Source organism: Martes martes (genome assembly GCF_963455335.1).
Source record: "Martes martes genome assembly, chromosome: 2".
Taxonomy (NCBI): domain Eukaryota; kingdom Metazoa; phylum Chordata; class Mammalia; order Carnivora; family Mustelidae; genus Martes; species Martes martes.
This window is the reverse complement of record NC_137889.1, coordinates 152,700,053-152,772,141: the sequence shown is the minus strand read 5'-3', so window position 1 is coordinate 152,772,141 and position 72,089 is coordinate 152,700,053.

The following is a 72,089-nucleotide window of genomic DNA, read 5'->3' as shown; positions in this document are numbered from 1 at the left end:
CCAGGCCACCACTTCTACTTCTAAAAGTTCATCTGATTAGGCCAGGTGCAGTCAGGACAATTCCTCTTTGATTAACTGAAAGGCAACTGATTAGTATCCTAATCATGGGAATAACAGCCCATTATAATCACAGGTCTCCTTCACATTCAAGGCAAAAAGGGAGTACCTAAAACAAGAGTGGAAATCTTGGGGGCAATCTTAAAATAGTGCCTACTGCACTGTATGTTTGAAATGTTTTAATATGTTTCAGGAATGACAGTAAAGAATGGAATTCCTTTTCCTTAAATTTGCTTGTCAAATTGTGTTTTGTTAACTGCCAGAAAACCCAATGCTTTGTCTTAGGGTTTATAAAAGAGAAAGAGAGTTGGTGAACACTAGGTCTTGAACCATGGAAAAGACCAAATACCTTGTGATAGCTCTTTGGGTTCCTGAAAGTCTAGTATGATTGTGTAATCATAAGATATGATTATAATATCATATTCACTGAACATATGTTTTCACATAAATACAGTAAACTGCAGGGTTAAATATCAATATCTGTATTTAGAAAATAACTGTACATTTTTAGGGGCACCTGGGTGGCTCAGTTGGTTGAGTATCCAACTCTTGATAGTCAGCTCACGTCATGACCTCAGGGTTGTGAGTTCATGTCCCATGTTGGGCTCTGTGCTGGGTATGGAGCCTACTTTAAAAAAAAAGGAAAGGAAAGAAAAGAAAAAAAAAGAACTATACATTTTTAGATGTATTTAAATTGTCTATATAGAACAAGAAAGGAAGACTATCTTGTCCTTATGAGAGGAAATATTTTTATATTTTATGTCACTATTTACTATATAACAATGGGTGGTGACTTCGTTTATTTCTGCTTTGAAGATTTCTTCTAATGGTAATTGGAAATTAAACCCAAGACAAATTTTAAAAAGGCATTGTAAACATGGAGGATGTTTAAAGGCATATTATTAAATAAACCCTCCTAAATTCCATATCAAAAGAAATGTACTAATGGCCTAATTTTTGTGTATTTGGACATATTTTACTTCATTTAATATTCATAACAGTATTTGAGCATTTACTTTACTTTCTCCACTTTCACAGTGAAAAAAAGCTAACACTCAGGTTAAGTGACTCACCAAGACTACACAGCTGGTGAGGAACATAGGAAGGAAATCTAAAATTTTCAACTCCAAAGTCCTTACATTTTTTCCACTCTGCCACAGTGGTTTCCCAATCATTCATCCTTTTATTCATTCATACAACAAACATACTGTGTGGTGCTTGTTATCTTTCAAAAATGGTCATAAGCTCTGGCCAATACAGTAGTAAACAAATACATTTAAGCTTTGACTTCATAGGGCTACTAGAATGGTGCATTCAAACACCTAGTGTAAATTTTTCCTCCTCCCCATCCATTGCAAATAAAGATAATTCCCTCTTCTGTGAGTCCAGAGCATGTTATACTTAGTACTTCAAGAGTACACAGCATTGTACCATGGTTTACTGGATCCCAGACAATAGGCCATGCAAGGTACCTTCCAGGCTCCCTTCCTAGGACGCCTGCCAAGCTAATGGGGCACGCATCTGTCACAAATCAGAGGATACAGAAGAAAGGAAGGGAAGGAACACATAACCTCAGTTGATTGTCACTTTAAAGGAGCAAAGGAAGGCCGAACCATACTAAATCATTGAGACTGCTAAACAGGAAACTCACATAATGCACAACAAAAACACACAAGTTTAAAAACACATTAACTGCTGGAAAGAAATTGAGTTGCAGAGGGTTGCCATCATGTCCTTTCTTGCAGCAATAACTTTTGTTTCATCAGAATGGCACCCTCAATAAACATTCTTTTAACACATTATTTTGCTGGCTTATTGTCACTGGAGTTTAACATTTTTCTCTGTAGCTCAAGAGCTTCTCCCGAGGGAAGATATGAAAGCAGTGGGTTGCCTGTGAAATCCTGGGTAATGTTAATCTAAATCCCCCTACATTCTCTTGTTCCTCTGACTCTGAATTATATCAGCTTTGAAGATTCAGTGTGATGCCATATTCATACAGTTATCAGTTACTAAAATCTCTGTCACCCAAAATGAATAACACAATATGGTGTAACAAAACATAACATCACATAGCATAATATAGAATTTCAGTAAGAAAAAATATGCTCACAGAAAATGTCATTTTTTTCTAAAACTAAAAGAGATTTATGGTGATTTGTCCGTGGGGAAAAGACTGACTTGTGGATGATTGGATCTGGTATTAAAATAAGAAGTTATTAACAACTGGGTATATATTTCTCCACATACAAGCTCTGGGGCTTTGGCAAATCACTTAACTTTTTACCGATTCAGTTCTCTTACCTATGGAAGGGAGCTAACAATAGAATCTGCCTCATACAGCTACTACAGGAGTAAAATGAACGATACATACAAAGTACGTAGTTCAGTACCTGACAGAAGTAACCTCTCAATAAATGTTAGCTATTTTCCTGTAATGTATGCGTGTTAAGCATACATTCCTTTGGCTGTAGCAACCAGACCCTTAAGAAAGACTGTGATACAAAATTACAAAAAAGTCCTCCCAAGTTCCCTTCCAAAGAACAATAATATTTCTAGCCGCTGGAGAAATATGTTGCAAATAATCCTGCTCAAGTCTTTTATTAGATTCTTGCTTGACTAATGGGGCCACTTCTGAATTTGGCATTTAGAATACTCACTAAATTTATCCTCTGCAGAACTCAGCAACATTCCATTCTCCATGGCTACATGTTTTCAGCATCTATTATCTATAGTTTTTCTTTCTCTGTCTTCATACAGGAGTTCTCATTGGTTATGGCCACTAGTTGGGCCCTCTCTTTATTTCTCAACATTTACTTCCTCAGCAAAATATTCTTATTTTGCTTGTAAAATTATTCTTCCTACGTGCAGAGTTCTGATGACTGTTACCACTCTTCTTGCCCTAACCCAAGTCAGCTACCCAGCCTGACCACCTGCCTGTCATTTCACTCTGCCCATTGTTCCAAGAAAATCACTCTTTTCTGCACTCTACAGATTTAGCGCCTACGTGTTTGATAAACAAGGCATAAGGAAAACATTTAGAAGGCAGAAAAAAAATAACAGCTTCTGTTAAATGAATTAATGTCATAAATTTTAGGTAAACATATTTTCTTAGAGATTATTCCAGGTGCAGACCAGAAGTAAAATTTTGAGAAGTATTTATTAATCTCCAACTTTATGCCAAGCACTCAATTGACTGCTGAGGGCATAGCTGTAAACAAGAAAAATGTGGTCTCTGCCCTCACAGAGCTTAGACTCCAGGGGACAAGCAAGAAAGACAAATTCTCAACAAAGTATGAAGGCAAAGGTGAGGTTATCAGAGTTAGGCCAGAATTACTTACGCAATAAATATTATACTCCTGTGTCCAGCCTCCCCCAAAAAAATTCACATTGAGGCCCGAACCCCCAAGATGATGATATTAGGAATTTGGGCCTTTGGGAGGTGATTAGGTTTAGATGACATCATGAGAGTAGAGCCCCCATGATGGGATTAGCATCCTTATAAGAAGAGTAGAGACCAGACCTCATATCCTCAAATATGAGGATACAGTGAGAAGGCAGTTGTCTGCAAGCTGAAGAGGGCCCTCACCAAGCCAAACCTGGCAGCATCTTGATCCTGGACTTCCTAGCCTCCAGAACTATAAGAGATAAATGTCTGTTGTTTTAAGCCACCCACCTGGGGCATTTTTGTAACGGTCACCCCAGCTGACTAAAACAACTCCCTTCCACAGAGCTATTCAAACTGTGGCCACCCATGGACTACAGCCCATTAGCAAACTGTGTTAGTGGCCACTTACAAATCATAAACTTATAAATTTTGCTAAGGTTATTATATGTCTGCTGAATTTTAAGAATAAAAAGTAGATATTGTTTTCAAATTCATTTTGTTTTTAAGATTTTATTTATTTGACAGAGAGAGACACAGCAAGAGAGGGAACACAAATGGTGGGAGAGGGAGAAGGAGAGGGAGAAGCAGGCTTCCCAATGGGCAGGGAGCCCAATGCGGGCTCGATCCCAGGACCCTGGGATCATGACCTGAGCCAAAGGCAGATGCTTAACCGACTGAGCCACCCGGTGCGTCTCACATTCATTTTTAAATGTAGTGTCTTTTCATTGTGTTTTATATTATTGGTCTGTGATGGGTGGTAAATAGAAATACCAGCTCTTTGCCACAGATGGCTTAAGAAACCAATTGAAAACTACGTTTTCAATTCTCCCCTTGCATCTAGGTGGGGCCTTCAAACAAGTCTTCCCCATAACTGTGTGAGGAAAAGGGATATGTGCTACCTCTGGGCGACATGGGATAAGGTACTATGCCTTCTCCACACTCTCTCTTCTTCCTTTCACCATCTGCTGGGTGCAGATGATACCAAAGTCTGAGGGACAGCAAAGCCATAAAGTGGGAGGAGTCTACTTCCTAAAGCATCACGGGTAGGAAGGCTGCCCACTGGCCAAAAACATCTGTATCAGGTAAGTATTATGGACTGAATTATGTTGAGGTCATAAATCCCAGCACCTCAGAATGTGACCTTATTTGGAAATGGGTCTTTACAAAAGTAAATTAAAAATGAGGTCATTAGACAGAGCCCTAATCCAATATGACTGGTGTCTTTCTAAAACAGACACAGAGGCAGATGCAGAGAAGTCAATGTGAAGACACACAGAGGATGGAAATGAACATGTAACCACAGTGATGCAACTACAAGTCAAGGAGCACCAAGGATTACTGGCAAATACCAGATGCTGAAAAGCACAAAGAAGGATTCTTCCATACAGCCAGCAGAGAGATCACTGACATCTTGATTTCAGGTTTCTAGCCTCTAGAACTTTGAGACAATAACTCTCTGTTGTTTTAAGCCACCCAGCTTTTGGTCCTTTGCTACATCACCCTTAGGAAACTATATAGTAAGAAATAAAATCTGAGTAAAACCACTGAAATTTGGAAGTTGAATTAGTTAACATCATCCTAACAAATACAAAGAATATACTGTAAGCAAGTCCACTGCAGACTACAGGGTCAAGGGACATCATATATGTGGTAGAGGTAGTTAACAAAGATCTAAAAAATGAGTAGGAATCAGCTAGCACAAACAGGGAGAGGTTGCTCTGACAGGAAAAAAGGTTGATCACAGCAGAGAAGCTTTTCAGGATCAGCATGTAAGACAGTCCTGAAACAGAAAAGAATATGGTGGATCCAGGAACTAAGAAAAGTCCAGTATATCTAGAGCACGAACAGGAAAACAGACAGAGGTAGGTAAGTGGGTAGGTAGGCAAGGTGGGTGGGCAGGTAGGTAGACAGAAGTCAGAGGTTCGACAGCTACAGAGATGTTTGTCAGTAGCATCAGGAAGGACAACAGGGTCAAGAGACAGTCATCAAAAAGGGAAATTGTTTATCAGCGTGCTCTACAATGAACATGTCAATGTGCCTCACAGGAACAACAAGGAATATATGAAGAGAGATCTCCTGGCGTCCTACCCCTCCAATGCTCCTCAATTGCCTGGAGTATAATTCTTATATTGGTCAGCCCCAAAATTATAGTTGGATGTTTGTCTGTTTGTTAAAATTATGATGTAAACTGCTACAGAGAATCTTATTTATACAAAAATAATTCTGTTTTCCCTTTCATTTTTTTTAAATTTAATTTTTTTCAGTGTTCCAACAGTCATTGTTTATACACCACATGAACATTCTCTTACACAAAGGTAAACTGTCTTCCCTTTCAAATATTTTTAAAAAGGGGGGGGGGATTGTTTATTGGTTCTGATCCATTCACACACACAAAAGGAAGTCAGGAATGATTAAACCTCCCCCAGTGCTCAAGTATGGAGGGAGCTCGAGGAGAGAATACTGAGCCACACAACAGCAGCCCTGAGCACCCAGTGCTCTGAAAAAACATTGAAGAAAAGCAGCAAAACTGTGGTTAGAAATTATCTTAGTCCACTCAGGCTGTTATAACAAAGTACCCAGATACTGAGTGTCTTACAAGTTAACAGATTCATTTATCATAGTTCTGGAGGTTGGGAAGTCCATAAACACGGCACTGGTAGCTTCTGTGTCTGGTGAGGACCTACTCCCTCATAGATGGCCATCTTCACACTGTTAACCTCATAGATGGCCATCTATGAGGGAGTAGGCCCTCTTCGCACTGTTAACCTCACACGGCAAAAAGGCAAGGGATCTCTCTGGGCCTCTTTTACAAGTGCATTAAGGCCACACTGCAAAGAATGTGAATAAGGAATATTGTTAACTGTGGTCATTAGAGAGTCGGCCTAAAACAAGCATCCAGAACGTGCTAAGGGACTAAATGTGAATTATGAGAAAAGGGAAGAGTCAAGAATGACTCCAAGTACTTTTGCCCTACATAGCTGGAAGAACAGACTCCTAAGATAGAGAAGGCAATGGGTAAAATTAACAATTCCATTTTGTATTTGATACCTTGCAAGACTATTAGATATCAAGGTGGAGACATTAACTGGATTTACAAGTCAGGGGGAGTTAGGCTGTCTTAGTTCATTTAGGCTGCTATAACAAAGTGCCATAGACTAGATGGCTTGCATACAACAGAAATTTATTTCTCATAATTATGGAGGCTGGAAGTCCAAAATCAAGGTGCCAGCATGGTCAGGTTCTGGTGAGAGCCCTCTCCCTGCTTTGCAAACTTTTCATTATATCTTCACCTGGCAGAAGGAAAGAGAGCTCTCTGAGGTCCCCTGAATAAAGGCATTAATCCCACTTATGACAGCTCTACCCTCATGACCTAATCACCTCCCAGAGGCCTCAACTTCTAATACAATAACCCTGGACATTAGAATTTCAAAATACAGATTTTGGGGAGGACACAAACATTCAGACCATAGTAGATCTTCACATCAAATGATTAAGAAAGCAAAGACTGAGAAATCTCCAAATTGGTCTTAACCCAATACACTGGGTTTAATCGGGGTTCTTCACAGAAACAGAACCAACAGGGCGTGTGTGTATATAAAGATTTATTACAGGAACTGGCTCCCGTGGTTAACACAATCTGCAGTCTACAAGCTAGAGAACTAGGAAAGCCAGTGGTATAATTCAGTCCAAGTCCGAAGAGAATCTAGTGTAAATCCTGGGGTCCCAAGGACCAAGAACCAGGAGTTCTGTTGTCTGAGGGCAGAATATGGACAACCCACCTCAAGTTCACCTGTTGGGCCTCCAACAGGTTGGAAGATACCCACCAACATTTGTGAGGGCGAATCTTCTTCACTGTCTTCTGAATCAAATGTTAATCACTCTCACAGACACACTCAGAAATACTGTTTCACCAGCTATCAAAGCATCACCTAACCCAGTTAAACTGACACATAACATGAGCCATCTCATACAATGAAGCAGCTTTTCCATGACCAACTGGTGAGGGATATAGATAACAGAGACTAAAGGAAGATAAAATCCTAGTCAGCCTAGAACAAGGGACCTTTCCTTTAAGAGTGCAAGAGGGCTAAGAGAACTAGTGTACTAGTTCTTAGAAGCGATAGGAAATTCATATCTAGTTATGATTTATAATGAACTAAAATATAATTATGGTTGTTTTATAAATATAAAATAAGCTGTACATAGTTCTCATTTGCTAGTGTGGATTCACTAGTAACCTTCTAATTAACTTCATACAGTTTCTGGTTACAGGATCTCCTCAGATCATGTTAATTAAAACAACAGGAGTAACATAATAATATCCAAGTGATGTTAACTCCATTAACAATTCTGAAGTCCAGAGTAGGTAAAATAGACAAGTAATTCTTCTCAACCCACTTTGAGAAGTGCCCTAAAATATATTCCTCTCTGGATGAGATACATGGTATGACAGGTCTTAATGTTCATCTTTAGCATATCATCTACTTTGTACTTTTTTACGGCTTCATTTACATGTCTCTCTGCTTTCCCCCACACACAAATGAGTTAAGTTTTCAAAATCAATATCTCAAGGGCCAACCCTGAAATTAGTCATTATTTTCATGCATAGAGAACAAAGTTTCCTTTCCCCTTGACTGTTGGCATAACACTTTCCCCCACACTCCCACCTCAAAATGCACATGCCAAAAATGTTGATCTCACAAATGAGAGACATTTTCTATAATAAGTGAAACAAACAGAAGAGGTTATTGTGTTTTGAAATTTGGGAATCTGGAACTTTTAAATTCTGCCTCCGAAAATCAGCCAAGGCTGAAGCAAGCTGTGCGTTTGAATTTCTTGGATGGGGACCACCTGTTCTTGGTGAACTCCAACTGATGAATCTGTTCCTATGACACTTCTTTTACTGTGCCTCTGTCATGTACACACACCCTGGGCATGTACAGATGTCTGTGGAGTGCAGGAAGGAAGGCAGAGACAGGGTTGGGGAGGAAGGGAGGACAGAAAGAAGGGAAGACAAACAGGCAAGGAGGAGGAGGGAAAGGAAAAGAAGAGAAAGCATGTGTAAGGAAGAGCGTGCCTGCTGAGCAAGCCTGCCCCGTCTCCTGTCTCTGCCTGAGAGCAGGTCGAGGTCACTTTGAAGCACAAGGCCTGGGCTGCAGAGAAGGCAGTCAGCAAAAGGGCAAACCTCTTCTTTCCTTTTAACGTCACACTCCAAATGCCAAACAACACAGTGATCTCCGAATTTCACTTGGATATGGGCACTAGGACGAAAAGCAGCTTCCGGTTCTTGGGAGAGAGAAACGAACTCACCCGCATTCTAGAGCCTTTGCTTCAGCTTTTCCTCTGCTTGGGTGTTGTTGCCCCAATCCCTCACCCCGCCTGCCTCCTCCTTGCCATTTAGGATTTAGATCAAAGATAATCTCCTGATGAGAAGTTCCATGACCATCCACTTGTAAAATAAATAGATATTTGATTCTATTTGATCCTCTATTTGATTCCAATACTTATCACACTAGCTGATATTTTTGTCATCCGTCTACTGCTGCTAGAATGTAAGCCTCGTGAGAACAGGGATTTTGTTCCTGTGGTCTTGTTTTCTGCTGAATCCCCAGCGCCAGAAAGAACGCTGAAAACAAAGAAGGCTTTTAATGAATGATTGCTTAATTAATAAATTTATGTTTCTTTTTCTTTTAGAAAGGATGGTGAGGGACGCCTGAGTGGCTCAGTAAGTTTAGTGTCTGCCTCAGGCTCATGTCATGATCCCAGAGTCCTGGATCGAGCCCCCATCAGGGCTCCTTGCTCAGCAGGGAGCCTGCTTCCCCCTTTGCCTGCCATTCCCCTTGGAGCAGGACTTTAAAGTCACGGGACTTTATTGATTCTTCAAATAAGAATGTGTGTACATGAGTACACTTTTACCAAAAAACAAGTACAGTCAACAATTTTAGGCCTTTGAAATACGGTTTTGATCATTCTGGCAAGTTTTTCAGACTAATTCAATCAACAGAAGAGTTTCAGCACATACAGACAAAAAAAAAAATGTTTTCCAAATAGATAAATAAATAAATGCCCATTGGCATTTATATGTATTACAAACTTAGAGCTGAAAATTCTCAGAAATTCATGAATTATACAAATTTTATGCAACTGTTTTTCTCTATCATTCAATAGTTTCCATAGCAACTTTGGCATTAGACAGTGTATATGCTACCTTGAAGACACAAAGCATCATTCTCTCTAATCTATTTAAAGTGAAGTACTATGTTATTTCTCAGCATTATGTACTGTCTGTTTAGGGAAAAAAACATATACTGTGTCCTACACGATGCTGTTTTGTGTTAGTTTCCTGTTGCTCAGCTTGAAAAGAGTTTTCAATTCTCTCCTCTGTAAAAATTTTCAAGTTGTTAAAAAGAAATAGGACAAGATAATGATAAAGTTAAGATATTTTCTTATCTGGTGGACTGGAAATTAGTAAGAGTGGAAGAAGTAATAAAGCCTATGAGAAGCAAATTTAAAAACTGTACTCTCAAGATTGCAATGGAGTGAAAATGAGGGCATGCATTTGCAAGAACAAAAGCCAGGCCATTCCATTCCAAGTTGGTTTCCGGGGACCAAGTAATATTCTGTCTACTGATCTGGGTGCTGGCTAAACAGGTATGGTCAGTTTATGAAATTCTTAGAGTAGTACACTTAGGGATGTGTTCTTTTCTGGATGTGTATTGTACTTACATGAAAATGGTTTTAAAAGTCAGCCCGTAACAAATGCCATTATATTGTATCCAAGCGACGGTACAATCTTCTTTAAAAAACCTGATCAAGTACACAGTTTAGGCTTTATGAGTCACTATCTCTGTCTTTTTGGGGTTTTTTGTTTGTATGGTTGGTTGGTTTTGTACAACCCTTTAAAAGCGAAAAACCATTCTTAACTTGAGGGCCACACAAAAATAGGTGGTGGATGGCAAATTAAGTCAACAGAACTTAGGCTCAATCACCAAGGAAGTGAATGCAGAGACAGAGGAGAAGACACGGACTGAGACCTGGAGTCTCCAACATTAATCTACACCTATTAAAGCTATTAACATGATGAATTATGTTACTAGATTTCCTATTAAGCCTTTTTTATTTCTGATAAGTACAAATATTTGGATCATTCTTCAATGTACTACTGAATTTTCTTTGCTAATCCCTTACTTAGGATTTTTTTCATCATTGTAAAATGAGACAGTATATTATATTTTTTATAAAATTTTTCTTAAATGTTTCTTTGTTACCAATGTTATACTTGTACCACAAGAATTGATTTGGAAGTTTTCTTCTCTGTGCTCCAGAGTAAAGTAACAATGGAAAACTTTAAAGTTTTCATGAAAGTTTCCAATAAATCTGTCCAAGCCAAGTGCTTTGTTTTTGTGGAGGGAGGGTAAGTAAATCTTTTTGACAGCAGCAATAATTGACATAGAATTTCCTCTTCACTAGACCTGTTATTACATATGTTAAACTCATTTAATCTTCACAAAACCTAATGAGGTAAGTGTTTATATTATCATTATTATCATGATTCTAACATTGTTATCTCCATTTCACATCTAAGGAAACTGGCACAGAGAGGTTAAGTCAGGAGGCAGAAAACACACTGTATATTTCAACAGATGGAATTTAATATAAGGAATGGATTACACAGGTTTTAAAGGGTTGAAGTAGTTAGAAGGGAACAGAGGCACAAGAGATAAGTGGAACAAGCTAGTACTCCTCTTAGGGACAGAGCAACAAAGGGGAGGACAAAGGAGTTACGAGAACCTAGGAACTAGGAGGAGGGCCTCAGCCAATGGAGGCTGAGACCTCAAGGGAACGGTGAAGATCCCATTAGAAGATCCCATTCTGGAGATCCCATTAGAAGCAGAAGGGTGGAACCAACCACCCCTGCTGGGTGACAAACAGAAACAGCAACAGACTAGAAGAAAGCCCAGTCATAGACCCCCTAACTTCCCCTTCCTCAGTGCTCCCACCAGCAGAAGGTAGGAGGCAAAGAAAGCCATGGAACAGTTCCTCAAGCCCCTGGTATCAGAGAACAACATTTATAAGGATCAAAGGCAAAGAATGGGAGAACCGGGACTTCTCTCTTTCTCTATTTTTTTCCTATGGAAATTGGTCTGTTGGGATTTTCTTTCTCTTCTGGGTCAGTCTTGTCATATTTGACATATGTTATGTGCTACAGTATATTTTCTTAGCAAATTGTTTCATTCTAGTTGTAAATTTTCATAGACTATGTTCCACAAAATAACTTTCTATGATGTTTTAGTTTCCCTTTTTGCTTTGTTTTTCCTTCTCGTTATTTCTCTCATAAATATGTACTTTCTTCCCTTTTTTCCTTATTTAATCAATTTTTTAATCACCAATTTTTTATTTTATTTTTTAATTATATTTCTAACTCCTTCCATTCTGCTTTTATCTTCATTAATCCTTTCCTTGGACTTTCCTTTGGTTTACTTTGTTGTTCTTTTTCTATCTCTTGAGTCATATTTTTATTGTTTCTTTTTACTGCTATAAATATTTAACGCTATACATCTTCTTTCGAGCATGATTTATCCCTAGAACTCACATATGCAGTATTTTCACTAAACTTTGTCAAGATATTCTGCATATTCTGCTCGCCTTTCCTTTTTCTTCAAGTCCTTTAATATAGCTTTAAAAAACATTTTTTCAAGGTGAAAAGCTTTTGCATTCATGCTTTTGCAATTAATTCTTAGTTTTACCACATTGTAATAATGTTGTCTCACTTCTTCCTTCATTTTGGAATTATGACCTAATATAGAAACAATTTTATGGCAGTTTCCAAAACATTTCAAAAGAATATGTTCTCCATTATCGCCATATCAGAGTTTGATCTCTTTCACACCAGAACTACTTTACTGATCATATTGTATAGGTTTTCTCCACACTTATTTTTGTCCTCTCGATCTTAAACTAGAGAGATGAATGAAAGCTTCCCACCACTACTGGGTTTATGTCTACTTTTTATTAACTGCTTCTGTTTTCTCCTTCATAAGGTTATTGCATAATTTCTTGCAAAGATAATGACAACTGCATCTACATTGCGAATTTTATCCTTCAACATTATTTAACTATTTTAGTTTCGTGCTAACTGAACTTTTTTACCTCATCTAATGACTTTGGGACTAAACATTTTGGTGTCCTATATTTTAGACTGCAAACTGTACTTGCTTCTGTTTTTTCATTTTGTTTTCATTTGTCCATATAAATTTGTTCATACCTTTATTTTTAACATTTCTGAATTACTTTATAAGTGTGTCTTTCGGATTCAACACAAAATAGGGCTTTAATGATCCAATCTGAAGATCTTTTTTCTTTTAATAGGTAAGTTAAGCTCATTTACAATTACTGATATGCAACAATTGTGGTTTTAGTTGTTGTGTTACATGTAGAAGAATGGATGAATAAAGTTCTAAGTGGTCTCTTTCATTTTCTTTTTATACTTCTGATGTTTACGAAGGTTTGTATTTTGTTCCGACAGTTAGCCTTAGTCAGTGTTGGGAGTCTCCAATAGCAACCCCAGGTTCAATGATTCACTAGGCAAACTTAGAGAACACAGTAGATAGTTGTTCTTATGCTATGAAAATAGGCAAAGGTCTGGAGAATACCAGGCACAAGCTTACAAGAGTCTTCTCCCAGTGAAGTCACACAGGATGGGTATAATTTCTCCACAAGTTGTGATGTCACATGTGAAATACTGTCTACCAGGAAAGCTTACTAAAGACTCAGTGCCCAAGATTTTTAGTGGGAGCTAGTCATACAGACACCCTCTGACCAGCACCTACCAAAATCCCAGCCTCTCAAAAGGAAAGCAGATGTTTAGCATAAACCATGTTTGCATGAACAATTTAAACACAGAAAGTTACTTTTCATCAGTTCTGAATGGTGGGAACCCTTGCAAAATTCAAGTTCCCAGATGCAGCCACCAACCAAAATTTCAAGTGGGCCTTTTAAAAGATAGTAGTGTCTCTCAGTCTCAGGAAACAAATTGAGGGTTGCTAGAGTGGAGGGTTTGGGAGGAATGGGGTGGCTGGGTGATGGACACTGGGGAGGTTATGTGCTATGGTGAGCACTGTGAATTGTGTGAGACTGATGATTCACAGACCCGTACGCCTGAAACAAATAATACATTATATGTTAATTAGAAAAAAATAACAAGTAAAATTTAATTTTAAAAAAAGATAATAGTCTCAGGGGTCACCTGGGTGGTGCAGTTGCTTAAGGGTCCAACTCTTGATTTTGGCTCAGGTCATGATCCCAGTGTTGTGCAATCAAACCCCACATCGGACTCTGCACTGGGCATGGAGCCTGCTTAAGATTCTCTCTCTCCCTCTCCCTCTCCCTCTGGACTTAATGTTTGTGTCCCCACAAAATTCCTATGTTGAATTCTTAAGCTTCAGTGTGGTAATATAAGGAAGGAGGGCTTTTGGGAAGTAATTGGGTCAAGAGATTACGTCTCATGAATGGGATTTGTGCCTTTGTAAAAGGGACCCCAGAGAGGTGCCTCTGCTCTCCATGATGTAAGGATACAATGAGGAGACTCCCACCCGTGAATGAGGAAGAGAGCCCTCACCAGATCTGCCAGCACCTTGACTTGGACTTCTTAGACTCCAGAACTATGAGAAATAAATTGTTTTAGCCACTCAGTCTGGGATAATTTTTTTTTAAGATTTTATTTATTTATTTGACAGACGGAGATCACAAGTAGGCAGAAAGCAGGCAGAGAGAGAGGAGCAAGCAGGCTCCCTGCTGAGCAGACAGCCCGATGAGGGGCTCAATCCCAGGACCCTGGCATCATGACCTGAGCTGAAGACAGAGGCTTTAACCTACTGAGCCACCCAGGTGCCCCTGGGATAATTTCTTAAAGCAGCCCAAACTAAGATGCCTTTTCAAACTTTTTTTTTCAGGGAAGCATTCATAGTATGTATTTTTATATAATTGTTAGATTACATTTTCTTGGGGTTTTCCCTTCGTAAGCTCCAATTATGCTTACATTGCATTTCCCTTGACTTTATTCTATCTCCATCTTTTCTCATTCATCACTGTATCTCTTTATGTTTCATCTGCTTGTTTTTCTCATTTCTTTATTCTACATCCCTTCCTAAGATGTCTGTTCCCTGTTGCGGTCCTTATAATTTAGTCTTCCTTTCCAAATCATTGTTTTTTTCTTCTCCTTCCTGCTCTCTACCAATTCCTGCTTCAAATCCTCCAACATTCTTGCTGACACCTTCTGTTGACTGCTCAGCTCTTTCCTGACTTCTTATATTTCTGCTTCATGGTATTAATGCAAAGCTATAATTGCTGCAGTCATTTTTTTAAATTCAGATTGCAATGTTAGATTGTAATTTTCATTTACTTCATGCAACATTTTCTTATGAATTCTCTTTCTATATAGGGGAGTTTGGGCATCCTGTTGCATGTTTTTCCTTATAATATTTTTGTCTGGATGTGGTCTCCAATCCATTTTTGTCATTCATATTTAAATAAGCTGGATTTTCCTAGACCAGCTATTAGAAAGAGAGTCAGTGGCCAGTTTTCTACCTCCCTCTCGTATTGCTAAAGTAGTAGACTATTTACAGTATAACCCACACACGCTTTGTCTGTTAGTCCTAACCAGGTTCAGAAGAGCATCTACTCCTACCTCCGATTTCCCTCAGTTCCTTTACTTGCTTCTGACACCAAGAGGGTATACCTCCTACCTTCCCAATGTTCACTCCCCTTTGGGACATGGAGTTTTCTGAGACAATTCAGTCACCTCTTCATTTCCCCAGATGCTTTCTGCAACTTTTTTATCCACCTTCCTTAGCAATTGCACCTGTTCTACCCCAGTCCAGCATACAGCACTTCTCATTCAGAGAGGGTTCTGCTCCTTCTGGGAGTGAACATTTGTTTCTTACTTCTAAGATGTGCAACTACTGGGCCCTTTCCATGTTCCCTCATTCTTCATCCCCTCTCCACCCCCCAAAGCCTCATCATTCCATGAAATTAATGCTGACCTCATTTGCTTGGGCCACAGTTACATGTAACATAGAGTTTGTGAGTACTCTGCTTTCTAACTTTGCTGAGAATCTAATTTGAGGGTTTTTTTCTTTCTATTCTCCTTATATATGATTTCCAAGACAAGTGCAGAGATTTACAACTAAGCTGCCCCATGCTCCTGTCATATCCACTCCAATGATTAATTTATTTCTGCTGAAATTGTAGGTGCAGGAAGAATTGCCAATCCTACTGACAACAAAACTACTGGTCAAAAAGGAAGTCTATGCTCTGTATTTACGCTTGTAAAATTTCCAGAGTATTTTAATGATATCTCGGGGTTGCCATCTACATCTAATGTATTTCTAATGCCCTCTGATAGGAAGTGTTGACTCTGTAAATATTTTTTATCTGAGCAATGTATAGTGAAATCATAATATCATCTTTCATAAGGATAATGCATGTACTAAAAGCCTAGCTAATAGTGCAATTCCCCATTTAATTATCTCCTCTGGCATAATATAACCACCTACTTACAATTATTATACTCATCATAATTAAGTCATAGAGACACTCTGTCTCTGAATACGTGAATAGCACAATTTGAACAAAGGACAGAGTCAGAGTACAACTTGGAATGGCTTTCTCATTATTTACCAAAGCATTTTGCTGTTACAAAAAATGATCTACTTTATATAGATTTTTTTTTCATGCAGTAGCAAAGGCAAATTCCAAGGAAAGCATTTCAGATGTCTACAAGTGATTAAAAGTTTTGCAAGGAGGTGTTACAAATCTGGGTTTGAACCCCAGTGTCTTTGCTATTTACCTGTATGACTTTTCAAAGCTTCATATTCTTCATATTTATGTAAACCATTTGTCCACCTTACTACCCTGAGGTACACAGTGATGCCAATCTTTTAATATCCAGAGTAGCACATTTCAAGTCCCACCCTGTGAATCTCAGTACATATTCCTTGTAAGTATGCCCTTGGTGACAAGTGCTGCTTTCTCTGTCCACAGCAACAACCCCATTTGCCACTGCCAAATATCATCAGCCCATGCAAAGAAACCTCTTCCCTCATGCTGATTACCCACCTGGTATAGATATTCAACCCAAGCATCCTGGGAAATTCCAACCAAACTCCCAATAATTGCCACTACTGCTGCCTTTTCTAGCAGTTCCCTGCAGGCTAGGATCAAGAAGGATTTTAGCATCAGTGTCATGTTAAATCCAGAACCAGCCCTCCTTTCTATCATTTTTTTTAAAGATTTTATTTATTTATTTGACAGACAGAGATCACAACTAGGCAGAGAAGCAGGCAGAGAGAGGAAGGGAAGCAGGCTTCCCACAGAGCAGAGAGCCCGATGTGGGAAGAGCCTGATGTGGTGCTCGATCCCAGGACCCTGGGATCAAGACCTGAGCTGAAGGCAAAGGCTTTAACCCACTGAGCCACCCAGGCACCCCTTGAATCATGGGCACAGACTTCTCTCTCTACTCAAAAGGCACGCCTTGCTGTTACTATTACCGTCATTATGGTTAGCAACATAGGAGGCATCTCATAAATAACTTTTGGGTATGTGGATGCATGGTTAGAAGAATGGAGAGCAGCTTCCCCCCAGAGTTTGAAAATCAAATGAAGGAATGCATGGCAACTGTCTAGCACAAAGTACCTGTGACCTAAAAAAAGAATAAGTTAGTTCGCTGTCATTTCTGGTGGTAATAGCAAATCAAACAAAATCTCTAACACACATTTTAAAACATGACTTAAAAAGCAACAAACATTCACTTCTGAAATAAGAGTTAATCCCTCAGTGTCAGTACTCAGTAATTAAGTTTTATTTCAATACCAACATCCTTGAAACCATACCTTCCAAGCATATACAATACTGCTTAAACAATAAATCCATCGACCTTGCTTCCTGAGTTTCAACTATTGCAAATAAACTTTTCTTGTTCTTTTGCCAAAAGGCTTGTTTTTCATCGTACAGCTTAAAAAATAATAATAATAATAAAAATATTAAAAATAATAATAATAATTTGCTTTTACCAGAGCAAAGAAGAAAGCAAAAAGCAGAAATTCTCTGAAAATTCTACTTTTTCTTCTTTTGAAAAGCAGTAAGTGTTCAAATTCTTTTTCATACTAAATTTCACAGCTTTTCAAATAGTTGTGAATTTCATTCATGTTTCCATAGAATTTTGTTATACTTGAGAATAATTTCTTCAGTAAACCATTTATTTCATATTATTAATTATTATTATATTTGATTCTTGATCGTGATTAAATTTTATGACCACTTTATTCCCAGGCTTTCGAATGTAAACAATTTTACTCAGATTTGTCTCATACTTTTCATGGTCTCCAGAGAATCTAAAACTGTGATGACACATTGTAGACATGAAATAAATATTTACGGAATTAATGAAATGTGATGCCATATATATATCATTTCAATAAACAGAACCATAAAACTATTGCAAATAAGCTCCAAGCCTGTGCTTGTTCTCTTCTGAGTGCAATTTAAGATAATCAGTGTTAAATAGAGAGTGTACTAGAATTGGGAGTTATTATGCGGCATTATAAAAACTGGGGGAATTGGGATTTTAAAAAATTAGAAAATACAATCTTGAATAAAAAGAAAAAAGAGAAATTAACACATCTGAATTTCCTTCCCATAAGTTCCATGTAAATATCAACTCAGTAAGTCCCTTCATTAACCATCCATGCTTAGGAAGTTGACAGCAAAAATGACCACATAATCCTGATATTCATGTCAGGTTACTTACTGTTTTGTCAAGTGTGTTGAAGCTATACCACACTCCCAAAGATAGGACATGAGGAATTCCTTGCCAAGGACGCATCTTTCCTCCCAATCACCCACAAGAAGACTAATCTTGAGCCAGAAAACATAGTCTAAAGACAAGAGGACAGAAAGATTTCTTCCTTTCTCTAGAGCTAAAAGCAACTGGACAAAGACTCTGAGGTCTGGAAAGGCTCAAACACTTTGAGTACTGAGTCTCTTGACCAATTAAAAACACACTGAGGGGTGCCTGGGTGGCTCAGTCAGTTAAGCATCTGCATTCCGCTCAAGTCATGATCCCAGGATCCTGGGACTGAGTCAGGCCTCAGGCTCCCTGCTTAGTGGGGAGCCTGCTTCTCCTTCCTCCTTCTCCCTCTGCCTACCTCTCTGCCTACTTGTGATCCCCCCTCCCTGTCAAATAAGTCAAATAAGTAAATAAAATCTTCAAACACACACACGCGCACACAAACACACACACACACACTGAGACCAGGTGGCTCTATGAAGTCTATGGCAACAGCAGCAGAGCCACACAGACAAGGAATGATCTTCTGGGATCATTAAGTCTTCTGACCTCAAAAGAGTTGGGAGGAGTGAGTTCTGGCTGCATTTGTAAGTAACAAAAACAATCAGAAATGATTGAGTTAAACACCAATTAATCCTTCGGGATTATGGGTTATATCAATAGAGAGGCTCTAAGGAATAATCAGATAGATGCATGGCTAATATATGGACTTGTAGGAATTTGGAATTGTTGTATTTGAGAATATCGATCATTGTCTCCCAACCTGAACATACTAATTACATTTGGAAAGATGTACTAAATTGAATCTCTGAGAAGTTAGGCTTGAAATCTCAAAACAAAGGATTCTGTGTCATGGGAAATAAAGAGTACAATATAGTGATATAAATTCTACAGGTATGACACGTAGGAAACAAAATCATTACTTTTTCTTAAAATTTCAATGTAAACATTTTTTAAATTCCAGATCTTTGAATATTCTTGTATCAATTTATATAATAACCCTACATAATTCCACTGACAATTGAATTACAGCATTCTAAAACTAAAACTCATAAAATCATAGAATCTAAGACTTGGAAATGACCTCTGCGGGCATAGGTCCAATTTTCCCTCTAACAATCCATATTCCCCTCTATAACATCCCAAGCCATAGGAAAAAACAAGAAAATATGTTCTTGGATGGTACTGATGATCTGTGTCAGTGAACCAGCCTTCTGAAGTTCCTGGCTAAACACATTTGTTCTCTTAAACCAGGATATCACAATGGGGCTAAAAGGAGCATCACTTAGTTATGACTCAAATCTACTGCAAGAACTAAAGAATAGGCTCCTTTACCAGTTACTTCCTACTAAAGAAAACACATTAAATATCTGCTTGGAAGTCAAGTTCATCCTAAAAGAGGAAAAATAAAACTTCTGAATCTGAGGGCTTAGTAACAAGCATTTGTGTGTGGGAGTAGAGCACAACCTCCAGGAGAATTCAGAAAGAATTCTGGACTATAATCTTGATGGAGGCACACAACAACGTTATTTTCTTAGGCTTACCACTTCACTTCTCTTCATGAACTACAGAATATTTTTAAACCTACAATAAACATTTCTAGTGTGGTGGTATGGCATTATGTTAACTTGGTTATAAATCATTCACACATGAGAAAATAAGTGGGAGGGGGCTGGTCATGAATACTTTGGTTTGTCTTATTCTCTGCACTGTAGGGTAAATGTCTCAGTAAGGATTTGAAATTTTTCAAAGGAGCTTTTAAGTACTCACATAGTGCTGGCCCTATTTCATATACAGAGAGGGACACACAAGACATGCAGATGGCTTTTAATTATGCACTGCTCCTGATTACACCATTTGGGGTTGGCTTATTGGCCTTTCTCCTCTGTCAGAAAGGATCAACTCAGAGCATCTGGATCTTCAATGGCTTGCATTTAAGGCACTGCAATTCTTTAAGCTGCCGATACAAGGTTAGGGCAATGCTAAAAAATAAAAACTTCACTGTTACAAACAACCTTTTAGAAGGTGTTATTAGAACTGTCTTAGATAAAATGATGTTGTCTAGACTGGCTCCTGTAACACTGCCCTGGATTCTCTAATTACAAGACTAACGTGGTTTCTCTGAAGATTGCTCCCAATAGCGTTCCAAAATTTAAGCTGTTTTGCTTAGCTTCCAAAGCAAAACATATTTTTGAAGGGACAGAGGCTTTTATATTTTCCATAATGAGTGAGCATACTTTTTAAGTGTTTTGACAGGACTACTGTGTCAGATATTACCAGAATTACTATTCAATACATAAAATAGTTTTTAGCAGCACAAAAGTACTGAAAAAAATAAATGCTAAATCCCTGAGGGAAAATGCGCTCTGTGATTTTAAAGAGTTAACAAAATGGAGCTCCTTGGGGGAAATTATGACAACGCTCTTCTTGCATCAATTACTTGCCTTTGTATTGAAGCCCTGCCTTATTTTTTAGTCACCAAACAGAAAATGAGAAATTAAGATGTGGTGAGTTGCAAAATATAATCAAATATATGTGAGAAGTATTTTTAGATGATTAAGTAATGATCCTTATCATTTGTCAGAAAAGAAGAAGGGGAGAATGGAGAAAAAATGATCAAGAGTCCTAACTCCAAACAACACATCAGTACTAGAGGTCACGGGAAGAAGTTAGCCGACAGAAAAATACGGAAGAAAAGAATATTTCAGCTCATCTTATAGCTTTTATAGAACATACGGAAGCCATATATCAGGAAGTGTGTAGAAAAGATTTATGAGGCATAAAGAATTACATGAATTGTATTATTAGAATATGTAAATGTACTCTCTATTGGAATTATTATAGCTGCTTAGCTAGTCACTTTTCTCAGACGTTAACCCTCTAAAATGAATGTGAACGTGAATGGGCTTGAGTCTAGCCCATCTGTGTATAGTATATTCCCTGAAAAAGTCAGACAAGATAAAACTTACCCTTTTCTTAGAAACTCAGATTTTGACACCAGGTAAATAGCTCCTATTTTTTGCAGGCCACAGAAATCTAAGGGCAAAATTACCAAAGTAACTGGTTTTAACTTGTCAGCATAAGTTTCTTCCTTGAAATGTATCCTCTGTTCTTCATATTAAATATATTAAAAACAGGTATTGTTTATTTCTGTGGGAAGCACAGTTCATGCTTTATAGATCTAACAGTTATTATACTATTCTAAGTATTTGTTATAATTAACCTTTTCCTATGTGTCAAACTATGTTGAACAATCAACCTCTTCCAGTTGAGGAATGTCATACAAATACGGCCATCTTAATGCTTCATAAATCAGTCTAAATCCTTACTAATTTAAAACAGATTGATAGTTGCCAATAATTCTCCTGCGTATTTTCTAATCTTGATTGACATGGATGTCACTAGATCAATCCTGCTAGGGTAGCCTCAAATCTCTCAACAAGAAAGAAAGAAAATGAGATTCTTTTCTGAATTCAAAAGGTTAGCCCTTTGGGGTTGGCTATTAGAAAAGCTCTGACTCAAATGTGTGGGAAATATGGAAACTCAGGGAAAAATTCAAAGATTTCATCAGGGCATAAAACAATATAAAATACCATTTATCCTAATTGTATTGGCAAAAACTAAAAGAATTATTTTAGCCAATGTATTGGAAAACCTGATATTAAAAAAAGGAAAACAAATGAATTGAACCCTACTTTGCCCCAGTAATGGAGTTAATTTTAGGCAATTCATAAACTGTATTAGAAAAACTAGAACTGGGGCACCTGGGTGGCTCAGTGGGTTAAGCCTCTGCCTTTGGCCCAGGTCATGATCTCAGAGTCCTGGGATCAAGCCCTGCATTGGACTCTCTGCTCAGCAGAAAGCCTACTTCCCCCTCTCTCTTTGCCTGCCTCTCTGCCTACTTGTGATCTCTCTGTCAAACGAATAAATAAAGTCTTAAAAAAAAAAAGAAAAAGAAAAACCAGAACCATAAAGCTTCTAAAAGTAAACACAGGAGAATGTCTTTGTAACCTTGTAGTAGGCAGAAATTTCTTAGAATACACAAAAAAGTCTAATCATAAAAGGAAAAATTGATATATTGTACTTTATCCTAATGAAAATTTCTGCTTATAAAGCCAGACTCTGGAAGGAAAATCCACAACACACATAACTGATGAAGAACTTGTATACAGAATATATAACGTTTTCCTACAAATCAATAATAAAAAGAAAATGCCATTATTAAAAATGGCCAAAAGATTTAAATCCTTTACAGGAGATACATAAGTGACCAATAAACATGTACAGAGGAATGCAACATCATTAATCAAAAGGAAAATACAAATTAGCATTGCCACAGCTACTAGAATGACTAAAAACTATAAGACTAACAATCCCAAGTGTTTGCCACAATGAGAAGCATCCAGAACTCTCATGCATTGCTGATGGGAACATAATGTTGTACAGACATTTTTGAGAGTTACATGTCAGTTTCTTTAAAAGTTAAATATGCTTCTATGACCCAGCAATCCCGCTCTTAGATATTTACCCAAGAGAAACCAAATGAAAAATTTATGTCCACAAAGTCATACTCACAGTAGCGCCAAACTGGAAATAGCACAAATATTTATCAACAGAACATTTTTTTTAAATGAAGTAACTTCACACAACAGCCCCTACTGATATTTGCAACAATATGGATGAATCTCAAAAATGAAAGCAAAAAACCTGGAAACAAAAGACACCTCTTGTATGATTCCATTTATACGAAGTCCAACAGTAGGCAAAATTAGAAATCAAAACAATAGTTGCTTCTCTATGGCAGAAATTAAGGGAAGGGATCAAATATAACCTTTCTGGGTAAAGGAAATATTCCGGTGTGTGGCTGTTTCATAAGTGTACACAGTTACAGAATAGGTGTAAAACTTCTAGAACTGAATATTTATGAGCTGTGGATTTATTATATGCAAATTATACCTCAAAAACATTTTTACAAATTCAATATCACATAGCAATCTACATATATTCCTAGTGGTATGTTAAATTAGTACAGAAATAATGGCAGTCAACTTGACAATTAATCTTTTTTTAATTATTTTTATAAATATATATTGGGGGCGCCTGGGTGGCTCAGTGGGTTAAGCCGCTGCCTTCGGCTCAGGTCATGATCTCGGGGTCCTGGGATTGAGTCCCACATCGGGCTCTCTGCACAGCGGGGAGCCTGCTTCCCTTTCTCTCTCTCTCTCTCTCTCTGCCTGCCTCTCTGCCTACTTGTGATCTCTCTCTGTCAAATAAATAAATAAATAAAATCTTTTAAAAAAAATAAATAACTATATATATATATAATACTATATATATATATGTATATATATAGTATTATTTGCCCCGGGGGTACAGGTCAGTGAATCATCAGGCTTACACATTTCAAAGCACTCACCATAGCACATACCCTCCCCAATGTCCATAACCCAACACCCTATCCTTCCCCCCTACCCCTAAGCAACCTTCAGTTTGTTTTGTGAGATTAAGAGTCTCCTGTGGTTTGTCTCCCACCCGATTGCATCTTGCTTCACTTTTTCCTTCCCTACCCCCCACAACCCCCACCCTGCCTCTCAAATTCCTCTTATCAGAGAGATCATATGATAATTGTCTTTCTCTGATTGACTTATTTTGCTCAGCATAATAGCCCCTAGTTCCATCCACATCATTGCAAATGACAAGATTTCCTTTCTTTTGATGGCTGCATAGTATTCCATCATATGTTTGTGTATGTGTGTGTATATATATGTATCTATATATATATATATGGCACATCTCCTTTTACTTTTTATTAATTATTTTTATTAACATATTATACCACATCTTCTTTATCCATTCATCTGTTGATGGACATCTAGGCTCTTTCCATATAGTTTGGCTACTGTGGACATTTCTGCTATAAATATTCAGGTACACATGCCCCTTTGGATCACTACATTTGTATCTTTAGGGTAAATACCCAGTAGTGTGATTTCTGGGTTGTAGGGTAACTCTATTTTCAACTTTTTGAGGAACCTCCATGCTGTTTTCCAGAGTAGCTGCACCAGCTTGCATTCCCACCAACAGTGTAGGAGGGTTCCGCTTTCTCTGCATCCTCGCCAGCATCTGTCATTTCCTGACTTGTTAATTTTAGCCATTCTGACTGGTGTGAGGTGGTATCTCATTGTGGTTTTGATTTGTATTTCCCTGATGCCGAGTGATGTGGAGTATTTTTTCATGTGTCTATTGGCCATCTGGATGTCTTCTTTGCAGAAATGTCTGTTCATGTCCTCTGCCCATTTCTTGATTGGATTATTTGTTCTTTGGGTGTTTAGTTTGCTAAGCTCTTTATAGCTTTTGGATACTAGCCCTTTATCTGATATGTCATTTAAGAATATCTTCTCCATTTCTATCAGTCATCTTTTGGTTTTGTTCACTGTTTCCTTTGCTGTGCAAAAGCTTTTGATCTAGATGAAGTCCCAATAGTTCATTTTTTTGCCCTTGCTTCCCTTGCCTTTGGGGATGTTTCAAGGAAGAAGTTGCTGAGGTTGAAGAGGTTGCTTGCTGCCTGTGTTCTCCTCAAGGATTTTGATGGATTCCTATCTCACATTGAGGTCTTTCTTCCATTTTGAATCTATTTCTGTGTGCGATGTAGGAAATGGCCCAGTTTTATTCTTCTGCATGTGGCAGTCCAATATTCCCAACACCTTTTGTTGAAGAGACTCTTTTTTCCACTGGACATTCTTTCCTGCTTTGTCAAAGATTAGCTGACCATAGAGTTGAGGGTCCATTTCTGGGCTCTCTATTCTGTTCCATCGATCTATGTGTCTGTTTTTGTGCCAGTACCATACTACCTCGATGATGATAGCTTTGTAATAGAGCTTAAAGTCTGGAATTGTGATGCCACCAACTTTGGCTTTATTTTTCAACATTCCTCTGGCTATTCAGGGTCTTTTCTGGTTCCATATAAATTTTAGGATTATTTGTTCCATTTCTTTGAAAAGAATGGATGGTATTTTGATAGGGATTGCATTAAATGTGTACATTGCTTTAGGTAGCATAGACATTTTCACAATATTTGTTCTTCCAGTCCATGAGCATGGAACATATTTCCATTTCGTTGTGTCTTCCTCAATTTCTTTCATGAGTACTTTATAGTTTTCTGAGTACAGATTCTTTGCTTCTTTGGTTAGGTTTATTCCTAGGTATCTTATAGTTTGGGGTGCAATTGTAAATGGGATTGACTCCTTAATTTCTCTTTCCTGTCTTGCTGTTGGTGTATAGAAATGCAACTGATTTCTGTGCATCGATTTTATATCCTGACACTTTGCTGAATTCCTGTATGAGTCTGAACACTTTTGGAGTGGAGTCTTTTGGGTTTTCCACATAAAGTATCATATCATCTGCAAAGAGTGAGAATTTGACTTTTCCTTTGCTGATTCAGATGTCTTTTATTTCTTTTTGTTTTCTGATTGCCAAGGCTAGGACTTCTAGTACTATGTTGAGTACCAGTCGTGATGGTGGACATCCCTACCATGTTCCTGACCTCAGGGGAAAAGCTTGCAGTTTCTCCCCACTGAGAATGATATTTGCTGTGGGTTTTTCTTAGATAGCTTTGATGATATTGAGGTAGGTACCCTCTATGCCTACACTGTGAAGAGTTTTGATCAAGAAAGGATGCTGTACTTTGTCAAATGCTTTTTCAGCATCTATTGAGAGTATGATATGATTCTTATTCATTCTTTTATTAATGTATTCTATCACATTGATTGATTAATTTGTGGATGTTGAACCAACCTTGCAGCCCAGGAATAAATCCCACTTGATCATGGTGAATAATCCTTTTAACGTACTGTTGGATCCTATTGGCTAGTATTTTGGTGAGAAATTTCGCATCCATGTTCATCAAGGATATTGGTTTGTAATTCTCCTTTTTGATAGGGTCTTTGGTTTTGGGATCAAGGTAATGCTGGCCTCATAAAATGAGTTTGAAAATTTTCCTTCCATTTCTATTTTTTGGAACAATTTCAGAGAATAGGTATTAAGTCTTCTCTAAATGTTTGGTAGAATTCCCCTGGGAATCCACCTGGGCCTGGGCTCTTGTATATTGGGGGATTTTTGATGACTGGTTCAATCTCCTTCGTGGTTATGGGTCTGTTCAGGTTTTCTGTTTCTTCCTGGTTCAGTTGTAGTAGTTTATACGTCTCTAGAAATGCATCCATTTCTTCCAGATTGTCAAATTTTCTGATGTATAATTGCTTATAATATGTTCTTATAATTGTTTGTATTTCTCTGGTGTTGATTGTGATCTCTCCTCCTTCAGTCATGATTTTATTATTTATTAATTTATCTTTTCTTTTTGGTAAGTCTGGCCAGGGGTTTATCAGTCTTATTCTTTCAAAGAACCAGCTCCTGCTTTCGTTGATTTGTCTACTCTTCTTTTCATTGATTTCTCCTCTGATCTTTATTATTTGTCTTCTCCTGCTGGGTTTAGGCTTTCTTTGCTATTCTTTCTCCAGATCCTTTAGGTGTAGGGTTAGGTTGGGTATTTGAGACCTTTCTTGTTTCTTAAGAAAGACTTGTATTCCTATATACACTCCTCTCAGGACTACCTTTGCTGTATCCCGAAGACTTGGAACAGTTGTGTTTAGATTTTCATCTGTTTCCATGAATTTTTTTGATTCTTCTTTAATTTCCTCATTGACCCATTCATTCTTTAGTAGGGTGGTCTTTAGCCTCCATGTAATTGAGTCCTTTCCAACTTTCCTCTTGTGATTGAGTTCTAGCTTCATACCACTGTGGTCTGAAAATATGCAGGGAATGATCCCAGTCTTTTGGTACCAAAAAAGACCTGATTTGTGACCCAGGATGTGATCTACTCTGCTTAATGTTCCATCTGCACTAGAGAAGAATGTGTATTCTGTTGCTTAGGGATGGAGTGTTCTGAATATATCTGTGATGTCCATCTGGTCCAGTGTGTCATTTAAAGCCTTTATTTCCTTGTTAATCTTTTGCCTAGATGATCTGTCCATTTCAGTGAGGGGGTTATAAAGTCCCCTATTATTATTGTAGTATTGTCGATGTGTTTCTTTGATTTTGTTACTAATTGGTTTATATAATTGGCTGCTCCCATGTTAGAGGCATAGATATTTAAAATTATTAGATTTTTAAATCTGTTGGACACACCCTTTAAGTATGATATAGTGTCTTTCCTCATCTTCTATTATAATCTTTGGCTTAGAATCTAACTGATCTGATATAAGGATTGCCTCCCCATCTTTCTTTTGATGTCCATTAGCATGGTAAATTTTTTCCACCCCCTCACTTTAAATCTGGAGGTGTCTTTGGGTCTAAAATGAGTTTCTTGTAGACAGCAGACCAATAGATCTTGTTTTGCTATCCATTCTGATACCCTGTGTCTTTTGATTGGGGGCATTTAGCCCATTTACATTCAGGGTAACTGTTGAAAGATATGAATTTAGTGTCATTGTATTGCCTGTAAGGTGACTGTTTCTTTCTCATCTAGTACTCCTAGGTTCTCTCTTTTCTTAGAGGACCCCTTCCAATATTTCCTGTAGGTCTGGTTTGGTGCTTGCAAATGCTTTTAGTTTTTGTTTGTCCTGGAAGCTTTTTATCTCTCCCTCTATTTTCAGTGACAGCCTAGCTGGATATAGTATTCTTGGCTGCATATTTTTCTCATTTAGTGCTCTGAATATATCATGCCAATCCTTTCTGGCCTACCAGGTCTTTGTGGATCAGTCTGCTATCAATCTAATATTTCTACCATTGTATGCTACAGACCTCTTGTCCCAAGCTGCTTTTAGGATTTTCTCTTTGTCACTAAGACTTTTAAGTTTTACTATTAAATGACAGGGTGTGGACCTATTTTTATTGATTTTGAGGTGGGTTCTCTGTGCCTCCTGGATTTTGATGCTTGTTCCCTTTGCCACATTAGGGAAGTTCTCTGCTATAATTTGCTCCAATATACCTTCTGCCCCCCTCTCTGTCTTCTTCTTTTGGGAACCCAATTATTCTAATATTTTTTAGTCTTATGGTATCACTTGTCTCTTGAATTCTCCCCTCGTGGTCCAGTAGTTATTTGTCTCACTTTTGCTCAGCTTCTTTATTTTCCATCATTTGGTCTTCTATATCACTAATTCTCTCTTCTACCTCATTTATTCTAGCAGTAAGAGCCTCCATTTTTTTATTGCACCTCATTAACAGCTTTTTTTTATTTCAGTTGGTTAGATCTTTGTTCTTTTATTTCTCCAGAAAGGGTTTTTATTTCTCCAGAAAGGGATTCTCTAATATCTTCCATGTCTTTTTCAAGCCCAGCTAGCACCCTGATAATCATCATTTTGAACTCTAGTTCGACATATTACCAATGTCCATATTGATTAGGTCCCTAGCTGTCGGCACTGCCTCTTCATTTTTTTTGTTGTGAGTTTTTCCGCCTATCATTTTATCCAGATATGAATATATGAATGAGAGAGTAAAATACTAAAAGGGTGGCAAGGACCCCAGAAAAATATAGGCTAACTTAATCAAAAGAGACCCAAAGCCAGGGGGAGAGAAAGGGGGGGAATATAAATGTAAATATATATATATATATATATATATATATATATATATGACTAGTAAATATAACAGAGCCACCCACTTGATTACTTGATTTTGGGTGTATTCTGGTCTTTAGAAGAAACTAACTCCCAAAATTTTAAAGGAAGACAAATAAATGTGTGTGTGTATATATATATATATATATATACACACACACATAGAGGAAAATAAGGGTAAACACAATACAGGGATGGAATATGACTATAAAGATGAAAACTTAAAAAGATTCTAAAAAAGGAATTGATAAGTTGGTTGGAAAAAGAAAAAAAGAGGAGAGAATGTGATCAGGCTGGAGCCAGATTTAGGGTATATTTTGATCTATTAGAAATATTGTATCTCAAAATTTTAAAGGAAAAAACCTATATGTATACAAAAAATAAGGTTAAATACAATGAAGAGATAAAATATGACTATAACAATGAAAATTTTAAAAGATTTTTTTAAAAAAGGTATTGATATACTTGCTTCTCGGTCTTTTGGCTAAGATCAAGTGTAGGTATTGATAAGATAAAATAGTTAAAAATGTTAAAAGAGGAAAGCAGAAAAGTTAAAAAATAGAATAAGAAAAAATAAAATTAAAAAAATTTAACTTTTCAAGACTAAAGGATCATGGGGAAAAAGCTATGAATTCTATGTGTTGCTCTCCCCCAGCTCTGGAGTTATAATGAGTTAGCAGTTCTCATTGATCAGTGAACTTGGTCGAGGCTGGACATTCTTGCTCATCTTTCGGGGGAGGGGGTTATTGCAGTGATTCTCAAATGTCTTTGCCAGAGGCAGAATTGCATAGCCCTTGCCAGGGTCCACGCTAAAAAATCTGCTTGGGTTCGCTCTCAGTAGCTTTTGTTTTCTGAACACTTTCTGTAGAGCTTTGGAGGAGGGGAATGACAATGGCAGCCTCCCAATCTCCAGCCCAGAGGAGCTAAGAACTCCAGGCCCCACTCTTCAGTGTGCCCTCAGAGAAAAGCAGTCAATCCCTCCCGTCTCCCTGGTCTCCAGCCATGCTCTGTGCTCACCCGGCCTGTGTCTGAGCATTTCTTTGATAATTAATCTTATAAGCCTTAAAAATGTGAAAGGCCTTGGACCAAGTAATTCTACTTGGAGGAATTTATTTTAAGGAAACAAAGCAAAGACCTATATATGTACACATACATATATGTGTGTTTATAGTGTGTATGTATACATGCATATGCATATAAATTAATATAAAAATACATATAAATTTTTAAATATGTATATATACACACGTGTATATATATATAAAGTATTGGATTTTTTATCCCAGTATTATTTATAACCGAGAAAAACTGGAATAACCTAAATGCCCAATGATGGCTTAGTTCAATAAATAATGATGCATCTACCTTGAATGTTACATAATCATTAAAACTCTTAATGGTAAATAAAATATTTAATGGTAAATAAAAGTATTTTTCAATATGGTATTAAATTTAAAAAGGAATTTCAGAACTCCTTTTGGATACTTTGACAGTAACAGTGGTTTAAACCAGATAGGATTATTTTTCCTTCTGCAAGAGCTGCTCTTCAGCTCTACAAAGTAACCCAAGATTCAGATCTTACTATCCAGTTGTTCCACCATCTCTGGAGTATCACCTTCTACATGATTAAAGCTAGCTCACTATCCCATATCTACATTTCATCCCACAGAAGAGGTGGAAAGAGAAAGTGAAAGGGATGTAGCTTCCTTTTAAGGATGTGAACTGTAAGCTACACACACCCTCTCTCCTATCCCACCAGTCAGAATGGTGATATCATGTGTCTTAATCAGCTCAGGGCTGCTATAACAAAATACTATGGATTGGGTGACTTATCAACAACAAAAAGTCATTTCTCACAGTTCTGGAGGCTGGAAGTACAGGATCATGGTGCTAGCATGGTTGAGTGAGACCCCTCTTCTGGGCAGCAAAATTCTCCTTGTATCCTCATATTGCAGAGGGGTGAGGGAGTTCTGTGGCATCTCTTTCATCTCTTTTATTAGGACACTAACCACATTAATGAGGCCTCCACCCACAAAACCTAATTTTTCCTCCCAAAGGCCCTATCCACTGATATCATCACCTTTGGGGGTTAGAACTACAACATGAATTTTGGGGGGACACAAACATTCAGACCATAGCCCCAAGCTACTACCAGAGATGTTCAGAAATGCTTTTAATTTAGCCACTCACTCTGTGCCCACCTAAAACTAGAGAGAGGATAGTTCCAATATTAAGGAAGAAAGCAAGAACAGGTGAGCTTGGATGAAAATCTGGGAGACAAGAGTAGAGCACTCACTTAAGCAATGCTGCATCATCAATATGTGTGATAGCACAAAGGTTGAAAGCAGTAGGAAGAACACATATATTGACAACTCTGAATCAAAATGTAACATGGTAGAGTTGGACTCCTGATGTAAAAAGGTTTTAGGACTACTTTAACCAATTTGTTTTTCTTATATTCTCCTTTTTAGGTATGTTCTAAATCCATTCATGATAGAAGTCTCTATCACAACAAGTCTAAAACATTTGAGTATAAAGTCTAAAAAGACATTGAGTATAGGCTTTTTTACACAAAAGAAAAAAGCAGTATAGTAGTCCCTCCTTACTGCAGTTTTGCTTTCTGTGGTTTCCATTACCCACAGTCAAACACAGTCGGGAAACAGAAGATCCTTCTGATGTATCACCAGAAGGTCAATAGTAGTATATACCACATCATTCCTCTTACTTCATTTCATCACACAAGCACTTTATCATCTCATATCATCACAAGAAGAAGGGTGAGTTCAGGACAGTAACATATTTTGGGAGAGAGAGAAAGGCCACACTGTATCCTAATTTATTTCAAAATTAGCAATGCATTACTTGAGTAGATATACTTCTGTAATCAGAAGCTTTTGCTCTCTGAGCTTCTTATACCTATCTGCCTCTCCTATTCTGGATAATGGCTCATCTTATTTAAAACATGTTTTTAAAATTAATTCAAGTATGCAATTTTATCCTTTTTATTTCGCTATTACTATATCATCTCTCAACTTATTTTCATCTTAATATATCCTTATCTCACTATCTTGCCCTCCCCTCTAGACAGCTAGTGATAATCATAGTAGAACAGTTTTAATCCAAACCTATTCCAAATTAATATATTATTTCAACAACAAAGAAACTGCTCCATTCAGAAACAGAGAGCTAACAACCAGATTTATGTTGAATATAAAACAGAGCTGGGGCGCCTGAGTGGCTCAGTGGGTTAATCCTCTGCCTTTGGCTTGGGTCGTGACCTCAGGGTCCTGCAATCAAGCCCTGCATTGGGATCTCTGCTCGGCAGGGAGCCTGCTTCCCCCTCTTTCTCTCTGCCTGCCTTTCTGCCTACTTGTAATCTCTCTCTGTCAAATAAATAAATAAAATCTTTAAAAAAAAAAAAAAGAGCTTACAGAATAATTTAACTCTTTATAATCTATGATCACACAGCAGTATCACTTGATTCTGGACTGGAAACAAGCAGGACATCAGGTGCTACACCCAGTTTAGTGTCCACTCTTGCAACTATTTATGAATCAATAGTATGTGGCAGGAAAACACAGACATGAAAGTAATCCTTTTGACCAATCCATTAAGGACTAGTAAAAATGACCAGAGCAAAAGTTCAGATAATTTTGTCTGATCTCCCTTTTGGCATAGGGAAGCCCAGAGACTGAACTCAACTAAGATTAATCATGGGGAACAAAGCATATTTTCCCAAAGGCTGTAGTGCATTAAACCAAACTGTACAACCTGATAGTCAACAGCACAAGCAGGTTGGTCATCAGTCTAAACAGGCTAGGCTAAATGGGACAAACAGAAAAGAGCCCAAAGCTGGAAACCAAGGAAACTAAAAAAGGCTGACAGTGTCCAACTAGAAAATGAAAGGCAGAACATAAAAGAATTTCTTGAGATGCAGAGACACAATTTTAGGTACATTTTGAAGAAAAATCACATTCCTGTGCATGAACAGAAAAAGGCAATATTAAGGTTATTAGATGGGCACAGGTGCTTTAATTTGCATATCATCTCTTTCATTGAAGGGCTCCTTCCCATGGCACCCTTCCCTCCTTTATAAAGTTACAAGGGTGAGCATATGATCCAGTTGACCAGTTAAGACTCTTCATCCCTCCATTCACAGTGAAGGATCCACAGGATAGGCCTCAAACCAGACCAAATTCATTAGATTTGATAAAGGAACACTGAGATAGATAACATCTATGCATGATGATAATCATGGAAGCCTGGAGCTCCAATGGCATAGAAGCTGTCTGACAATGAAGCCAAAAAGTAAAGAAGTGGAGCCCAGCCACAGACTGAGGGGCAACATCTAGTATATCCTGTGAAGCCCTGGACCTAGTATTGTTGGAGATCAAATCAACTCTAAACTGTACACTTAAATAATTTCACACATATATAGAAAGCATATATTGTATCTATATCCTTACTTTTAAAATAATTAGGAACATGCTCTATTCTCTGTTCTGCATATTGATTTTTCATTTAACAATTCATTTTGTAGAATGCCCATGTTCGTGCTTATGGGTCTATGTTATTATTCTTTAATAGATGCATAGAATTCCACTGTGTGGATGTAACAGGCTACATTGTGCCAGTTTCTTGTTATTCATGTAGATTATTCACAATTTCTACATCAAACTAAACAAAAATGAATACCCTTAGATGTATGTGTTTTTGCTGTGTGCAAGTATATCGAGGGTTTTAGGAAGCAAAGAAAAAGCTGATTCTAATGGAAATTCAAAGGATGTAGAACAGTCAAAACAATTTTAAAAAGCAAGGGTGGGCCATTCAAAATTACCTGATTTCAAGACTTACTGTAAAGTTGTAGTAACTGAAACTGCACAGTTCTAGTATAAGAATGAGTAAATAGATCATTGTAACATAACATAGAACTCAGAAAAAAACCTGCACATGTACAGTTGATTGATTTTCATTGATACACAACATATAAAAGGGGAAAAAAGTCTTCTCAATAAGTGGTGCTGGAACAACTTGAAAAAGTTTTGGAAAATATGAACCTCAACCTCTACCTCACATCATACACAAAAATTAATTTGAGATGGATCACAGACCTAAATGTACTAAACCATGAGGCATCCAGAAGAAAACTCAGAATATCTTTACCACCTTAGGCAAAAGTCCTGAATAGATGTTTCACTAATGAAGATGTGTGAATGGCCAATAAGCACATGAAAAGGTGCTCAACATTACTAGCCAGCAGAGAAATATAAATTAAAACTACAGTTAAGTATCACTTCACACCTAGGGAATAGCTTAAATTTTAAATTCTGACAACCACATGTTAGAGAAGAAATGGAGCAACATACATTAAATGCATTAAACAACATACAGGCTGGTGAAAATATAAAATGGTGTAATCACTTTATAAAACTATTTAGCAGTATATTTTAACATTAAACATACACTTACACTATGACCCAGCAATTTCACTATATATTTACCCAAGAGAAATGAAAACATATGACCACAAGTCTTCCACAAAAATGTTCATAGCAACTTTATCTGTGGCAGTCTAACAACCAAAATATCATCATAAGGAAAATAAGTAAGGTCTAGTACATTCAAAAAATGAAACACTACCCAACAATAAAGGGACAGAAAATATAGGAATAAAGAGGAGTAAATGTTAATATAACAACAATCCCCTTGAGGAGAACACAGGCAGCAACCTCTTTGACCTCAACCGCAGCAACTTCTTCCTAGGAACATCGCCAAAGGCAACAGAAGCAAGGGCAAAAATGAACTATTGGGATTTCATCAAGATCAAAAGCTTTTGCACAGCAAAGGAAACAGTTAACAAAACCAAAAGACAACTGACAGAATGGGAGAAGATATTTGCAAGTGACATATCAGATAAAGAGCTAGTATCCAAAATCTATAAAGAGCTTAACAAACTCAATACCCAAAGAATAAATAACCCAATCAAGAAATGGGCAGAGGACATGAACAGAAATTTCTGCAAAGAAGACATCCAGATGGCCAACAGACACATGAAAAAATGCTCCACATCACTTGGCATCAGAGAAATACAAATCAAAACCGCAATGAAATACCACCTCACACCAGTCAGAATGTCTAAAATTAACAAGTCAGGAAATGACAGATGCTGGTGAGGATGTGGAGAGAGGGGTACCCTCCTACACTGTTGGTGGGAATGCAAGCTGGTGCAACCACTCTGGAAAACAGCATGGAGGTTCCTCAAAAAGCTGAAAATAGAGCTACCCTATGACCCAGCGATTGCACTACTGGGTATATATCCTAAAGATACAAACGTAGTGATCTGAAGGGCACGTGCACCCGAATGTTTATAGCAGCAATGTCCACGATAGCAAAACTATGGAAAGAACCTAGATATCCATCAACAGATGAATGGATAAAGAAGAGGTGGTATATATACACAATGGAATCCTATGCAGCCATCAAAAGAAATGAAATCTTGCCATTTGCGATGAAGTGGGTGGAACTAGAGGGTATTATGCTCAGTGAAATAAGTCAGTCAGAGAAAGACAACTATCATATGATCTCCCTGATATGAGGAAGTGGAGATGCAATGTGGGGGGGGTTGGGGGGTAGCAAAAGAAAAAATGAAAGAAGATGGGATTGGGAGGGAGACAAACCATAAAAGACCCAATCTCAAAAAACAGACTGAGGGTTGCTGGGGGGAGGGGGGCCGGGAGAGGATGGTGCGGATATAGACGTTGGGGAGTGTAGTGCTGTGAAATGCGTAAACCTGGTGATTCACAGACCTGTACCCCTGGGGATAAAAATACACTGTACATTTATTTAAAAATTTAAAAATTAATTTAAAAAAAATAACAACAACCTGAATAGGTTTTCAGAATTATAGTGAATGAAAGAAACCAAACACAAAAGACTCCATATTGTATGATTCTATTTATATGAAGTCTAAGAACAAGCAAAACTAATCTATGGTGATAGAAAAACCTGAAATAGCCTATGGAGATAGGGATTGACTATAATGGAACATGAGAACTTTCTAGGGGGATGGCAGTGTTCTTGATTGAGAGCTTGATAATACAGGTATATACTGTTCCTAAAACTCATCAAATTGTATACTTAACATTTGTGTATTTCTATGTATGTAAATTTTACCTCAATGGAAAATATTTTTACTGCAGTTTTAATGAACTTCAGAGAGTGAGTGAAATTAAATGGGTATTTCAAGCCACCTCTTTACCTGGAAGTCAAGTTGTTGCTAAATTTTTGACTATCATAAGTAACCCTGATGTGAACAAAAATCATTGGCTGAAGTTTCAAAAGTAGAGCTGCCTTAATAAATTTATTTTAAAATGTTCGAGACATATTATAAACTTCTTTCCATTAATAATGGACCAGTTTATACTCTGATCTATGATATATGAAAATATCTATTCCCCCCACCTAGCCAATATTAGGTATCATGTTATATTTAATAATTAGACACTAAACAGTAATAATAAGAATTTCTAAAACTCACAGAGCAATTATTATATCCCAGGAACTGTTCTAAGCAATTTACCTATATTCTCATCCATTTAATATGCAAAACAACCTTGAGATAGGTACTACTATGACCCCCATTTTACAGGGAGGTGGAAACTGAAACAAAAAAAGATTAAGTTACTTGCCCAAGAAGAAAATTCAGGAGAATTACTCAGTAAGTTCTAGAGTTAGGTCTTCAAATTCAGTAATTCTAGTTCCAGAGTTGGTGCTCTTATCCCCTATGACACTATTTCTCATTATTACTGTAAATATTGTAGATTTGATTGTTGGTGAGGCTAAGCTTTCTCTAATGCTACTGACCTCTTCTTTTGTGAATTGCCTTTTTGTGTTCTGTGCTCATCTTCCTAATAGGGTGTTTGTCAGGGTTTTTAAATTTTTTTTATTTGTAAGAATCCTTAGAAATTAAGGATATTAACCCTTTATCACTATTATCTATTAAAATATTTGCCCAGGATATTTTCTTTTGTTACCTTATTTTTTTCAAAATTTTTTACTTTCTTTTAAAACTTTCTTAAAAAATAAATGAAACTTTCTAAAATATGCAATTTTTTCCCTTGTGAAATATCACCTATGAGGTCTTAACATAGAAAAAAATACTATACTGATGCAGTCTATAAACATCTTGTCTCTGTAACAATTACTTTAGAATTCTAAAATTAACTTAAAATTTTAGATAGATAAATTGAGGATAGGTGTATGTATTTGTACTCTAACAAAAATAGAATAAACTCTATAATGGTAAACATCTTCCTTTCTAATTGTCCTTTATTTCATTCATCAAATACATTTGTAAACCATATTACTTTTAACAGTTGAACACAGAGGAAAAATAACAATATGTATTCCCTTCTCAGGAACCAAAGTGCCATGCATCTACTGTGCAAGGCAAAGATCAAAAATGCTATACTTGACTCCTCTCTTTCCATATATATTTTTTTTTTATTTTTTTTTTTTTAAGTAGGTTCCATGCCCACCATGGAGCCCAACTCCAGGCTTGAACTCATGAACCTGAGGATCAAGACCTGAACTGAGATCAAAAGTCAGACACTTAATTGACTAAGCCACCGAGGCATCTCTTTCCTTATATTCAATACCCAATCTGTCCATCAAGTCCTCCAAATCATATCTTTAATATGTTTATTTCTCTTTCTCTCCATTACCACCATCCCAATCCAATCCGCTGTCATCTTCCACCAAAACTATTGGTATAGCGCCCCTGGATGTCACCTCTCTCCCATTCTCGCCTCTCCATCATCTACTTTCTACCCAGCAACCAGAGTGTTCCTTTTATAATACACATAGCACAGCCTCTTGACCTGTTTAAAATTTCTAATGACTTCACACCACAATTAAAATAAAAACCAACTTCTTTCCTAGCTCACAAAGTCCTAGGTAATCTGTCCTTTGCTTTTCTTTCCACCCTCATCTTGAGCTACTCTCTTCCTCATATACTATACTCTAGCCTCAAAAGCCTGGCTTAAGTGCCTCTAACACACAGACATTCTGGAGTACCTTCAGTCTTTGCACAGCTACTCCCCTAATTTAGATGACTCCCCCATTTCTGACTCTTCCAATCTGCATAGTTGCAAATTACCGTCTCAGGGAAATCTTCCCTTGACCTCTCAGTCACTCCGTCTCATGTTTCATGTCACCTTTTTTCATTCTCTGCATACTACTTGTCACTCTCTGATATTTTTGTTTGTATTCGCTATTTATTTGCATATTTTTGTTGTCCTGACTAAAATATAAGTTCCATATCCTTAGATCTTGTCTGTCTTATTAATACTGTATGCCCAACAACAATAGCAGTGCCTACAATGGGGCAGGTACTCACTAAATATTTATTAAAAGAATTGTGAGGTATCTAGAAATTATCTAATACCAACAGATAAAACTAAAACACAGATTTGTGTTCAATATATAAGAAAACTTTTCAAAAATGAGAACTACCACAAAATAGAATGTCTCATCTCTAAGGCAATATCCAAAATGAGATGAGAAAATCACCTATTACAAAAGCTGGAAATCTTAGGCCCAAGCAATGTGGCCAACATGCAATCTTCTTCCTTTTTTATATTGCTTGAATTTGCTATTGTGAACCTCTACCCATTCTTTGATCCCTGTCCTCCATACTCTTACTCTCTTGGCTGTCAATTGCCTCAATCCATGTCTCGTTCTTTGAACCTGACTTACGGTTTTGAACTTCCCTTCTCCTTGGAATAATTTTTGTTCTTTAGGAATTAAACACAAAAGCAACAGCAGATAACAGTTATAGACAACAAGTGATATAACTTTTTTGTCCCCACTCACTGGCCACCCACACATGTACTCTAACAACTCATAGTTATCAGGTTCTGCTCCCTATTAGGATTCCTATTATACACGGAAACATGTTTCTAAAACCTTTATACATATGATAGACCCTTAATATCCATGAGAAATGTTTTAAAATGTGACCGCATATAAGTTCTCCCATAAAAATAAAGTGTAACTGAAAAATTTCAACTGATTCCCTTCCAATTTATAAAGACTCTATAGGGACATAAACAAAATTATTTATGAAATTATTAACATAAATTCTGTGACTAAAACAAACTACACTTCATATGCCTCAGCAAAATGGTAGAGGATTACATATCATGGATTTCCAGGGTCATTCATAAATAGTAAAAAACACAAAAATTAAAGCCAATAATGCCAAGGTATTCTTCTCTTGGCATCTTATTCAAAGATGCATTTTTATGCCTCCATGCCATGCATTTTAGATTATCAAATAGTACCATATGTAATTATAACTAGATTATAAACCATTTACTTGACAACTATGCATGTCTGCTCTTTTATTTTTTTTTAAGATTTTATTTATTTATTTGACAGACAGAGATCACAATTAGGCAGAGAGGCAGGCAGAGAGAGAGGAGGAAAGCAGGCTCCCCGCTGAACAGAGAGCCCGATGCTGGGCTCATTACCAGGACCCTGAGACCATGACCTGAGCCGAAGGCAGAGGCTTTAACCCACTGAGCCACCCAGGCACCCCTGCATGTCTACTCTTTTAAATCTAATAATTCAATCCTTCCAGAAGTTGTATAATACACCAACAATTCCCTCTGAACAGCTTTGAAACTGTGTACTCCAAAAGACCATTAGCCTTCACACCTTGTTGCAGGACAAAGGTGTTGAGGGACAAAGATGTAGATTTTCCTAGTCTTCTTCATAACAATGAATTATAGTCTGCTGAAGGCAAAAAAAAGTCTGAAGTCAATTCTTTTGAATGTCCTTGGTCATATTTTTCAAATGTAAAGAATTTACATGTCCATATAAACATTTTAGTCCATTTCTATTTGTTTCTAAAAGATTTGTATGTTCATATACCAGCAAGTGTATATGGAGTGATTTATTTGTATAAATTTGTCATTAAATTTATACCTTTTTCCACTTGGAAAGTGAAGTGTTTTTAAGAGTAGGCAGCTTGTCTACACTTACACACAACTCTATTACATCAAAGATCCTTCATTTCATATACACAAGTTAAGCATCCAAAGCCCTTTCATTGCTATCAGGAAAACAAGGATATATTTAGACTCAATTTGGGAGACTATTCCATTGGGGCATTAATCCAGGGGACAGGAAATTAGTAAAACCCTACCAAATTGAAGTATTTCACTAAGCTACTGGCATTCTCAACTGGAGCCAATAATTTTTAAAAGGAACATGCTTGAGAATAACACATTATACTTACTAAATCATTTTGCTCAACTATGAAGGGTAAGTATTTTATAAACACAAATGACCTGTGTGTTTAGTTTTGACCATCACTTCCCCTCCCACCAAAAGCTGGTCCATTCACCTGCTCTGGGCATGACTGCTACTTCTGAGACTGTGTTCTCTTCCTCAGTCTTCTTGTGCAGACTGCAGCACACTCATACACTCCCAATATGTTTATTCTGTGCCTTTTTAATGCACTACTCAGGCTTCCCTGTCCTGATAACTAGTTACTAGAAGCTCATCTTCTCCTTCTCTTCTAATTGCTGGTCCTTGCACACTTGTTCTCTATTCTGCATTGCTCAGACTAGACATTATACTTGACTGCCACTGCCCTTTTCAGGTTGAAAATAGTTTGCCTTCCAGAAAAGTTGCTGGAAAGCCCTTCATCTTTTCAGTCTGAATGTCCACACAGAACAGGCTAAGGCCACATTGTTCTGATATTTTACCACCAATCAGAGTATAACATGATTATGAGTGTGAGGGAGACATTTTAGAACAATGTTGATGGCTACTCTCCTAACTCATGACCTAGCCAACAGCTGGCTTTATAATCATGATATTCGCTAAGATAACAGCCCAGATGAATTCCAAAAGTGAACCTTAAGTGGCATAATGTTGGTGTCACACAGCTGAGGGGAATAGATTCAAAAGACCTATGAAAAGATTTCAACCACTCTTCCTACATTGGCTCATCCCGGGCACATTTCCAGTGAAATCCCTCCCCCTTATATTACTCCATTAGATCCCTTCCATTCTTCAAGATCCAAATTAGTCTGAACTGGTTGAGTGCCCATAAGGACTTCCTGTCTAACTCTAACAAACCAAGCCACAGGCACTTTAGGAAATGCATCTGTGGCTACATCTAACACCTCAGGGCACCTCCTGCCTTTTAATCCCATTCACTTACTCAGTTTCAAGGTCTCTGATTCCCTACACATAACTGATTATGTTATGTGCCCAGACTCATTAAATCACCACTTTGGTAACTACATGCTTGGGTCTCAAGTCCAACCTCAACCCTAAACTATTTAACATACCTGGCGTTGACCCCATATTTTCAGGCTCTGCTTTTAGGAAACCAGACTAATATTACCTCATGGTCAAACTTAATTCTGGTTTATATAAAAGATAAGAAAACAAAGAAAAACTAAAACACACGCTTTGTGAGGACATGTTTGCCCCAACACTGGCCTCAATGTAGACTCACCAATCCAAGTTACTATCACCTGCCACCATTAAAGTAAAACACAAACAGTATCCAACTTTCCCTCATTCATTTGCAATTCGGGTTTATAAACTTTGAATCTCTGCCTGGCTCCAAGCTTTTCATTCTAAATCCTTCTATTTCCAACCCTATAGTCCTTCAGACCGACACTCATGGTACACTCCTTGGACCAAGAGCCTCAGATTCTTCAGACAAACATTGCTTTGACTCATGCCTTTAGCTCCTCAAATCCTGTGTCACTTCACATTAGGTATCTCTGCTCTGGCCTTGTCTTTACAAGTTGTAGTCCTAGGGGTGCAGACAGGGAGCCTTGGGTAATTATTTCATTTTAAATTTCAATTATTTTTATAACTATAGTTGGTGTACTGTAAGAATTTTGAATCACTGAACTAAGCCTAGACTTCTTTAAAAGAAAAATGAGGGGCACCTGGGTGGTGCAGTGGGTTAAGTGTCTGACTCTTGATTTTGGCTCAGGTCATGATCTCAGGGTTGTGAGACTGAGCCCCACACTGGGCTCCACACTGCGAGTGTAGCCTGCTTAAGATTCTCTCTCTTCCTGCCCCTTTCCACTCCACCCGTTCCCTTTGTCTCTCTAAAAGAAAGAAAAGAAAAAGAAAAAGGGTAAGTCTAGGGACAGTCTCAAAGACTTTATTATAGTGGCACTCCAGAAAGGAACTTAAAACCATAATGGATACATAGCTCCCTAAAACATGGCATGTGAAATTTATTCCCACTTAAAAATATATAAAACATGTCCCAAAGCAATAAGAATTATGTGTAAATTATATACCCTGGAATAAAGCTATTTATTAGCTAACTTCCAACTATAAGCAGAATGTCTACAACTTAAAAATTCTTATTGTTCACCAACCCTCATCAACTCCTTTCATTTTCTCCCCCCTTTAGTTTTATTTTTATATAAAAAAGTAAAATTATGTTACCTTCCGGTCAATAAAGAGGTCACCCCCATTGAAATCCAGCCAACAATTCTAACAACTTTGAACTCTCATTTAAAAAAAAAAAAAAAATTACCGGTGCTGTATGCCAGTTCCCTAGGTAACCAAGATTCCACTTCAAAAACGGACTGGATAATCAAAAGAAAGCAATACACATGCATACACTAAACCAAACAAAAGGCAATTTTGCTTCATTTGCTAAAATAGATTTGACCAAGTGTTTTTACACAGTGGCAGATGGTAACTGCATTAATATTTATGTTGGACATGGCAAGAGAGGCTCAAAGGAAAAGGACTTTAGATTGAAGATTCACCATTAGAAATAGGTAAAAAATCAACATGTCTGGGTAGAATGAGCACATGCTCCCAAACATGAGTGTAAATCCATGCTCTGCCATCCCACAACTGTCCTGGGCAAGTGCTATGTTCCCTGAACCTTAGCTTCCCCATGAGTATGAGCTAAATTATAAAACTGTAATGGGGATTAAATAAGATAATGCTGGTGAATCATAATTACAGCTATTATTTCCCACACACTCACCCTGGACTAGGCACATATAACAACTTAATGAGTTAAATGCAGGCACCTTCATTTTACAGACAGAGAAAGTAAGATTCTAAGCACTTGTTCATGCCACACAAATACTACATAGCAGACGTGAAATTCAAATTCAGGACTACTAGATCTCAAAGTCCATGCTCTGGACTGTTCCACAGTCCTGCTGTAGGACAATACCTGAATCACACTAGGCACTCAATAATGCTTTTCCTTATTAATTAAAATTGTAAATGCAAGGAGCACCCTGAGGGCTTCCAAGTTGCACAACTCTAGGGGAGACATTCATCTCCGAGTCTATATGAATGGCACATTCTGACAAGTTGTGCAGAGCACGGCCAGTACTTCTGTACAAAGTGGCCTCCAGGCACTATTTTTCATGGATCTCTATAATTTCTATTTCTATTTGTAGTAGGCCTATGATATTCTGGCTCCCCCAGCACCTTCTGAACAGCTTTTATATGTTTGAGAAATGCCCTAAATTATGACTTTCACCTCTCTCCAAGTTGGAATTGAAAACTCCTTTGCCTAGTCCTACTTGCTTAGACTATTTGCATATAAGCATATATAAGCATGGGATCTGGATTAAACCAAAATTCACCTGTATATTTCATTTCAGAAGCCCTACATCTGCCTCTCAGATCCCCATGTATTTAACTTTCACTTTTTCATTCCCTATAACCACAGCTGTCTTCCAGACCAGTCCTCCATGCCCCACTTTCAGCACCAAAGCAGATGAACAATGTTTTCTAAACCAAGATTCTCCACTTCCTAAAAAACTCTAGTGCCATTCCAGGGGTCAACACAGCCATATTTTTAAGTCTCTACTCATGTGATATATTTGCTATATGTGGACGGCACATAGAAAGCACTAAATAAATGTTAGTTTCCTTACTGTTTTCCCTGTATATCCTATTAGCTTTTCAAGAACAGAAACTGGGCCGTATGCTTCCTAGTGTAACCACTGGTGATCAGTGCTGTACATCAACAGGGCCAGGTTTGTTGATGGTGATGATGATCTGCTGATGATAGTGTTGGTGAAGATAATCTCAAAGATAAAGGGTGCCCGTAACCACCTACTACAGACTGAATGTGTTCCCCCCAAAATTCAAATGTTTAAACCTAATCCCTGATGTGATGGTATAATGAGGTAGGGCCTTTGGGAAGTGATTAGGTCATGAGGATAGAGCCCTCATAAACAAGATAGTGCCTTTATAAAAACGGCCCTAAAGAATTCCCCTACCCCTTCTGTCAGGTGAGGACATAGCTAGAAGGTCGTTGTCTATGAAGCAAGGAGCAGGCCCTTGACAGACACCAAATCTGCCAGCATAATGATCTTGGACTTCCAGCCTCCAGAACTGTGAGAAACAAACTTCTGTTGATTTTAAGCCACTTGCTCTATGGTATTTTTGTTATAGCAGCCTGAATGGATGAAGACATCTCCCATCGCTAAAAGTTGTATTTCATTTTATAAATGTTCCCATAGAGAAGAAAATCAGAACTGTATTAACACCTTTTGCTAATTCTCTCTTTCCTTTTAAATAATGCATTTGATGTTTAAAATCCTTCAAGTATCAGAGCCTTCTTTCTTGAACTATTTTCCTTAGTTCAACTACCACTTTTGTTTCACTACTACTCTCAACTGGGCATTCCCAAAGGCTCTTGGCAATGTAAATTAATATGGCTCAAGCATAATCATCTGGTAGCAGAACAGTAGTGAAAATATGACCAGCCTTGGGTATCAGGAGTTGCCCAGGCCAACCTAGCTGTAACATTATTTATACAGGCACACCCCTGAGCAGAACCTTAATCCCTTCCACTCTGTTAGAGACCTTAATGACTTAATGATTCTCAAATTCTGTGACACCATGAACACAGATTATCAATCTCCTACCCACTTTCAAACTCTTCAAGGCTGGCAGGGTTGGCCTCCATAACCTACAAACACTAGCTGATAAGCCCTATCTGTGTTTGTGCATGTGCCTCTGTGGTATCCACCCAACCATCCCTTCTTTTGAATTCCGGTGAAACGCCCCTTTTCCACTATCTCCTCCAGCTTCAGCACTTACTGACGGAGTGAACTTTTGTAATTACTCAGTCTCTTCGAACATTATTTTTTTTATCTGCAGTATGCAATTTAAGAGTGACAACCTATTTCAAGAGTAGTTCTCAGGGTTAAATGATATCAGGTATGTAAAGTACCTGGCACCCCGCCAGGTACATAACAAAGCTCAATAGAAACAGGTTTCCTGCCCTTCCCCTTCTCCTCCAGCCCCTAATAGTCTCTCCTTGCCCTGAACTCCTCCAATACAATGCTTTATGTCTTCTTTCACCCATCTAAGCCCTGGTAAGCTTTTCTATTTAAATCACTCAATTATTTAATCAACATTGAATTTGTCTAAAACTGTTCTATAATGTTAGGATATATGTATAAAATACACTCGGGGCTCGTCCTCAACCCACGCACAGTGTTGCAAGGGCAGTACATATTTGAAATTAAACACATCTGCACTACAGTGTACTCTCTAATACAAAGAAATAATGTATAAATGACAGACTAACAACCCAGGCTAGAAAATATCAACAAAAACCTCAGCAAAAAGATATTAAAGTTGGACATTAATAATTAATAGGACTGCTGGCGCCCGGGTGGCTCAGTGGTTTAAAGCCTCTGCCTTCGGCTCAGGTCATGATCCCAGGGTCCTGGGATCGAGTCCCGCATCGGGCTCTCTGCTCATTGGGGATCCTGCTTCTTCCTCTCTCTCTGCCTGCCTCTCTACCTACTTGTGATCTCTCTCTGTCAAATAAATAAATAAAATCTTTAAAAAAATAATTAATAGGACTGCATCATGAGAATATAGCAAAAGAAAGAACGGCAGAAGAAAGAAAATTTGTCCAAAAAAAAAAAAAAAAAGAACAAAAACAACAACCTCACCACAGCAAAAACTTCTGTAGGCATATTAGACCTGTATTATTAATAATGATTATAAAGACCATATGTGTTAAAGTAAAAAGTAGGATACACAAATACGAAGAAAACTATAAGAACAGTTGAACAAAATAGTTAGAAAACCTAGAATGTGTAGTTGCCATTTCTAGAAAAGCAAAACAAATGAACAAAAACCTAATTATCAAAAGAATAAGGAAATGGTTAAATAAGTAGTGACTAACCAAATTAAGGAACTATGCAGACTTTAGTAATGATAATAATGCAGTAAATGTAATGTCATGACAAATTTTAAAATAATATAAATCGCAAATTCTTATTGTAATATGTGAACAAAGACTTGAAAGGAATATGCATAAATAAAATGGCTATTTGGTGTGTTAATGGCGATTACTTTATAAAAACCTTTTTGAAATCCTTTTATAATAATTTAAAGTTTTAAAAAGAAAGGATGAGGTATTTCTATTCAGGAAATTCTCTTCTATTCACAAAATTATTTTAAATTGTTTTTCAGCTTAATTTATAATGACCTTTTTATTTCCACCATAAACAACAAACCAGAAGCATCATGTACTTAAACAAATCATCCCATGATGTTAACTTACACTGTGTTCTTTGTGCCTCCATCCTCATCCTCAACCATCTCCAAAACACAAGTCACTCCTATTTAGAAAGATTGTGGGGTTTTTTTCACTCACAGTATGGCATATTTTATGTTCAAAGCGCAGAACATTCAATTACTTACAGTATAAGGATTTTGAACTGAAGTTGCCTCAATGAGAATGCATTTATTTGAAGACAAAATGGATTCTCCTAATCCTTGCCTTTTTCAGATGAAAAGATAAGCCAGGAAGATCTTCACTAGACACGTGATATCTAAACATAAGATTAACTGTCAATCAAATACGGAGTCAAAAGGAATAATAGGGAAGATCAAAAATTAAAAAGGAACATGTTAATTTCCTGTTTTCCTATTTTTATTTCCTAACATTTAAAATCATGAATGCTTTAGCAGTTCATTTTACTGTGCCTAAAACATCCATTTGAGTTTCTAATTAACTGATTGTTACAGAATTTTACTTTCTGAAATTATAGGATAAATGCACATATTTTTAAGAAAAGATCAAAATAACCAGGACTCATAAGAATGTCACCATTCAATTTTAAAGAAGCAGAGTGAACTGATTTTACATTACTGACAGTTTCTTTTAAGTGTGATAGATATGTATATGCATTTTATTAAATTTTTAATAAATGTAACAAACTGTACTACAAACAGTAAAATAATTATTTCCTTCAACGCTCAGGATTTTTTTTTTTAATGGCGGTGACTACCACAGTTTTTCTTTCACGAGAATTATTAATCTTGAAAGGTCAGCTATAAATATCTTTTCCAATATCTTTGTGGTTGGATAAAACTGAGCATCTGCCTAATGAGCAAGGTACTTGTCAGCCTTGATTTTCTTTCTGTGGCTATAGGTGATGGGCAACTCAAAATACATTTCCTAGAGCTACTCAGCAACAGGAGCCCAAATCTTTCTGAGGTACTTGCTGTTATGGGAAGCTAGCAAAGGAAGTCAAGAGGAAACGCAGTGAGCTTTCTGAATCTCCAGAGATGCTCAGGGGACCAGGAAGCAGAATAAGCCTTGGCCACATATATATATACATTACATTTAAGCAGCACATTATAGCTTATTACGTATCTTATGCACATCTCCTCCACTTAACAGATGATGGAACAATCTCAGAGAGCCCAGTGACATGGCCATTGCCTCTCTGCTACTGGAGAGCCTCGAGATGGGATTTTCTGATCCCAAATCCTAGGCTCATCGAAGTGTAAAATCATAGCTCACAGCATTTGGAGTGAGACAGACCTAGGCTCAAGTTTCAGGTTTGGCCATTTTCCAGTCTTGAGCAAGTCACTTGGGCAAGACCTCTGTGCTTCAGCTTCCTTGTCCATAAAATGAGATAATAGGAGCCTCAATTGCACAGGGTTGTTGTGAGCATGAGATAATGCACCTAAAGCCCTTAGCACCCACGAGGCCCCAGGATCATCCTCATGCCAGTTACAACTGTTACACTGCCAGCTGCAATTTTACAGCTGTTACCCTCATTCTTCTCCAGATACAGCCGGCAGTCAGAACTGTTCCTGCAGGAGGAAGCATACTGTGGTGGTTAGAAATGTTGAGTTTAAGCGAAACCTATGTGGCTTCAAATCCCACCACTGCCAGGTAAAAGCTCTGTGACTAGAGATGGGTTACTTAACATTCTGTTTTCCCAATTTCCTCTCCTGAAAAATGAAGGCGGTGATAATGAAACCTAGCCCTTTTGGGTGGTGGAAGGATTAAATGAATGACACATACAGAATACCTGAAATAGTGCCTAGTATATGGGAAACACTTAACAAATACTAAATTTAACGTACTGCCATTGTTATCTTATTAATTTCCAGCACCTCCCCTCAAGTTCCAGACATTAAATCTATTTTAAAACAACTGAGCATCTATCATGTATATATGCTAGCAGCACATCGGAAGAAATCTACTTCATTAGTGAGGACATAAGTGTACACTAATGATACAAGGCAGCATACTCTAACTGCCAATAAAAGGTAGAGACAACAGGTGAGACAAGAGTCTAGAGGAGGAAACCAATTTGAAAGCATTGGTCTTCCCTCTTTGGTGGCAGATTTATTATTTATAGCCAAAGGACCAAGGGAAAAAGGAAGTGAGACATGGTTCCTGGACCCTGGAATTTCACGGCCTCATGAAATGTGTTTAAAAATCAAGGTAGGAATGAAGTAGGAATTTCGAAGATATTTTCATTTTGTCAGACAGATTGAGGCATTAAGAAAATTATCTACCGGGACGCCTGGGTGGCTCAGTTGGTTAAGCGGCTGCCTTCGGCTCGGGTCATGATCCCAGCATCCTGGGATCGAGTCCCGCATCGGGCTCCTTGCTCGGCGGGGAGCCTGCTTCTCCCTCTGCCTCTGCCTGCCTCTCTGTCTGCCTGTGCTCACTCTCTCTGACAAATAAATAAATAAAATCTTAAAAAAAAAAAAAAAAGAAAAGAAAAAAAGAAAATTATCTACCTTCTATTCATGCTACAATTTCTTTAAAGAACTATATTTAAATGGCAAAAGGAGATAGTAAGAAACAATCTCAGAATAAAAAACAATTCTCAGGGCACCTAGGTGGCTCAGTGGGCTAAGCATCTAACTCTTGATTTCTACTCAGGTCATGATCTCAGGGTCCTGAGATCCAGCCCTGTGTCAGGATCTATGTTCAGCAGGGAGACTGCTTAAGAATCTCTCTCTCCCTTTCCTTTAAAAAAGAAACAAAAAACACAATTCTCCACCAAAAAGGGAACCACTGGTTGTGTGGGCATATATGTTTATCATGCCTAAGTACATATATATTCAGATGCACACTCCTCCATTATTTCTTACTACTCTCTCTCTCTGTTTCTGACTGATGAAAACCTTCTTGCACAGGCTGAACTCACAAACCAGCATTTGGCAACCACTGGGGTAAAGTGCACTGCAGAATATAACAGGTGTGGACCAGGTCTACACTGGCAGAGCAAAGCAAAGAATTAGATCATTTTAATCAAAATACTTGGCTTCAATTACTGAAATAACTTCTTTCTTAACCAGCCTTTCCCAAAAACCTACTTCCACTTCCCTGATTCTGCTTGCCGGGAATAAAAACTTCTTTAGACTTATCATGCTAAAAATCCAAGCCCAAGGAATAGGGGCCGCATGGGTTAAACAGAAAATCATAAGCTGCGCCAGTACATGGAGATGAATTGTTAGTGTTCCTAGAAAGAACAGCTCCGTTTTCCAGATTTCCTGAGGAAGGAGCTGCACAGAGTGGCTTATTTGATTTTACAGACGGAAACAGGTAGCACAAATCTAGCAGGAAACAGAGCCCTCAAGGGAATATTCAGGGAATGTTTAAAAGGAAGCATTTTTGAAAAAATTTGAAATAACTCTTTCAAGCAAAGTTGGAGATACTATGTAGAGGAAAGAGCACAGACCGAATACCCTGTCGCTTATTAATGACGTCTTGGGCAACCCCGTAAACCTCTCTGGGCCTTAGTTTTCTCATGGAGAGAAAGATCATACATACGAACTTAAAGATTAAAGATTAAATTACAAGCTGAAGATTAAATTACAATTCTAAACACTGCCTGACCATCGTTAGGTGTTCAAAATGGGTAGCCATCATCAGACCAGTTAAAAGGTCTCACACGAGGACCACAAGGGGTATTTATTCATCCAGCAAACATATGGTTGAGGATTTGCAGAGTCAGACAAGTCTTTGAATCCAAGCTTCTCAAAGTCCAGTGGCATAGACAGGGGCCAAAGAAATGGTGCAAATGAATTCTGACTGATGCTACAATAAAAACCATAGACAAGGTAACAGTGGTGGGACCATGGATAGAGCAATCAAATGCCTAGAGAAGGAGCCAGTAAAAACAAAACGCATACACTGGTTTTTGAATATATGAAGGATTCATTCAGCACAGAAAGCAGGGAAAGACATTTCAGCCTGGGGAAACCACATCCACAGAAACATGGAAATAGGGAACACCTTGGTGTGTTCAGGGCACTATTAAAAAAAAAAAAATCACTTTCTAGAAACGACTCCCAAATATTTAATTTGTCATAAGAGTTTAAACAGGATATTCATGCCATTTTATCAAATACAATAAAATTTCACAATTATCAAGTATGGCTATAAAGCAAATGGCAATTTGCTCCTATCCAGTCAGCTTCCCACCTAGCAATTTTGAAGAGCATACCTCTTTGAAGAGAGGTATGGTGTTAAAGTGGCTCTTTTCCCATCATTCAGCCCTTTTTCAGTTCAGCATATAATGTTACACTTGGATTATAACAACTCACTTATTTCCTTCTAACAAGTGAAAAACATGTTTTTCTCTGCACAGTGACTAGAATAATAGTTTAAAAATATGTATTATTTCTGCTTAACACTGTAACAACAAAGCACCATTTTCTTCATGACTAAATTTTTGGAACCATGTTGATCATCATGGAGGGAACTATGTTTGCATATTAAAACACAAATTAAGGGGCGCCTGGGTGGCTCAGTGGGTTAAAGCCTCTGCCTTCGGCTCAGGTCATGATCCCGGGGTCCTGGGATTGAGCCCCGCATCGGGCTCTCTGCTAAGCGGGGAGCCTGCTTCCTCCTCTCTCTCTGCCTGTCTCTCTGCCTACTTGTGATCTCTCTCTGTCCAATAAATAAATGAAAAAAAAAACAACACAAATTAATTAGTACCAAAATAACACATGGATTTAGCGCACAGATTCCCGTCAGACTGGATATAACCTAGCTGGTATGGACTTTTGACCAGAGTTCTTTAATATTTTTATTATATTTCAAAGGATGAACTTCCTAGTTATTTCTGAATCAAAATCTTGGGTTTTGATAAATCTTTCCTACATTTTATTAGCCTTGGGAATATCAACCATTTGCTGAATGGAAAGAAAGACCACACCCAAGAGTAAACTCAAATTGTCAGACACCAAGAATATGCATCACCTCTCAGCATGCTTTTGAGAGGACCTTTAAGAATTTCAAGACTTAGGGCGCCTGGGTGGCTCAGTGGGTTAAAGCCTCTGCTTTCAGCTCAGGTCATGATCCCAGGGTCCTGGGATCAAGCCCCACATCAGGCTCTCTGCTCAGCAGGGAGCCTGCTTACCCCTCTCTCTCTCTGCCTGCCTCTCTGCCTACTTGTGATCACTGTCTGTCAAATAAATAAATAAAATCTTAAAAAAAAAAAAAAAAGAATTTCAAGACTTGAAAAGCACCTTCCATTTTCCAGACTGGGAGGTTATGGGCCTTGAAAACTGAAACCATAGCTTATTCATCTACAGAGTTTTACCAGTTAGGACTGAAAACCCAACCCACAGAGGCTTGAGCAGAAAAAGGCTTTTGCTTGACTAAGAAGTCCAAAGGTAAGGCTGCCTTTGAGGTGTGGCTTTATGTAGGTGCTTACCTACATCAGCAGTGCTACCAGCACATAGGTTCTTTTTTTAATCCTTATCTGGCATTGCCTTCTGCTCTGTTGGCTTTTATTTGAGACTCCAGGAGGCGATAAGCAGCTCCAGCCCCAGCTCCTCTGAACACCCAGTCTAGAAGAAAAGAGGAGCTATTTCCCATGCCACTCCTCCAAAATCTAAGATTCCTTCCAACAAGCCCACAACAGTCAATTCCCTACTCTGAACTCACCACTGGAGCCAGACAATAGAGATGTTGATTGTCTTAGACCTCTGAGACAAGACACAGCCATGAAATGATGGATGGAGTCCCATCCGGTCCACAGAGACAGAAGATGGGAAAGGCATGGTGCCCCCATATGAAACTAAGAAGTTATTGCTGAAAGAAAAGGGAAGAGGGGTGCCTGGGTGGCTCAGATGGTTGAGCATTTGCCTTTGGCTCAGATCATGATCTCAGGACGGGGACTGAGCCCCATGTCCGGCTCCCAGCTCAGCAGGGAGTCTGTTTCTCCCTCTGCCTCTCCCCCTGCTTGTGCTCTGTCTCTCTCACTCTCTCAAATGAATGAATAAAATCTTAAAAAAAAAAAAAAGGCAGGGGGGAGGATTCTAAGGAGACAAACATCTCATTAGTCCTATTTCTGCTACTTATTTCATGCAGATTATAAGATCTGTCCATGTGGACAAAAGCTCTGTCCATGTGGTAAATATATATGTATACATACATACATATTTATGTAAGAGAAAAACACAAGATTTAAATATGCATATGCGTATATACACATAGCCCTACGGTATAAATGTGATAAGTTGCAAAACTACTTCAGATTGTAAGCAAACCAAATTAATGACCTAGTCTTCGTAAGCCATGAATCACCCTTCACAAACCTTTCTTTAGGTGTAACTCACAAAGGAAATACATGAGACTTTAAACAGGTAAGGCCTAATAGCACTGTACTTTTTCACAGAAAACAGCTCTTAATTTTACATGTTTTCTGTTTCAGAGGGAGTTTAACTGCTTGTGGGAAACAAGATACACTCTTAAAGGAAAGGACTTTAGAATGAGAGGTAATACCCAGCCTTGAGAGAGAGAGAGTGTGTGTGTGTGTGTGTGTGTCTGTCTGTTTTATTTTTTTTCCCTTTACTGCTCCAAACCAAAAAAAAAAAAAAAAAAAAGAAAGAAAGAAAGAAAAGAAAAAGCATTAGTCAAAGGGTCTTTTCACTTTGTCACTTCCTGCATTGCTTAGATTTGTGCAATAGCAAGTCAGAATGGAAATAGCTAAAGCAATAAACATACACTACCTTAATTCTATCTGATGGTGAAAGACTGAACTCTAACCAACTAAAGGTGCTCTATACTGAGGAAAAACATGCCAATACCAAGAAGCAATCAGTCTAGTGGAGGATATCCGTGTATGAATCAATATGGAAATAAAAGGACAATTCCAAAATAAAACAAAACAAAACAAAAACAAAACTCAACAGAAATAATCCCTATCTGGCTGAGATCATAGGACCTCCACCATGCCCCCTTCTAAAGTCAGCTGCTTGAAGATAAGAACCACAGCCGAGCATCGGGGTAGCAACCCACTGAGGGTCATGATCCCAGGGTCTTGGGATCAAGCCCCACATCGGGCTCTCTGCTCGGCAGGGAGCCTGCTTCCCTTCCCCTCTCTCTGCCTGCCTCTCTGCCTACTTGTGATCTCTGTCTGTCAAATAAATAAATAAAATCTTAAAAAAAAAAAAAGATAAGAACCACACCTTAGTTACCCTTACATCCACAATAATGAGCAGAGCACAACTTCCGTCACAGAGCAGGTGTTCAATAAATATTTTTTTAAAAATTTATCTATTTGAGAGAGAGTGAGCTTGTGTGTGAGCCAGGGGAGACGCAGAAGGTGAGAGACAATCTCCAGCAGACTCCCTACTGAGCACAGAGCTGGCCTCAGGGCTCAATCTCATGACCCTGAGATCATGACCTGAGCCAAAATCAAGAGTCAGATGCTTAACCAACTGAGCCACCGGGGTGCCCCAGTATCTTTTAAGTATATTTTACTTAAATGAACAGAGCTAAAATGAAATAAGAGACAGCTTGTTACCACTTCTGACAAAAAGCATTGCCTGCCAATAGGCACTCTGATAGGTTAAAACCGGACCCAGATCCGTCCTGGTCCAGTCTATTTATTTTATACGATTTGCAATGTTCTAGGTATATTAACATGAGCTTAGCAAAAGAGCATAGTTCATTCTTTACTGTCCATTCTGCATTTCTCAACCAGTCATTTATCTTTCAAAGTCCTGAGTTAAATGGGGCCCTTCACAATTATGGTTAGAGATAGCAAAACCCAGTGGACTAAATCTGTATTTTTTAATTAGGTCCTATTACTTTGAGCAAAAGTGTAAGTAGTCTTCCTAACAGAATTACGTATGAAAAGGGACTCTTGTTATTTGGCTGAGCAACATCTAACTGGACAAACCCTATGCAAAACAGTTATAGTATATTAGGATAAATTTTAAAGCCAGACACGTAAGCCAAATATTTTAGAAAAAATTGCTTCTTATTAACTATGTATGGGTGGCATCCCTCTAAGTACATGAGCTTGAAAATCTGAGATACTCAGTCCCCTAGAATTCCATTTACCTCTGTGCCAAACTCCAGAGAGACTTCCTCCTCCTGTTTGGTGGGTCTCAACATGTAGAAGTAAAGAGAAGATACATTTCAGGAGGTTGCATCAATGCAGCTTTTTCACTCGGAGAAGAGCCAGAATCCAGAATCATACTGCTGGCTTTCTGGTGATTGTATCAGCCACAGTGACATTCAAATAAAGCCAGTGTAGATTGGATTTCAGAAATCTACTGTTACCTTTTTTGTTTTTCTTTCAGAACCTTGATACCTAGATTGGTAAATGTCCTGGGGAGAACAGAATCCTTGAAGTTGGCAACCATTCCTGAACCAGCAAACTCCAACAATCACCTTTAGGGAAGCAACTTAACCACCTTTACTTCCCACATCGCTTTAAGCCATGTTTCACCACACCTCCGGTTTTCAACTCACCACTACCATCAACTTAATCTGGAAGGTTCTGGATTCTAGTTCTGGCTTCTGTGCACTAAAGTACCTCCTCTATAAAACGAGGGGTATGCACTTTTGATCTCTAAGGTCTACCAGCTCAAAAGTGACCTCGTGTCTCATAAATGTCAGGTTATGTGAATAGTGAATGGTGATTAATTTAAAATAAATAGACTTCCTGACTTGGATTAAGCTTTGATTTTTCATAACAAATAACATTTATTGGGTGCCTCATATATTAGGCGTTTTTCTAAATGGTTTGTGTGTCTTCATCTATTTAATTTTCAGAGTCTGTATAAGGTAGGTACTACTGTTGTCATCATTTCACAGATAAAAGAACTGAGGCACAGATATGTTAGGTAACTTGCCTGTGGTCAAGCAGCTGATGTGACTAGGATTTAAATGCCAGACATCTGGGTCCAGAGCTTACACTCCCAACTACAATTATATACTGACTCTTAAGCTCCCATTTCTGCTGATACTATTCCCTCTACCTGGAATACTCCACCTCCCTCATTTCAACATTTAAATCAATATTTACTGAATATTCCAGGAGCTATGCCTGGAAATAGTTATAGTGGAGTAAAAGGACAAGGGCCCCTTCTCTCACAGAGCTTACCTCTTCACAGGCAGATGCAGGTGAGAAAGCACACACTAAATTAATTGGCTATGACACAGATTTGTAATCATTGTTCTTACTATACCGTACCATGGAATTATCAATGATAGGTTTTTGTTATTATTATTAACGTATTATACCATGAGAGCAAATATGGAAGACATGTATCTTAGATGTGGATGGTCAGAAATCTAAGAGACTTCCAAAGTGACATGTAGAGGATGAATATTCAGCCAAAGAGCAGTACTAGTCAATGCCCTGCAGGAAAAGAAAAGATAGCAGAGTTAAGGAACTGAAAGAAACTGAATAAGGCTCAGGTGGAGACAGCAAAGGAGAGAAAGTGATAGGAGCTGGAGAAGTTAGCAGAAGCCAAATCAAAAACAGTTAAATTAAGAAATTTGGATGAAGCAGAACAACCTTAAAGCAAACAAAGCTTAAGCTTCAAGGCTCCCATTTCCACAAAATCCTTCCAAGGCCCTGGGAGGGGCACTAGCAAGGGGTTCATACGATCATATATTTTCAAAAATTTTGCAAAAGAGAGATACTTCAACTATAATTGGTAAAGACAGCTATCTAGTCTACGCTGACTTACCTTCCATCAAACCTCTTACTGTGTCAGTTGGCACTGGAATGTCTAAGGCATTTGGGGGGATCTAGCAAAGGAAGTCAAGTTACCTATAGATTTAGTTTGGGTCTGGTGTTCACATTCATTTCCAAATATGGTGAACTTATTGCAAACCATCTCAGCATAAGAAAGGCTTCCTCCTTTTTTTGATGAGAATGGCATGTTTGATAAAGTTTAAATGCACAATTTTTATTGCCATTTGGAAAGACATTTCCAAAAAAACAAGTAAGGAATCACAGATTCCTAACTCAGGTGCATTTAACATACACCTTGTTTATCAATTTTAAATTATTTTTAAAATAACTAATAAATTTCAGAATAATGAAATATGAAACAGAAGCAATAAAGATAAGGAATGAAATCAATGGAAATTATTCTGAACTTGAAGAGCAAATTGTAACAAAAAACTTTCAGATCATAGCAAATGAAATGATTAATCAAGAGGAAGAAACAAATTTTGAAAAGAAGTAATGAATAGGCTCTTGGGTATTCTGATTACCTAATTCGTGAAGAGGATTTGTCATAAACAAACTAGGAAAAGACCTAAATTTCTTGCTAATTCAACATGAAATACTTCAATCAACAAAGATACCCAATAAATCCTAATGCTCCACCATAGAGAGGACATCAATGGCAAACTGTTTAACCTGTGTCAGCTCCAATGGTACTAAAGATTAGTTCTGAACAAGTAAATCTGAAATGCCCTGAAATCTTACAACTCATATTTTGGAGGAATTTAATAGAGGTTCCCCTGAATTTGGCAAGTCATAAATAGTTACACAGTATATAAATAATGAGCCAATGAAGCTCTTCTAAAAGGAAAACTTGTCCAAAAAAAAATTAACAATGTTAAAAAATGAAATTTTGATTACCATAAGAAACAACTGAATTATTAACCTATTCTCTCTATAAAAAATATTACAAAATTATTTCATATGAAAAAAATGCTCAAAAATTACACAGCTAACAAATGAAGAAAAGGTTTCTAGCAGTATGACAGGTAGATAGTTAATAAAAATAAAATTTTATTTGTCTCAACTTTAGGAAATTTGTGGTATTTCTCAGATTTTTTAATGTGTAATTTGTTGTTTTCTTTTTTCATTCTTTTTTTTTTAAGATTTTATTTAGTTATTTGAGAGAGTGAGCATAAGCAGGGGAAGGGGCAGAGGGAGAAGCAAACTCCCCACTAAACAGGGAGCCAGATGTAGGGTTCTTTCCAGGAACTCAGGGATCGTGACATGAGCAAAGGCGGCTGCCAAAGGGACTGAGATACCCAAGCACCCCTCTTTTCTCATTCTAAATTAAACGTTTACTTTTGTTCTTAATTTTTGTATTGATAATGTTGTGTTGTTTTTCTTAAAGAGGGCCCCCAAAATTGTATCAACACTAAACTCCACCACTGAGCTTAGACATTACACCCAGGCATTTTTTTCCCTCCTCCGTCTTACCTATTTACCCTTTAATGCTCAGCCCAAATGCCATCTCTACACCACAATTCTTTTGGTCAATGCCTATTTTCACAAAGGAAAGAAGAAATTAAAATGTTTCAAGCAACTACTCTTCTGGACAAATCATGATAGGTACTTTATGACATTACCTCACTTAATCATAGGTGTTTCTCGAAGGCAAGGCAATTGTTTCTCATATTTCCCAAAATAAAAAATAAATGCTAGCAGTAACAATTCCTGCTCTCTATGAATGCTATTACGCTAATTATATATCTTAACTAGTCCTTCTTAAGTATGTTGATTACAGATAACATTAAACCCTTCAGGTGACCCATTTCAAACTTGGACATAGTTTCCCAAAATGCAGCTTCAGGTGAACCATGGTTCTTTGTCCACACACACGGCCCTTCCAAATGTTACAGTTGTTTGGGCAAACTACTCACTTATGCCCAAGATAACCACATGTCTGTAATTGCGCTTAAAGTCTTGGGACTTTGGTACTCTCTGTTTTCTGTATCTTACTCTGCCTGAATATATTTCCTTCTAGCTAATCGTAGTCAGTTCTTAACACCCCCCACTGAGAATGACACTCTAATCCTCAGGGATTAAGCAAACATGCCTCTGGTCTTCAGCATTACATTGTTAATCCATTAGGATTAACAAAAGTGCAATTTGAAAAAAACAAGGAAATAATTCCACTGCCCATAATTTAGGATGGCAAAATCAGATAAATTAAGGCTGCCAACATATGATATAATTAACACAACCATTGTATGGAGGATATTGCAGCACATATGGTATGATATGAAAAACCAAACAATGTTTTTTATAATGTGTGAATATAGATATTGTAAAGTTAAAGATCAAGTGGAGATCTCTTCCTTAGTTCCTCCTTAAGCTACATTTTTAACATGACCCCCAACTCTATCTATAAAGTGTCAATTTCATATCTGGTGATGAAATTATCTATTTAAATAGAAAGTTATAACCAGCATTTTTTACTTTATATGTCAGGTTCTTAATAGTTTCCTAAATAACAAGGAACACTCTTAGTCAGTTGGCATTTTCCAGTGTTTTAATTGCCTGCTGTGATATAATTATTGTGACATTTTGGGATGTTTTTAACATCCTGAATTAAATATTCTGACATCCCACAGAGCACTTCATGAAAACAGTCAAACTGTATTCAAGTCATTAGCAGTCTACAGCTGTCCTTTAATATTAAAATTATTTTCCAACACAAAACACAGATGAAAATTAAAGTATTTAACAACTTTGAGCTCGGGTTAGATCTGAGTTCTATATTACCCTAATTTGTCAGGTAAAGAAGATCAGGATGACTCTGAGATTCTTCCATTAAACTTTATCTGAAGCACCAAATGAATTAGGGCCACCTCATGATAAAAGAAAATGAACAAATGTACTGATTTCAAAAGTACAATTAGCCCCAGATAACACAGCCACAAATGCTACACTAAGGATCATCACCAGAACACCACATCTCTTGCTCTATTGTCCTGGAAAGCTGGTTTGCTTTATTTTATTCATGTATATATCCATCTATCTACCTACCTACCTACCTATCTGTTTAATATGATATGTTCAAATAAAATGTGGCAGATAATTTAGGTAATGGATGTATTTTTTTTTAAAGATTTTATTTATTCATTTGACAGAGATCACAAGTAGGCAGAGAAGCAGGCAGAGAGAGAGGAATGGAAGCAGGCTCCCTGCTGAGCAGAGAGCCCAATGCGATGCGGGGCTCGATCCCAGCACCCTGGGATCATGACCTGAGCCGAAGGCAGAGGCTTTAACCCACTGAGCCACCCAGGTGCCCCATGGATGTATTTTAAATAACATACTCCATACTGTAATTCTGTGGCAAAGCCCTAATGCATTTCCAAAGAGAAGACCCCCTGGATGGGCAACCAATTAGCATAGGAATAACTCACCATCGTCACCTGAATGTCTTATGAGCCTCTCAAATTTGGCCCATCTGAAACCTTCTCCTTTAGTCCCTTACCTTCTTCTCCCACAGGTTCCCTCATCTCAGGAAATGGCAACCCCATGCTTCCAGCGACTTGGCCCACAAACCTGGCAATATCATTTATTACTTTTTTGCTCTCACATGTAAAAATTCAAACCATCAGAAAATCCTATGGACTAGCATTCAAAATATATGCAAAATCCAACACTTCGTACCACCTCCTCCTCTGCCTCTTAGCTCAAGCCATTAGCATCTTTTTTTTTCAATTGAGGTAAAATATACATGTAATTTGTCACATTAACTATATTTAAGTGGGTATTTCAGTGGAATTAAGTACATTCACAATGTTGGGCAACTATCACTACTATCCATTTCCAGAACTTTTTCATTGTCCCAAACAGAAATTCTGCACCCATTAAACAATAACTCCCCACCGCCCATACCAACCCCATACCAACACCTGGTAACCTCTATTCTACTTCCTTATGAATCTGACTTTCCTAGGTACTTCATGTCAATGAAATCATATAATATTTGTCCTATGTCCACCTTATTTCACTTGGCATAATGTTTTAAAGCTTCATCCATATTGTAGCAGGTATCAGAAATTCATTTTCTTTTTAATCTGACCACTGTATGTCTACACCACATTTTGTTTATCTATTTATCTATTGATGAATGTTTGGGTTGTTTTAACCTTTTGGCTTTTGTGAACAATGCTGCTATGAACCAAGTATCTGGGATCTGCTTTTGATTCTTTTGTACATATATCTAGAAGCGGAATTGGCAAATCATATGGTAATTCACTCTCATCTTTTGATTGAACACTAGTATTCTAACTGTATCCACCCTGGTAACCCCATAGTCCATTATTTCCATGGTAGTTAGGGTGATCCTTTTACAACTTAAATTACATTCATGTCTTGCTCAAAGTGTTCCATGGTATCTCACTGTCAGAAGAAATCCAAAGCCCTTCTATGACCTGCAAGATTCTCTGTGATCTGACCTCTGCATGCCTCTCTGATCTAGTGCCCTTACTCTTCACCTTTGTTCACCCTGTAGTCCACCAACCTCCCTTCTATGCCTCTAACCTGACATGCACACTTCTGCCTCAGGATCTTTCCACTCACTGCTTCCTCATGCTGGATAGCCAGATAACTGCATGGGTCCATCCCCCATTTCTTCAAGGTCTCTGCTCAGATATAACCTTACCAGAGTTGTCTTCTTTGTCTCCTTATCTAATGTAGCCCACAAGCTGTCACACACACACATACACACACACACACATGTACATGCATGCACACACGTACCCCTATCATTCTCTGTCTAGTTATACTGCTATATTTTTTCCAAGGACCTTCTAACACTTGACACATAATATATTTCTTGGTTTATGTATTAATTGACTGTCTTCACTTACTAGAATGCAAAATTTCCAAGGCCAGGGACATCATACTGTTTATTGCTGTGTTCATTCCAAGAAAGAACCTAGATGGATATTCAGCACAGACAGGTGCTCAGTAACTGTGGCTGATGTTTCTGTGCTCATTGCCCTTCCCTCTGCTCTGAAAAAACATCTGAAGGGTCCTGAACATCAGGGAAAATGGCCATTTGCAGTCAGTAATGGCCTCATGAGAAACTCTTATCTTCCTAATCATCTTGACTGCTCTTTCCATGGGAGTGGTGTAGAAGAAAAGGGGGTAGGAAAATTTTTTTTTCAATAACTTATTTTTCCTCATTACAAAAGTAACGTGTTTCTTCTAGAAAATGTAGGGAATCTAGGTGAACACAGAAAAGAAATTAAAAATCCATAATGTGCTAACCAAAAGGTAATTATTCTTAATGCTTTCATGCATACCCTTCCAGTCGTTTTTTCCTGCTGATATTCATTTTTCCTAATAATGGAATCAAATACATATTTTTTTATCTTGTCCTTTTCTTAAATGTTATATATATCACAAACAGCTTGGTTATGAAATGCTCCCTGACAACATTATTCCCAATGGCTGGATAATATCCATTGTGTGAAGTAGCATAATTTAACCCTGTGTATTGGGCATTTAAATAGTTCCCCATTTTTCTATACTATTAGCAACGTGGCATCTTTTTTTTTTTTAAGATTTACTTATTTTGGGTTGTGGGGGGAAAGGGCGGAGGGTGAGGGTGAAGGAGTCTAAGCAGACTATGCACTGAGTGTGGAGCCTGACACAGGACTCGATCTCAAGACCCCGAGATCAGGAACTGAGCCAAAATTAGGTCAGACGTTTAACCGACTGTGCCACTCAGGCACCCCACCAATGTGGCATCTTAAAATCTAAATCTTGTGGGCTATCACAGGCCTGTACCTCTGAAATCAATAATATGTTGTATGTTCATCAACTGAATTTAAATTCTTTAAAAAATGTTTATAAATAAATAAATCTTGTAGGCAGCTCTGAATATGTCCTTATGATTAATTCCTAAAAGTGGTATTCTGAGGTTGGTGACTATGCAGAATTTTAAAGATTTCCGTATATACTGTGAATTTGCACTCTTCCAGGCAGGGCAAAGAATGCATCCATTAGGGGTGCCTGAGAATTGTCACCTTTGGCTACCATGGTTGCTCAGTGTAATAAGTGGAAGTGATCTCTGGATTAGGCTCATGTGGGATGGATTGGGAGGAGCATAAGCACAGGAGGTTAGAATAGAGGTAAGGAGTATTGACAGGAACTAGGGACAAGAATTCTAAAGGCAGACTTGACCTCCTTCATAGTCTTTTCCCTGAAGTGACCGAGGTGGTTAACAGTAGTATTCCAGGCACAGCAAAAACAAATGGTATTTCTTACTACATTATTGTGCCCTCAACAAAATAATTCATATGAATTTTGATGCAAACAATGTATTGATTATGCTTGGTTTTTCTAAAAAACCTTGCCATAGCAATTTAAAGGTTACATCTGAGTTCAGTTTATTTCAATATATGGTTTTAATGGATTTATAGCTATTTTATAACTGGAAAATATAGCTTGCAAAAGGCACAATATTCACAGTGGAAAACAAATGGGACAAAGTTTAGTAACAATACTGGATGAGACTCATGTTACAAATCATTGTAACTGTTTCAAATGCTCTGGCCAATTTCTGGTCAGAGTAAATCATTTTTTGATATTATAATGTGACTGACAGAGAACTTGTACTAGAAAGGAAGGGGGCATTTTCTTCTTTGTAGTTAAATAATTATAATTATCTTTGATAATGCAGTTTAATTACAGGAACATTTTATTTTATTTTTGTAAAGATTTTATTTATTCATTTGGGGAGGGGAACGCATGAGCAGGGGGGAGGGGCACAGGGAGAAGCAGACTCCCACTGAGCAGGGAGCCCAACAAGGGGCTTGATCCCAGCACCCTGAGATCATGACCTGAGCCAAAAGACAGATGCTTAACCAACTGAGCCACCCAGGTGCCTCTTACAAGGATATTTTTTTTAAAGAAATGTGTCTGACAAAGAGGCAACCCACAGAATGGGAGAAGATATTCGCAAATGACTCTACAGACAAAGGGCTGATAGCCAAGATCTATAAAGAACTCCTCAAACTCAACACTCAAAAAACAGATAATCACGTCAAAAAATGAGCAGAACACACGAACAGACACTTCTCCAAAGAACACAAACAAAAAGCTAATAGACACATGAAAAAATGTTCATCATCATTAGCCATCAGGGAGATTCAAATCAAAAGCACATTGAGATACCAGCTTACACCAGTTAGAATGGCCAAAATTGACAAGACAGTAAACAGCAATTGTTGGAGAGGATGTGGAGAAAGGGGAACCCTCTTACACTGTTGTGGGAATGCAAGTTGCAAAGTGCAGCCACTTTGGAAAACAGTGTGAAGATTCCTTAAGAAATTAAAAATAGAGCTACCTGTGACCCTGCAATTATACTACTGGCTATTTACCCCAAAGATACAGATGTAATAAAAAGAAGGGCCATCTGTACCCCAATGTTCATAGCAGCAATGTCCATACTAGCCAAACTGTGGAAAGAACCAAGATGCCCTTCAACAGATGAATGGATAAAGAAGATATGGTCCATATATACAATGGAATATTATGCCTCCATCAGGAAGGATGAATACCCAACTTTTGTATCACCATGGACGGGACTGGAGGAGATTATGCTGAGTACAATAAGTCAAGCAGAGAGAGTCAATTATCATATAGTTTCACTTACTTATGGAACATAGGGAATAACATGGAGGACATTGGAAGAAGGAGAAGATAAGTGAGTTGGGGGAAATTGGAGGGGGCGATGAACCATGAGAGACTGTGGATTCTGAGAAACAAACTGAGGGTTTTGGAGGGTAGGGGCTGGGGGGTTGGGTGAGCATGGTGGTGGGTATTATGGAGGGCACATATTGCATGGAGCACTGGGTGTGGTGCATAAACAATGAATCGTGGAACACTGAAAAAATAAAATTAAAATAAGAAAAAAAAAAGAAAGAAAGAAATGTGTCTGTTTTCAAAAGTCCATTTCATTAAAGCCTGGTAAGATAAGCTGGGCAACTTCTTACCCAGACAAACTGAAATTCAGACAAACTGAAATGTACTACATCCAACTGAAAGTAAGCAAGCTAGTAAGGTCAATACGACTGTCCACCCTCTGCTTTGTGAAACTTCCACATTTTCCCCTAACACATACATACTGTTTATGAAAAGCCCACATGGACCAAGGGACAGCTCCACATATTAAAAACTAGTAAAGCTAATTTTTCTTACTATTAGATGAAATTAGCATCTGCAAGGGCTACTATTCCTTCCTGTATCCTATTTTGGAAATCATTGTTCTAAGGAAGACCATGCTATGCTTTAGGAAAATAAAATTACAATTCAGTATAATTGATCTATAGTTTTCAAAGCACATTATTGTCTACAAAGAGCTGTCAGTAGAATGTCCACACCTCACCATCCAGTGTGCAATGCCTCCCAAACACCCTTCACAACGAAGGCTTCCTTTTGATGAAAAAAAAAAAATTCTTAGTCTTCCTCGGTCTCAATCCCTCTTCAACTGTCAAGATGGTTACTATGCCCTCTCTTCTTTTTTTCTTCACAGCTTAGTGAGGTATAATTTTCTTACCATAAAATTCATCCATTTTAAGAGTAAAATTTAATTCTTTTTAGTAACTTCACAGAATCAGGCAATCATTACCATAGTTCAATTTTAGAACATTTCCATCACTCCAAAAATACCCCTTATGCCCATTCATGCCTTTTTTTCTTTAAAAACTCCCTTTGCTTGGTCCCATGACAGCACATTCTTAATTTCCTTATTGTTTTTTTCCTCCTACCCATTTTTTCCTACCCTCCTCGGCCTATCTCTCCTACTCTATTTAACTTTTATTTTTTTTAAAGATTTTATTTATTTATTTGTCAGAGAGAGAGAGAGCATGCGTGCACAAGCATGGGGAGCAGCAGGCGGAAGGAGAAGCAGGCTCCCCTTGAGCAGGAAGCCCAATGTAGAACTCGATCCTAGAACCCTGGGATCATGACCTGAGTCAAGGGCAGATGCTTAACCAACTGAGCCACCCAAGCACCCCTCTATTTAACCTTTAATATTGATATGCCTTACAGCCTGGTCTTAGGTTCTCTCCTCTTCTTAACCTGCACTATTTCCTTAAGCCATCCATCATTTCCATGACTTTAGTTGCCAATCCCTTCTACATCAAAATCATTTCTCCATCCAGACCTCTTTTCTGAGCTCTAAACCTCTGGGTGTTCACTTGTGCACTTGGTGTTTTCATGTGGGTGTTTCATGGGCACCTCCAACTGAACATTCCTGAAAATGAATTTAGTATTCTCAGTTGACCCCAAACCTCTTCTTCCTCCAGTGTCTCATCTCTCAGTAAAGACACCACTAACACCTTTCACTTAGTAGCTGATCCCAGAAAATCTGGGCATTATCCTTAACCCCTCCCTCTAACTAACCCACCATATCCAGTGCATCTCTGCTCTCCATTTCCACACCTCTCCAGCCCCAAAGCACCAATATTTCCTACCTGGACAACCATCATAGCCTCCTAATGATTTCCCTGCATCCACTTTGCACACTTTCTACACATTTCCCCCATGGTGCCTTCCACAATCAAAAAAAAATCTCCTATACTGCAAATCTATTGAAAATGTTCCAATGGTCTCTGTAACCCTAAAGTAGATTCAAAGTTCTTCTGGTTGTCCATGTTTATTGAAATACAACCTAAGTGTCCATTGATGGATGAATGGATAAAGAAAATGTGGTATATAATACAATGGAATATTTTTCAGCCATAAAAAGGGAAGGGAATTGTGCCATTTGCCATAGCATAGACAAACCCCGAAGATATTATGCTAAATGAACTAAGTAAAAATTCTTTACCACAGCCTACAAAGCCCTGAATCATCAGCTCTCTAATGATCCCCCACATCCCTCCCATTCTTGCTCACTGACAGGTACCAAATTCCCCTCACGGAGATTATATCCTCTCCCTGAAATGTTTTTCCCTGAGTCTCCCTACCTCTCAGTACTACCATCCTCAGGTCTTAGCTTATATGTCTCTTTCCCAAGGAAATCTTCCTTCCCAGACTCCACATTCCTGGTCAGGTTTCCTAAACTACGTACTCCTTTATAGCACCCCCCCCCCCCATTTTTTACTTTGTAGCACTCATCACAACTGTAACGAAATAGCAATGTGTATTATTTTACATTATTTCCCTCCCTAGACTGTAATCTCCATGAGGCAGGGGCAATGTCAGATTTACTTCATGGCTATACCCTTAGGAACAGGCTCAGCGCCTGACACGTAGGAGGCACTCAGTAAATACCTATCCAAAGTCTGCATGGTTTCATTTAGTCCTCAATGAAATCCTGAAAGGTAATAAAGAACATCTGCACTGCACTGGAAAAGAAAATAGGATTTAAAGAAGGTAGGCAACTCGCCCAAGATCAGTTACAAAGGATTTTAGAAGCAAAAATAGAATGTGTTGAGCAATTTAGAATACTTGCTTAATCAAAATGAGTAATGATTAATGATACTCATTTTCATTAATATTGTTCAGCTTTTAAACAAATGTCCCAGCCATGGAACAAAAGGAGTTAGTCAGCCTTAGGAAACAGAGTTATACCTACGTTTCTAATTTCTTTCAAAAAATGCTTGTGAGTTAAAAATTAACATATATTAAATCACTCCCTCCCAGGAAGGCCTAACCCATGGCTGGACTATTATTTGTACATACCACATAAAGATTACTGATAAAAGGAATTCACAGCTTTTCGCATTTCTATACTCAACCACCACATACTGAATAAACTGCTACGAATCAAGACTCACTGGATGCTGGATAGTACTAGGTTGTATGGTAGACAGTACCTCACCTGTTAAGCACTTTATAAATGTTTGTGGACTGGATATAGGAGTGAACCAAAACTTGAACCCCCAAATTTCTAATTCAAATCTTACATGTAACTTATATCTTAATTTAAAAAAAAAACAAAACTTACACATAATTTCCTGAGCCTCCCTATATGTGGGGCTTAAGTGAACTAGCTTTTAAATGGTACACCACCACCAGTATCCAGCACATTAACACTGTCAGAACTCTGGAGAGAAAAGACAACACTTTGAAATAAGATATGAATGTATAACAGATATAAGAAACTTTTCTAATAAAACAACTGACAAACCAGTAAAATCTAAGCAATAAAAGCAATGGATCTTATTCAACAAATACCTATTGAGTACCTGCTATGTGCCACACAATATCAATAATAATGATAACCACATCTGTGTAATGTGTTTACAAATGTGTTTACAGAATCTTATTTAGCCACCTTTCCTGGTCCCTCTCAGCAATGAGCTCTAACACAAAAACCTGTGGTCTAATAGCCACTTAGTTTTAGATCCAACCCCTCTAAGACCCAACAGCCACCACAGACAGTAGATTAGTCCTTTGATTGTAGGATCCAGTATGCTAAAATAAGCTCTGGTCTCTCATAAGGCCACCAAACCATGACATTCTCTTCACACGTCTGGAAGTAAGCCAAAGGACTGGATAGGACTTCTTTCACTCGACTTGAAGTCTCATCCTGAATGCCATCCAAACAAAGCCTTGCTGATCACACTAAAACTTGCTGGTCCATTGTCAATGAGGCTAAGACCATATCTGTGAAATTTCCCCTTATAGCAGACCAGAGCAGGCCCAGTCAACTCACCAGGCTAGCAGGTCAACTGCAGAAGTTGATGTCAGGCCCAGACAAGACTTGACCAAGGCTCTGTTGACACCAACATCATCAGAAGCAAGAGACAGAAAAGCCAAGCATCAACTCATAGAAGCCATATCTTAAACCTAGACTGAGGCTTTTACTTATAACCAACAACAGTAGATGACAGAGTAAGATCAGGACCACAGTAAATTAAGGAAAACTGTTTGAGTCAAGAATCACAGTATGTAAGAAGCAAAAGATTCCAAGGATTTAATTTTGAGACTCCATTCCTTTTAGTACTGAGGTTAGGGAATGGCTAGGTTAAAGGCACAGGAATAGGGGACACTGGAACTTGCAACCAAAGGAAAACTAGGACAGGTCCTCATAACAGGATAAAGTGTATTATTCCCATTTTACAGATAGGCAACAGAGGCTTGAAAGCTCAAGTGAGTCAAGGAGTAAGATGCACCTAGCACCAAGCATCCTAATAAACACTGTAAATGTTTGTTGACTGGATATAGGAATGAGCCAAAACTTGAACCCCTCATTTTATGATTCATATTTTACATTTCTGATTGAGCCTCACTATAGAGACAATTTTACATAAACTATCTCTTTAATGGTGTTTCCCACCACCACCCTGCCTCCATGAGTGCTAAAGGAAAGCCAAATAACTCATGATTAGAGACAGGCGGGTCTAATGTGAGTCACTTTTGCAGAGGCAAGCTTTAAAAGAGAAACATGAATCTGCAGAAAGACCTGCCCTACAGTGGCAATAAGTGAAAATATAAAAATGGAAGCCATCTATTTGCATATCCCTGAGAGAAACCAAATTTGTCTGGCTGGAGAAGAATTACAGTTTATTTCTGTACTCCATACGCAAAATCACAGCGGACACAACAGTGCTAACTTAGATGACATCCCTGAAATGACAACCTCTCCGGAAACTATTCCTCTCTCAACCTTCCCTCTATATGTTCTTATCAAAGCCAGGGTACCTGTATGTTAATGCACTGAATAGATTAATAATAAACATTTGTTTTGAATTCTATCTTAAATTAGTAATGAGACTTTCAGACAGAGAGCTCACTGGAAGCCTGCATTTCTGAATAATGTTGGTTAATCATTGAACCACCCTGTGAACTCACCGGGCACTATATAGAATAAACATATGACTACCGTTTGTCCTTTATGCCCCCGTGTTACTTAGCTAATAGCATAGGTCTGAGAGCACATTTTTGTAAATGATAGAATAAAACGTACAAAATAACAATGAGACAAGCCAAAAATCTCAACAGATGGAGACATGAAAGGTTAAGGCTGACATTCCCTCTTTAAAGTCACTGTGATAGGATAAGGGTAGAGAAATGTCAAACAGAAGGGAGGTAAAACAAATGAAACTCACCACAGTAGCTAGCTTATGTCAAAATCTCAAAGGTGACTAGAAAGGGCTTTCAAGTCTAAATAAAGATGGGAAAATACCAATAATTATGCCTTCTATTTATCACCTGTCAGTAGCAGGAGACATTTTACAAACTTTAACTCATTAATCCTCACAACACGACTGTGAGTCAAGTGGTTGACAACTGGTCTACCTTGTTTCACAGAAAAAAGAGACCCAGAAGATGGAATGAGTGGCAGAGTTTCTGCACATGCTTGTGGCGCAGCCAAAGAAAAATTTTTTTAAATTCTAGCAATCCTAAAATCTAGACACTAAACACACAGAAACTGGGCTCCTTCCCCCAAAGAAATTGACAATAATAGCACAATTTAAAGTCCTAAATTGGAAAGCTATTCTCTTCTAATTAGCTGCCAAGACTATAATTCTCTGATCTCTTCCTTCTAGATGTTAATGAGAATTTTTCATTTTTGAAGAGAATCCTGACACTGTCAGTAATAATAAACATGGAACCGGAGCTTTAAGGTCATATGTCATTAGATGCTAAAGATGAGATCCATGTATTACCCTGTATCCATATTACTCTGTACCTGTATATATTTGCTGTCACTCTCTGAAGAACCCTGTAATCAAGCTTGGTCTTGGGATTTGTGTTGCCCCTCTCTCTGAGAAGATGGAAAAACACTACTGTGTTGATGTCAGGCTTGACCACGTATCTGCCTTTGGCTGATGAAATGTAGGCAAAGTCTTCTCTCACTTTTGAAAAGCAGCTTTCAGAATTAACACATAGTTAGCCATGTGCATTTCCCCTCTGCAGTGAGACCTGAAAGTTGCAGAGAGAGATGGTGCCATCTATTCAGCCAAAGTCACACAGCTGGAAATGGACAGAGCTGTGATTTGAACCCAGGCAACTGAGCTCCAAGACCTGTCCTCCAAACCATTATTCTACACCTTCATCATGGTAACAGTGTCACCTAAAAGAGGATGAACTGTTCAGTAGAAACTTTATAATCAGCAATTTCTTGAGGCATTGGTGAGAATCTGGCTGAGGCTTAGAAAAGCAATGATTAAATGTTTTTATTTTTTGTATGTATGTTTGAGATACTTATATTAAGAAGTATATTTTAATGTTAGGTGGAAACCTGCTTATACTTTAAGAAGGGACTGACTCTTTGTCTAATAGGCTAACACCTGCCCTCAAGGGTTTTGATTCCAAGTCTTCACTTCCAACAAAAGCTGGCCAATTGACAAGAGAATTCTTAGTTCCACCCTCCTCTTTGTAAGATCTTTGAACAATGGTTACTCTTCCCAATCATGAATTCCTCTTTGTTTCTGTTTTTTCTACTCTGGAAACAGAGACCCACACTACAACTTTCAAAAATAAGTTCCTCCCCCAATCTGACACTTCCAGGTCTTCCCCATGACAGTAATCAATACCTCCATTAAAACAGTTACTCAGAGGTCGCCTGGGTGGCTCAGTGGGTTAAAGCCTCTGCCTTCGGCTCAGGTCGTGATCCCAGGGTCCTGGGATCGAGCCCCGGCAGGGAGCCTGCTTCCTCCTCTCTCTCTCTGCCTGCCTCTCTGCCTACTTGTGATCTCTGTCTGTCAAATAAATAAATAAAATCTTTAAAAAAAAAAAAACAGTTACTCAGAATCCAAATCTGGAGGCACTGTTCAATTCCTCTCTTTCACTCACATTCTTCATTTAATTTTTCCGCATACACTGTCACTCTATCTCCAAAATACATTCTACATCCCACTATTTCATGCATACCCTACCACTATTCCTAAAGTGTGAGCATCAACACTCCCAGGACTAAAGCAATGGACTCCTAACTTGCTTCCACTCTTGATCTATAAACTGCTCTCCACGGAACAGCCAGAGTGACCCTTCTAAAAGATAAATGGGACTGTGCCCCTTTCCTCCTCCTAACTCTCCAGGAGCATCCCACCCAGTGGTAAGCTGGTCAATGTTTAATAACTTGTGTAAAATCACTGAGCCCAGGTTGGGAAGAGATGTTAACAGTCTGATCTTAAGTAGTATAAAGGACTGCAAGATTTCATGGTCCCCCCCACAAAGCTCAGAATCCATACTATGACTTCAAAGCCCTACATAGCCTGCCCCTGCCACCCCTCAGATCTCACTATTCTTGGATCACTGTCTTCCAGTCATCCTGGCCTCTCTGTTATTTCTCCAACATCCCAAGCATATGCCCATCTCAGTGAACCTTCCTCCCACAGATATTCGCAGCGTGGCCATTCTCACTTCATCCAAGTCTCTGCTGCAATGCTGCTTCCTCAACACACTAAATTAGGACCCCTCCTTCTCCAAATCCATACCTCCGATAGTTTTAACACTGAATAACATTCTACTAGAATTTTATTTATCTGTCTATAAATCCACTGGGGATGTAAGCTCCTGCACCAAAGGATACTGCCTTGTTCACTGTCATCTCCCCAGCATCTAGAAAATTTCCTAGAACATTACAGATGCTCATTAAGTAATGATTCAATGACAATCCAAATGAATGAAGCAACTAATGAATGAATCAACTAATAATATTTCTCAAAATAAAAAATATAGAAGTATGACTACTGGAAAGAAGTATGAGGCAAGATTAAGCATCTGTTCTGAGTCCCTGAACAGCAGTAAGATCCCAGTTGACTGCCTTGGTCTGTCAAGTGGGAAGAAAAACAAATGACAGAAATGAAGATCGAATGCAAAATAATGTGCTGAAGAAAACAGGCGAGGTTCAGTTACAAGGAAGTGGAAATAGAGCTGTTTCCAAGAAA